Below are 72,089 nucleotides of genomic sequence, written 5' to 3' on the forward strand. Positions count from 1 at the left end.
TCTGCCTTATGATCACTACTGAACCACTGTTGCAACACCACATTAGCCCTTATCACATTGTATTGTGACTCTGCCTTGATTGCTATGCATGAACTCCTGGGAGACAGAAAATCTGTCTTGTCTCTCCTGGTGCTGGGTAAGGTGTCTAGAATTTAGTAGATACTTGATAAATGTTGAAGCCAACTGAAAAATTATTTCAGGCAATTCATACAGGTCCCAAAAGAAAGGCATGGATGGTTTCTTAGAACCTATTTGCAATTTTATTATTTTAGTAGGAAGTAAGTCCCTGAATGAACGGGACAAAAAGCAAATAAATTATGAGAGGGAAGGAGAAGTCAAAAAACATCCGGAGCATGGAATGCCTCCAAAAGGTCAAGGCCTTTGAAAACAAGAGAAAAGCATTCTGGATCAGATTCCAAAGACCAGCTTTCTAACTTTGATGTCCTACCTTGCTCCAGTCCTCTCATCCACAGCTCCCTTTCACCCACATCCATTCTCTCCCCATCTCAATGCTCCTTTTGGGATTATTGTCTTTCTCTTCTGCTTGCCCAAGTCCCAAAGGCCTCTCTTACCACACTACTATTCCTTCTTTCTCTTCCATCCTCCCTTTCTTATATTGCCTATGTCTAAATATTAGCCTAACGAGATATTCCTCATACAGGCTGGTTCTGTATTTATTTGTTTTTGTATTATCAATTTTACATGTTCTTAAATTTCTGCTATATTCTCTTTCATTGTTTAGGTAATTTTCCATGAATTACTGAGTGATTAGCATTAGCTGAATTTGGGTTTTCACTCCCAGGAAGGTAGTAAAATGAGTTCCTTTTCTTTCTTTTGTGTTTGCTTTTTTTTTACATGGCATGCAGTTCATTCCTTCGAACATCCCTTACCACTAGTTAAATGTGTTAGCCAGGGTTCTCTGGAGAAATAGAGCCAATAAGACACATTGAGCTATTCTCACTTTTATTTTTTGAAGCCTTTTGTTTCCCCAAAAGTGACTGTCATCTAACATCAGCAGTCAGGCAATGATGATCTACTTAATGTTTATCTCTTGAGCCTCTTGAGCCTGACTGCTTTGGACTCCTTTATACCTCTTTAGGGGCCACTGCACCTGCAGTTCACTCCCAGAAGAGTCTGCCAATTACGTGGTGTTCTGCTAACTAGGACTTGGGGCCTGAAACATTCGTCAATCTCTTAAGTGTTTCTTAAACAGGTGCATACCCTCCAGTCTCTGACTACAATTTCATCTTCATGGATGGCTAATTATATAATGTGGGAGTAAAAACACATACATTTAAAAACATATATTAAAAAAATACAGATATTGACTCACTCTTTAGCGGGAGGATCCTGCCAAAATGTACTAGAAAAACACCCTTTCTGCTCTTAGACAATCACCTTTGTAGGGATGTGTGCTTTTTGCCCTTCATGCATATTTTCCCATTTCTTCTGGAAAAATAAACATTTATTTGCTTTTAGAAACCACCATCTTCATCTCTGTGCTAAAGGAGAGGCTCGTGACTTTTATTCCCCGCTTACCCAATTTTTTTAAAAATGTTTTTCTCTTTTTAAATTATACTTTAATTTCCGGGATACACGTGCAGAATGTGCAGGTTTGTTACGCAGGTATACACATGCCATGGTGGTTTGCTGCACCTATCAACCCATTATCCACATTAGGTATTTCTCCTAATGCTATCCCTCTGCTAGCCCCCACACCCACTGACAGGCCCCAGGGTGTGATGTTCCCCTTCCTGTGTCCATGTGTTCTCGTTGTTCAACTCACACTTATGAGTGAGAACATGCGGTGTTTGGTTTTCTGTTCCTGTGATAGTTTGCTGAGAATGATGGTGTCCCGCTTCATCCATGTCCCTGCAAAGGACATGAACTCATCCTTTTTTATGGCTGCATGGTATTCCATGGTGTATATGTGCCACATTTTCTTTATCCAGTTTATCATTGATGGATATTTGGGTTGGTTCCAACTCTTTGATATTCTGAATAGTGCTGCAATAAACATACGTGTGCATTTGTCTTTATAGTGGAATGATTTATAATCCTTTGGGTATATACCCAGTAATGGGATGGTATTTCTAGTTCTAGATCCTTGAGGAATTGCCACACTGTCTTCCACAATGGTTGAACTAATTTACACTCCCACCAACAGTGTAAAAGCATTCCTGTTTCTCCACATCCTCTCCAGCATATGTTGTTTCCTGACTTTTTAATGATCACCATTCTAACTGACATGAGATGGTATGTCATTGTGGTTTTGATTTGGATTTCTCTAATGACCAGTGATGATGAGCTTTTTTGCATAGGTTTGTTGGCTGCATAAATGTCTTCTTTTGAGATGCATCTGTTCATATCCTTCACCCACTTTTTGATGGGGTTGTTTGTTTTTTTCTTGTAAAGTTTGTTTAAGTTCTTTGTAGATTCTGGATATTAGCCCTTTGTCAGATGGATAGACTGCAAAAATTTTCTCCCATTCTGTAGGTTGCCTGTTCACTCTGATGACAGTTTCTTTTGCTGTGCAGAAGCTCTTTAGTTTAATTATATCCCATTTGTCAATTTTGGCTTATATTGCCATTGCTTTTGGTGTTTTAGTCATGAAGTCTTTGCCCATACCTATGTCCTGAATCATATTGCCTAGGTTTTCTTCTGGTGATTTTATGGTTTTAGGTGTTATGTTTAATTATTTAATCCGTCTTGAGTTAAGTTTTGTATAAGGTGTAAGGAATAGGTCTAGTTTCAGTTTCCTACATATGGCTAGCCAGTTTTCCCAACACCATTTATTAAATAGGGAATCCTTTCCCCATAGCTTGTTTTTATCAGGTTTGTCAAAGATCAGATGGTTGTAGATGTGTAGCATTATTTCTGAGGCCTCTGTCTGTTCCTTTGGTCTATATATCTGTTTTGATACCAGTACCATGCTGTTTTGGTTACTGTAGCCTTGTAGTATAGTTTGAAGTCAGGTAGCATGATGCCTCCAGCTTTGTTCTTTTTGCTTAGGATTGTCTTGGCTATGCGGGCTCTTTTTTTGGTTCCATATGAAATTTAAAGTAGTTTTTTCTAATTTTGTGAAGCAAGTCAATGTAGCTTGATAGGGATAGCATTGAATCTATAAATTACTTTGGGCAGTATGGCCATTTTCACAATATTGATTCTTCCTATCCATGAGCATGGAATGTTTTTCCATGTTTGTGTCCTCTCTTATTTCCTTGAGGAGTGGTTTGTAGTTCTCCTTGAAGAGGTCCTTCACATACTTTGTAAGCTGTATTCCTAGGTATTTAATTCTTTTTGTAGCAATTGTGAATGAGAATTCACTCATGATTTGGCTCTCTGTTTGTCTATTATTGGTGTATAGGAATGCTTGTGATTTTTGTTCATTTATTTTGTGTCTTGAGACTTTGCTGAAGTTGCTTATCAGCTTAAGGAGATTTTGGGCTGATACAATGAGGTTTTCTAAATATACAATCATGTAATCTTCAAACAGAGACTATTTAACTTCCTCTCTTTCTATTTGAAAACCCTTCATTTCTTTCTCTTGCCTGATTGCCTTGGCCAGAACTTCAAATACTATGTTGAATAGGAGAGGTGAGAGAGGGCATCCTTGTCTTGTACCAGTTTTCAAAGGGAATGCTTTCAGCTTTTGCCCATTCAGTATGATATTGGCTGTGAGTTTGTCATAAATAGCTCTTATTATTTTGAGATATGTTCCATCAATACCTAGTTTATTGAGAGTTTTTAGCATGAAGGGGTGTTGAATTTTATCAAAGGCCTTTTCTGAGTCTATTGAGATAATCGTGTGGTTTTTGTCATTAGTTCTGTTTATGTAATGTGTTTATTGATTTGCGTATGTTGAACCAGCCTTGCATCCCAGGGATGAAGCTGACTTGATTGTGGTGGATAAGCTTTTTGATGTGCTGCTGATTCAGTTTGCCAGTATTTTATTGAGGATTTTCACATTGATGTTCATCAGGGATATTGGCCTAAAATTTTCTTTTTTTGTTGTGTCTTGGCCATGTTTTGTTATCAGGATGATGCTGGCCTCATAAAATGTTTTAGGGAGGAGTCCTTCTTTTTCTATTGTTTGGAATAGTTTCAGAAGAATGGTTCCAGCTCCTCTTTGTACCTCTAGTATAATTTGGCTGTGTATCAATCTGGTCTGAGCTTTTCTTGTTTGGTAGACTATTAATTACTGCCTTAATTTTAGAACTTGTTATTGGTCTATTCATGGATTCAACTTCTTTCTGGTTTAGTCTTGGGAGGGTGTATGTGTCCAGGAATTTATCCATTTCTTCTAGATTTTCTAGTTTATTTGCTTAGAGGTGTTTCTAGTATTCTCTGATGGTAGTTTGCATTTCTGTGGGATCAGTGGTGATACCCCCTTTATCATTTCTTATTGTATCTATTTGATTCTTCTCTCTTTTCTTCTTTATTAGTCCAGCTAGTGGTTTATCGATTTTGTTCATCTTTTCAAAAATCCAGCTCCTGGATTCATTGATTTTTTTGTAGGGCATTTCATGTCTCTATCTCCTTCAGTTCTGTGCTGATCTTAGTTATTTCTTGTCTTCTGAAAGCTTTTGAGTTTGTTTGCTCTTGCTTCTCTAGTTCTTTTAATTGTGATGCTAGGGCATCAATTTTAGATCTTTCCCACTTCCTCCTGTGGGCATTTAGTGCTATAAATTTCCCTCTAAACATGCTTTAGCTTTAGTCCAAGAGATTCTGGTATGTTGTGTCTTTGTTCTCACTGATTTCAAAGAACTTATTTATTTCTGCCTTAATTTTGTTATTTACCCAATAGTCATTCAGGGGCAAGTTGTTCAGTTTCCATGTAGTTGTGCAGTTTTGAGTGAGTTTCTTGATCCTGAGTTCTAATTTGATTGCACCGTGGTCTGAGAAACTGTTTGTTATGATTTCCATTTGTTTGCATTTGCATAGCAGTGTTTTACTTCCAATTATGTGGTCAATTTTAGAATAAGTGTGATGTGGTGCTGAGAAGAATGTATGTTCTGTTGATTTGGGGTGGAGAGTTCTCTAGATGTCTACTAGGTCTGCTGGGTCCAGAGCTGAATTCAAGTCCTGAATATCCTTGTTAATTTTCTCTCTTGTTGCTCTGTCTAATACTGACAGTGGGGTGTTAAAGTCTCTCACTATTATTATGCAGGAATCTAAGTTTCTTTATTGGTCTCTAAGAGCTTGCTTTATGAATCTGGGTGCTTCTGTATTGGGTGCATACATATTTAGGATAGTTAGCTCTTCTTGTTGCATTGATCCCTGTACCATTATGTAATGCCCTTCTTTGTCTTTTTTGATAATTGTTGCTTTAAAGTCTGTTTTATCAGAAGGTAGGATTGCATCCCCTCCTTTTTTTTTCTTTCCATTTGCTTGGTAAATATTCCTCTATCCTTTTATTTTGAGCCTGTATGTGTCTTTGCATGTGAGATGGGTCTCCTGAATACAGCACACAAATGGGTCTTGACTCTATCCGATTTGCCAGTCAAAATACATTTTGGTTGGGGCATTTAGCCTGTTTACATTTAGGGTGAATATTGTTATGTATGAATCTGATCCTGTCTTCATAATGCTAGCTGGTTATTTTGCCCGTTAGTTCATGCAGTTTCTTCATAGTGTTGATGATCTTCACAATATGGTATGTTTTTCCAGTGTCTGGTACTGGTTTTTCCTTTCCATATTTAGTGCTTCCTTCAGGAGCTCTTGTAAGGCAGGCCTGGTGGTGACAAAGTCTCTCAGCATTTGCTTGTCTGTAAAGGATCTTATTTCTCCTTCACTTATGAAGCTTAGTTTGGCTGGATATGAAATTCTGGGTTGAAAATTATTTTCTTTAAGAATGTTGAATCTTGGCCCCTACTCTCTTCTGGCTTGTATGGTTTCTGCAGAGAGATCCACTGTAGGTCTGATGAGCTTCCCTTTGTGGGTAACTCAACCTTTCTCTCTGGCTCCCCTTAACATCTTTTCCTTCATTTTAACCTTGGTGAATCTGAAGATTATGTGTCTTATGGTTGCTCTTCTCAAGGAGTATCTTTGTGGTGTTCTCTGTATTTCCTGAATTTGAATGTTGACTTGTATTGCTAGGTTGGGGAAGTTCTCTTGGATAATATCCTGAAGAGTGTTTTCCAGCTTGCTTCCATTCTCCCCATCACTTTCAGGTACACCAATTAAACATATGTTTGGTCTTTTCACATAGTCCCATATTTCTTGGAGGACTTGTTCATTCCTTTTCATTCTTTTTTCTCTAATCTTGTCTTCATGCTTTATTTCATTAAGCTGATCTTCAAACTCTGATATCCTTTCTTCCACTTGATCAGTTTGGCTATTGATACTTGTGTATGCTTCACGAAGTTCTCGTGCTGTGTTTTTCAGCTCCATCAGGTCATTTGTGTTCTTCTCTAAACTGGTTATTCTAGTTAGCAATTCATCTAACCTTTTTTCAAAGTTCTCAGCTTCTTTGCATTGGGTTAGAACATGCTCCTTGAGCTCACAGGAGTTTGTTATTACCCACCTTCTGAACCCTACTTCTGTCAACTCATCAAACTCATTCTCCATGCAGTTTTGTTTCCTTGCTGGTGATGAGTTGTAATCCTTTGGAGGAGAAGAGGCACTCTGGTTTTTGGAATTTTCAGCCTTTTTGTGCTGTTTTTTCCTCATCTTCATGGATTTATCTACCTTTGGTCCTTGATATTGGTGACCTTTGAATGTTTACCCCATCTTTTGTGGTATACTGAGAGTAGTTGACTCAGATATGTCCAATAAGAACACACAGATATTGGCATAGGACTTGGTGTCACCCTAACTGGCCAATTGGAGTCATTGCTTGCTGAAACTATTGCTAAAGAGGTTCTATTTCCTTTCTCACTGAGATAGTAAATAGCAAGCACCAAGTAAACTGAAAAGAACCAAGAGCTGTCTATTCTACCACCACCGAGAAAAGAAACTACTTAAGAATGAAGCTCGTACCAACAAAATTAGAGCAGAGAGAGGGAGAAGTTCTGATATCATACATACCTTTCTTTGGATGCAGGAGTGCCAGAGTTGGCAGCATTCCTAGAGTCCTCATTTGGGTGAAATGTAAATGGGCTATCTGTTACTTGCATTTTTAAAAATCTCAACTGATTTTCCTGTTAATCCTGGATGTCTTTTTAGGACCTTTGAAGTAAGACTCGGAATTGTTTGCATACAGTTTCTGTTAGCAAAGAATAAATTTGAGATAATAAAAGGAAATAGTCATTATATACTGAAACATCTAGTTAGTTGCTTGGCTACTTAGGAAAGTGGTACCCTTTTACTAATGGGAAACTATTGCAACACAATTTGTCTTGCCATATTGCAATTTGAAATACTTTCATGTAAACTTGTGCATAAAATTCTACCAAATGCTCTTTCTAAAATGTTATGGCTTATTCTAATATGACCACTAAAACTGATTATTGGATAAATACACATATGACATGCTTTGTTTTGATAACTGCTGTTGTTTTTTTATTATTTTGCTATATCCATATGTTCATGTACTTTTGATGCTTAAAAACAGAAATTTTAAAAGTATTAATGTAAGACTTTCCAGAAAGTAATTTTAATGTGTGGGTGTATGTATGTTTTGTTTAACTGAGACTGAAGTGTTTTTTTTTTTTTTTCTTCTACTGGTCTTTTTGTGGGTTGTGATTGTAAAAACTAACATGATAATTGTTGAGTAAAGATTTTCTAAATGATCTTTTTTATTTGATATGATGTGTCAATAACCTTATTCAGGACTCATCTATTTAGCAATTCAATCCCAAAAATTTCTTTTCAATAAGTAATCAAGGTATGCTGCTAAAAATATACATAAAAGTATTCTCATTGCAACATTTGTGAGAAAATTAGAAATAGCCTCTGTTAATAAAAAAGTGCTTTAATTTTAGTATCAACCATAATTACAAAATTTAATGTTTGCAATGATTTAAAAGTAAATTTTAAAGTAGTAAATTCCATGGAAAGAACTCCTGGTATACTGTTAACTTAAAAAAAAGTATGTAATATGTATGCATTATGATATTAATTTTATAGAACAAAATGTATAAAAAACAATTAGAAGAGAGTACACAGGGTAGTGAAATTATGGACAATTTTTATTTAGTTATTTATACTTGTCTATGCTCTTCGTATGATTGGCTATGAAGAGGTGTTATTTAATAATCAGAAAAAAATCTTAGAAATAACACCTAGAACAAAGGTATGCTGATATGAAAACAACTTACAATATTGGTGGTACAACAAATTAATTTATCATTTTAGAATAGATATCTCCTTCAAACAAGCTCATAATATTTTCATTAGTAAAATGAAGCAAATAATCCTGAAAATTGCTAAATATAGGCACCAAAGGTATATTCTTTACAATATTGTTACTATAAAAAAATTGAAAGTAACCAAAGGGCATAACATCTAGTATAGAGATAAAAAAAGTACAGATTACATATCTTTTGCAATTACATCTATGTAATTAATCTAAAGACGATGAGAAATCCAAAAGCCTATTTTGCTTTAACAACAACAACAACAAAATTTTGCTTTAACAACAACAAAAATAACTACCAAAAAAGAAAAAAATGAAGACCAAGCGAAATGTAAAGTTAATAAGCAAATCTCCTCTGATTTATTAGATAAGCATTTTTTAGATGTATCAAAAGATTTTCAATTTCCTAAATTTCTTTTAAGTAAGATTGTTTCTCAAAATGATTCATATGGGAGGGAGGGAGGGCAGAATGTTTGTACTTTAAAAAAATGTTTATACTTTAAACAGAAAGCATAAATTACATGGTGCACAAACATATAGAAATTTGAAAACTGAGCTCAAAAAGTTGATCATATGTTTAATATTATGTAGATATCTGTTATGAGTGAAATATTTGGGAAGTGATTCGAATTAGATGGGGTCATGAAGGTGAGGACCTCGTGATAGGATTAGTAGCTTTCTAAGAAGAAGAGAAAGAATGCATCTGAGGAAAGGTCATGTGCTCACATGTGCTCACACCTCCAGAATGCCACTCTCTGCAAGCCAGGACAAGAGTCCTCACCAGAAACCAAATGGGCCAGCACCTTGATCTTGGACCTCCCAGCCTCCAGAACTGTGAGAAATAAAATGTTGTCCAAGCCACCCAGTCTGTGGTATTCTGTCATGGCAGGCCAAACCCACTAATATAATATCTTAAACATCTCTTGCTGTATTATACAGGTAACAAGATAAGAAAGACTATTTTTTTATTAAACCTATATCTTGTCAGAGTTAATGAATGAATTTAAGCAAGGAGTGGTAAAGATGTAACTTTTTTAGAGACTAGATGGTAAAGAATCAGTCTCAACACTTATTTACAAATGATAAATCAACTTACTTAAGCCAAACAAGGTAACTTACTGGCTCATGTAAGTGAAAAGTACAAGTTGTAGCTACAGATACAGCTAGATCCAGGGGTTCAAGCAATCTGATACGGAATCAGACTTATTTTTTCTAACACTAGGCCCTCTTGTTTATTGACTTCATTTCAAGAGGCTCTTTCCTCCTGGTGACATGATGACTACCTGCTGCTTAGCAAGAATATCCTATTTTCCGAGGAACCCCAGAGGAAGGATAGCTTCTTTTTTGCAATATTTCCCCCAATGGGCCTATAATTGATATCCATTGGCCTAGGGAAATTTGAGAAGCAAAGAAACAAAACCAGTACAAGAAGTGCGAAATTAATGAGTAGATTACTATTAGGAGCAACTAGGGCTCAATCCCACTGGGGCCCTCTGACTCTGTAGGACTAGTGTTTATTTAATCTGTTGCCTGGAAAATATATACCTGTTGAATGAATAAATTAATGAGGCATTGAATAAATCAATGAATCAATGAGTCAATCAATCAATCATTGAACTCATCAAACCATGAATAAGTCAGTCAATGCGTGAGCCCCGACTAACTATAGGAATTTATGTATAACCATAATTTTCACATGGTTGATTTATTCAACATTGAATTGCCTGGTCGGGCGCAGTGGTGACTCACGCCTATAATCCCAGCACTTTGGGAGGCCGAGGCAGGTAGATCACCTGAAGTCAGGAGTTTAAGACTGGCCTGGCCAATATGGTAAAACCCCATCTCTACTAAAAATACACACACACACACAAAAATTAGCTGGGCATAGTGGCAGGCACCTGTAATCCCAGCTACTTGGGAGGCTGAGACAGGAGAATCATTTGAACCCAGGAGGCAGAGGTTGCAGTGAGCCGAGATCATGCCATTGCACTCTAGCCTGGGCAAGAGCAAGACTCCGTCTCAAAAAATAAAAATAAAAAATTAAAATAAAAAAAAAATACAGTTGCTGTTTAACAACCCTGAGTTCACAGAACAAACTGCAACGTCACTGTTACCCATGATAAACAGGGAAATGTCATTAATTGGTAAAATAGGCTACACTAAGGACACTGAGCTTATTATCAGGCACAGTAACTTCCCTGGTATTCCCGCAGGGGACAAAATTCTCTTTTACTCTCCACTGACTGAAATCATTTCTAAATAGATAATATCCTAATGACAAGAGACATCAAAGCATAGGAAAATGGAATATTCTACTCTTTTTGGCACTATACACTAGAGGTAATGGACATATGATGAAAATAAAACTAATTTAATTCCTTGGCTTAAATCAAAACGTAAGAGATCACCTATCACCGGGCACGGTGGCTCACGCCTGTAATCCCAGCACTTTGGGAGGCCGAGGCCAGAGGATCACGAGGTCAGGAGATCGAGACCATCCTGGCTAACATGGTGAAACCCCGTCTCTACTAAAAATACAAAAAAAATTAGCCGGGTGTGGTGGCATGCTCCTGTGGTCCCAGCTACTCCGGAGGCTGAGTCAGGAGAATGGTGTGAACCTGGGAGGCGGAGCTTGCAGTGAGCCGAGATCGCGCCACTGCACTCCAGCCTGGGTGACAAAGTGAGACTCCGTCTCAAAAAAAAAGAGATCACCTATCATTGGGTCCTGAAGAAATTAAGCCATTTGTTTGGGGTTCACCTGATAAAATAGTGGCCAAGATGGAATGACAGCCTTGGTTCTTTGGCTGTCAATCCAGAGTTGTAATTTAGATTGCTATTTAAAGTGCAATCCGTCAATGATTATATATTTCAGCGATTTTTCAACCCTCATTGTACATCAGAAGCAGGGGAAATGTCTTTTAAAAATTCCTATATCTACATGAAAACTTCAGATAATCATATTTACTTGGTCTGGGGTAAAGCATTGGTGTTTTTAAAAAGTGATTTTAATGTTTAGCCAGTGCTAATATTCACTAAGAAAGTTGGTGACAAAGATGAAAAAAACAGTCCTTTTCAAAGATTTACTCAAAAGAATCAAATAATCAATCACACTTTACTATGTCCTGCTTGTGTATTCACACAGGGAATACAATTTCTAAACTTCATGTATTTTCTAACAGAGATCCAGCAGAAGGAGGCATCTATAAAATGTCTGATGATTAAGAATAATGCAAACACTTTTCACAGAGGCCGATAACAAAATGACGGCAATTTCTAAATTCTCCTAGCCACACTTATTTCTTGCAGTTTGTTATGACACTGACATTTAGCCAGAATATTCCATCTAAACAGTGGAGCTGACTTTAATTGTTTTTGAGTTATCAAAGTTTGTTGATCCTATTATGATATTTATCTTTGCACTTCAGTTAAATGTACAACAACTGCATATTAATTCATATGGTATCTGACTACCTGTTGACAATATGGAAGGTTTAATTTAATGTTAGCTTGTTCAAGTGCCTGGAGATGCTCAGGTGAGAATGCATATGATTCTAAGCCACAGTTGAATTATTAGTATCTCGCATTAGTGTATTGTCTTTTCACAGTTTATCCTTTTTCAATCAGTTTGCCGTTTCACCTTGTTAGTTCTGACAGAGGCAAAGTAGAAATGCCGAAAGCTGTTGAATAAATGTAGCGTTGAGTCATATATATCTCAACTACAGACAACAAAATTCAATTCGTTTTCGTGGGTAATGTTGCTGTTCATTTTATAGGCCTTAATTAGAACCGATGTTGTTTTTTATCTGCAAAGTTTCAGGATAAAGTAAATGCTCATTTTTAAAAAGAGAAGGGGAAATGTTCTTGCATTTAATCACACTAAACAAGCTCTTTAGACAATTTGTTCAGAAATTTCCCTAATTAAAGCTTGCCCTCCAGGTAATGTGGTGATCAGATCAACCAGCGGATATAAATTAGGGACAGTATGCAATTAGCACTAAGACCACAAATGGGAGTAACAGCTGGGTGGCTATGAGAGAAGCAAACAAACAGCTCCTAGGTGGCTCCTTAATATTAAGGAGTAGGACTCCTGTTCGAATGTGCTGTGGTGACTGCTTCCTTAGCTCAATGAAAGAGGTATTTTTCTCTGAGTTTATGTCAGAAGATTAAACTTGAATATTTTTAAAAATTTGTTGCAGATAAGAACATTTAGCTTTAATTCAGAAATGGATCTTGGTTTCTATTCATTCAAAGCCTTCTGAAAGTTGTTGAAACTAACTTTACCCTGATACAAAAAAAGTCAAGAGATCAAGCAAAGGATATTTGGATATTAACATAACATTTCCTTGGGATAATTAAAAGGCTGAGAGACACATGGATGTTTTTAATTGAAGTCAAGAGCAATAAGGCTGTATGATCCGCTATCTGAATCCAAGTTTGAAAATTAGCTCATATAAAAACATATTCAGAATTTTTTTAAAGTGTCTCTTTTTTTGAGACAGAGTCTTGCTCTGTCATCCAAGCTGGGGTGCAGTGGTGTGATCTCGGCTCACTGCAACCTCCATCTCCTGGGTTTAAGTGATAATCCTGTCTCCCTAGTAGCTGGGATTACAGGTAACTGCTACCATACCTGGCTAATATTTTTGTGTGTGTATTTTTAGTAGAGATGGAGTTTCACCATGTTGGCCAGGTTGGTCTCGAACTCCTGACCTCAGGTGATCTGCCCGCCTAGGCCTCCCGAAGTGCTGGGATTACTGGAATTTTAGGGCACACTTGGCCCTAAAAGTGTCTATTTTATAGGATTTCCCAATATGCTCAGTTGTATCCATTCCTCCTCGCCCACAGCACACCAACCCCATCATTTTGTACCTTATTAACTTAGCTTTCTAAAAAAAAAAAAAAAAAAAAAAACCTGTCTGAGCTCGATAATGGTTGTGATTTCATTCCTCTCTTCTCACCTCTAACCTCACTGCCCTTATTCACTCTGTATCCTAAAGAGGCAAACCAAGTGGCCAGAGGTCTCTTTGAGGATACACAATTAGCAGGACGGGGTGTGAATGGTTTCCTAACAATATCTTGGTGTCTTGTTGAGGATGTCAGATTTGAGAAAGAAAATAGAAATGGGGCCAAAGTGTCATTCCTCATGTTGCCAAAGCGGAACGTTCTTTCCAGGAAATAAGATGTGAGCACCATATATAAGGAATCCGTTGAAACCTACTAGGCTTAAAGAAACTAAAGGGCCATTTGAAAAAATGAATGCTCAGTTTTAATCTTTCTGAAAAGCAGAAAGTAGCTAATTTGCTGCCATTTTTATTTATTAGATACTTCTTTTGAGTAACATTTCGACCTCAAATAGCATTTAAATCTCAACAGGGGACAGCCATCTAAGCCGTTTCTAATTTCATCTAATTTGACAAGCTTCATTTCAACATGAAGTTATCCTCTCTTGCCTGCGCTTATGGAACACCCATTTATATGAGCTGGAGCTCCAGCTAACTAGCCTAGGTGAGATCAGCTCTTAAGAGGAATTAAGATCTAACCACTTAAGCACAGTTAGCAAGTCAAAATATTCTTAAGAACCTCTGCCAGAGGAACTCACTCCAGATAGTAATACCCACTTTTGGGATTCCTGGTTCAGGCCCCCTTCTAGTGTCATTTGCCATTTGTATGAAGTCAGTAGGGCAACAATATTAGGCCAGTCTTTTCTCAACAGCCATACTATGACATTTTGGGTTAGGTGAACCTCTGTTGGGGTGACTGTCATGTGTATGATAGGATTTTAGCAGCATCCCTGGCCAGTAGCACCCACCAGTTTGACAACTGAAATATCTCCAGACGTAACTGGAGGTACTCTGGGAGGCAAAATTACTACCAGGTGAGAATCACTGCATTAGGCAAACTACGCATAACTCGCTGTGAACCGGAATGCTTAAAATCTTAAGTTGCCCTGAGCCAGAGCACTTGAGCTGCAAACCTCAGCAGCCCTGGACTTAGCTCATAGCAGGACTTAAATCCTTTAATCAAGGATATGTGCTCATCTGAAAGACCTGCTGGTCAGTCACAAATGTAGAAAGAATTTCATTTTCATTGAGACCCAAAGTCCTATCATAATGGTTTTATTTATTAAGTTGCAAGAGAGATTACTTAACCAGATTAAGCTTTGTTGTTTGCCAAAGCTAGTCTGCTTTCATCTAATTTATGAAACTCTTTTTCACAAATCCACCAAGAAGGGCTACATTGAACACTGAAGTGGACATGACTTTGAGAAAATTAGAAAATGAATCAAAATGTATTCAAAATTATTGCAAATCTTAAAATATTTATAGCATTCATTTTATTTACTTTTATTTAGTATTTTTGTGAATTTGGGAGACTTTGTGATTGACCCTAGAGCAGTCCTGAAGCACCAGCATGAAAGAAAATTCATGAGCCCTGCCCCTCCCCATATGCTCAGCATGACGGTGGGTCACTACAGCCCTCTGGGCCTCTGTTTCCTCACTTATCAATAAGGAGATTGGAGCAGAGAAAGAATTCCCAAACATTGCACCTGGATGGCATAGCCTACTGGGGAAGGCAGAGGCTCCATGCTTTGATTTAGCAATAGCAGCTTTCCTTTAATGGGATTCATCGATTGAGCTTCAGTTAATGATATTGTCACAGGTAGGCCCCTTTCAAGAGACACGGAGATGGAGATTGGGGCAAAAGGGTTTATCAGAATTCACCACCTGTGAAGAGAAGGTAATAGAAAGATTAAAGCGTGGGTGGTTTTATATTTGTTTTTGTTTGTATTCTTTACAGTTTTGCATGTGAAGAGGTCGTTTTCATTTTTTACTTGAATTTTGTTTTGTTTGCAATGAAGTCTTTCATATGCTTCAGCCAGTTGTTTCACTCAAATCAAGATTGAAAGGAGCCTGATGAAAGGAGTTATAAGGTTTAGGAAGACAAACTGATTAATACAATACTTTCTTGGCCCTCTCAAACAATCTTAAAACTCCAGATGTTTCTCTATTAGCTTTCTCCATATAAGCCCAAAGTTAGACCCCAGTATCTCCAATATTTCAGTATAGAGGATATAAAAGTATTCATACACAAGGCACTCATAATGACTAAAAACACAATTCAACCCTGAAACATGTGCAAGGGTGAAGATAGAAAAATTGTAAATCACAGTTTGGAGAGTGGTGGCCAATTCCTCATTCTCTAACACTGTCTACAAAACCAGTAGGATTAAAAGCTTGCAGTTCTTTTTTAGATAGCTTCTTGTCAGGCAATAGCACTCACAGAGTAGCTAGCCTTTAAAGGGATTTCCTGTCGCTTACTAATTTAACACCGGACACAAGATAGCTTAGAGGAGAAATAAAGAGGTCGTGACGAAGTTAGGAGGAAAAGGCTGTGTGTGTTGGGAATATGATATGCTAGTTACAGTGAAAATCCACTAAAATGAAAACATTCAGATTACTATACAGACCTCACATTAATAGGATTGAAATAGCAGTTTTAGCCTCTTCCCTAACTGAATCTACTTTAAACATTGCTGAAGGAAGTACGAAACAACACTAGGAAATATATTTAAATCCATGCATTGATCGACTCAAAGGTTAAATATGTTAAGCACTTAACCAAAAGTGCATATTGGACTCTGGTTAATTCAGGGATTCTATTAAATCATTTCAGTTTTTTCTTTGGCATTCAAATACGTTAACAATTGTGATTCTGTAAGAAAACTACTAGTGTCAAATTATGGGTTCCTGATGCTTACTTGAACATCATAAAGGCATCTCAAACTCAGCATGACTAAAGCGACCCATCATCCTCTCAACCTGGTCCACTTCCGTATTGGAGAATTTATGCCGTATTTACTTTACAGGTCACTGTCCCTCATGTGCTGGCCAATATTGGTCCCCTCATCATTCCTGAAGTTTACTGCAAAACATGTCATGTTTCACATAGAGCAGGCTCTGGAGTCAGACTCTACCTGTGTTTAAATCTCCCACTACCCTCAAGAGCTATGTGCTCTTAGCAAAGTGAGTTGACTTCTCGTTGCCTCAATTTCCCCATAGATAATAAAAGTACAGTGAGAGCTTCATATTTCATAGCAAGGATCCACCCCAAAGGAGATACATAAGTAAGAATCACTTTTTAAATTCTTTGAATCAACAACAAAATATTTGATGTTGTATATTTTCTGTGACATCAGTGTCGTCTCTCAAACAGATTCACAGCAGCCCTTTTGTCTTGAGTATTAGCATAGCCAACATTCTTCTATATTACAGAATATATTATATATAATTATCAATAAATATTACACATATTGTTACAGAATGTATTATACTCCAGTCCTTAAATGCACAAGTTGGTTTGGATTTAAAGAGCCAGCTCAATAAAACAGTAACCCTATGAACTATTAAATCAAGTCAAGAAGCAGGTACTTGCACTATGGAATTCGTGGGGCAACGAAAGGTATCACAAATGCATAAATACACAGAGTCCTAGTCACATCTGACCCCCTGTATTTTCTCCGTCTCAGTGCTCTCCCCAGCACTGTGTTAGCTGGCAAAGGTATTAGCCTGAGTAATGGAGCAAGGAACGCATTTTTGCAGTACTTACAATGGATGCTTTGCCTGTAGGTAACATGAGGAACCAGGCTGGTCAGGTGTTCAGCGGCAGGTTCAGTAGTCCCTGTGTGCAGTTCATAGGGCAAGGAAGAGTCTGTAGGTAGTGAACTTCCCTTGAACTGAGACCCAGTCCTGTTTTCATGTACAATACAGTAAAACAGTAGAACGGAGAATGTGGTGGGAAGGAATGCATATTTAAATATGCATATATTTAATTCATATGCATATTTGAATAAGTAAGAGTGAATACATTATTTCTAACTTACTCGAATTTTCAGAAGACTGAATGAGATAACATTAATACCTCTAAAAAAGGTAAACACTTAATAAACGTTAGCAATTTATTTTCTTTCTTATTTATTACCTATTAGTGGAAGTCCAAAATCTTTCACACAAGACCTTTCTCCTCCTTGATTTTTCATGAACCAGGATTAGTGGCAAGGGAGAGTCACTCAGTCAGGCCAGGTGAAGATAAAAAGAGCTTGATAGTCTAATTAGTTTGCTGTATCTTACTATTCTATCTCTGCCAAATGACAACTTTTCTGAATATGTGTACTACACAGTGAATATTGCTTTACTGGCATGGTAATAGGAGTCTTGTTTGCCCATATTCCTGTACAGTACTTAGTATTACCTGACACTTCATGCTCCAAGATTATAGAAATGTTAGTACACATTAAAGATGCTTATTTTATTTTCCTGTAGCTAGACACGTTGCTGAATCCAGAGGACCTTCAAACCTGACTCACATTCTATGGAAAAGTATCCCTGCTAAAAAAATAACTGTTTGGGTAGTGTAGCTTGATTACTGCTTTGGTCTTCTCTCCTATGAGGAATTCCTAAAGAGGAATTTTTCTCTCAGGTCCTTTACAGCCGATGGTCTTTGATCAGTACTATTGCAGTCCCCACAGGTACTGCTATCTATTGCAGATTGTCAAGATAAATGCAGTAGTTCCTTCAATTCCTGTGTATACGCCCTTTGTCACTCTTCTATCAAGAGGTGGAATCTACTTCTCCAACCTTAGAATTTGCAAGCCCTGTGGCTTGCTTTGGCCATCTAAATATTGTGGAAGCAATGCTTGGTGCCTTCTGAACAAGCCTCAGGAGGCCTTATATATTCTATTTTGAGACACTTGCTGTTTGTTTCTACTACATGAAGAAGCCTGAGCTTGCAACCTCGATGATGAAATAATATGTGGAGAGAAAGGCCCAGCTAACAGACAGCCCCAAACTCCAAAGACTTGTATAAGGCTATACGGACCACCCAGTCAAAGTCATGTCAACAGCTGACTACAGCCACATGAGTGATCCCAAGTGAAACCAGCAAGTAGAACCAACCAGCTGATCCCAGCTCAGATTTCTAAGATAATTAGGAGCAATTAAAATGGTGGTGGTTTTATGCTGCTAAGTTTTTGGGTGCCTTTGTTGCACAGTAATAGATGGCTTATAAATAAGCTTGGAATCCTGGGAAGAAAATGCTGAAATTTCTATTCCTTTCATTCAAGAAACCTGCCTGTGCTTCTTGTACAAATTAGTTTCCTCTCTTCAAGAGTTCTCCAGGAGGAATAGCATTCTTACGTCAAATCACACCTATTCTTTTACACTCTTCCTCATGGAAAGTATTATACTCTGGAGCCATCTATCCGTGTCTATTAATCTATTTATCAACTTTAAAAAGACTACACATGTGCCCATTCTTTCTTATGAGACTATCTCCAACTGTGAAGATACAAGTGATGAGCTTAATTATTAAATTATTTTTAAAGCTACTTTTTACTATCAACAGTACATCATATAGCTGCATCATAATTTATTACATTATTTTCCTACTATTGGATATTTATTACTACTAAAATTATATTAAGAGTATATTTTTATGTACATATTTGTTCACATTCCCAGCCTCTTCTTCAATACCGAGTCCTAGAAATGCCATTACTAAAGAGTATAAATCTCTTTTTAAGATTTTAGTGACAACTGAAGTTGCTTTCTAGATAGGCTTGTAGAATGCAGATCCCTTTCTAAGGTAGGTCAAAATAGCTATCTCATCATTTCCTTGCCATTATGGATTATTAACTTTGTAAAAAACTGTTGAATGTTTGATAATAAAAAAAATAGTATTTTGATTGCTACTACCACTTCTTTTTGTTTAGCAATGTTTTCATAATATTTTCTTTTTGGATAATTTTCTTCTACTCTTTTTTTTCCTCCTTTTTTGAGATGTGATCTTGCTCTGTTGCTCAGGCTGGAATGCAATTGTGCTGTGCAATCATAGCTCAATGCAGCCTCAAACTCTTAGGCTCAAGAGATCTTTCTGTGTCAAGCTCCTGAGTAGCTAGGACTACAGGTACAAGACACAACAGCTGGCTAATTTTTAAAAAATATTTTTGTAGAGATGAGGTCTCTTGATGTTGCCCTGTCTTGTCTTAATCTTTTGGATTCAAGCGATTCTCCTGCCTTGGCCTCTCAAAGTGCTGGGATTACATGTGTGAGCCATCACGCCCAACCAATCTTCTTCTACTCTTTATCTATTTGTGGATTAACTTGGAAAGTACTCATTTTCACACTACTTTGTTAGAATGTTTGATATTTTAATGATAGTTACATGAAATTTTTCTTCATATTTTTATATGTGAAAAATAACATTTAATATTCATAAGAAAAAATGTTGCAGAACAAATATTTATTCCATTGAAGAGCCCATATACTCCTCATTTTATCACACCTTCTCTCTTTCACCAAATAAGTATATAAAGGTGTTTTATAGGGTTGAATATAATTTAAATTTTCTTACAGAAATAAATCTTTACTTACCCAGTTGTAAGCTAGTTTGTACTAATAAAAGACTATGAGCCTGGATTTCCAAAAGAAAAAAGAAATACTTATGAGAAGCAAATTACAAAAGAGACATTAATCTCAAAGCTTATTAGGCAGTTAAATTTCTTCTAAGTGAAGTTGTTTCTAAGCCTTTAAAAAAATCTAAAGTAATATTTCACAAGCAACTGCTAATGGTATCTGTTGGTGTTAGTAGAATTGATAAAATTATGTTTGGGGGCATAACTTCATTGGACTCTTTGAAAAGAGATTTTAAGCAGCAAGGTCTCTATACCACCAACAAAAGTGGTAGGGGTGCTTGCTATATGAGTCATCTTACATACAAGCATTTTTATTCCCAAGCTTCCTTCTGGAATTCAGATCATAATTTCCACAAGAAAAAAGGAAATCTGGTGTTTCTGACCCACAAAATCCTTGGCTTCAGAAGTGTGGGGATGAGAGTGGATAGGAAGTGGTCCATTTGTGTCTGCAATTCTCTTTCCCTTTCCTAGAGCAAACTACCCACCCTCCAACGTTGCATCCCATCTATGCGGATGTCTAAATTGATATTAAATACTAATCTTCAGCTTAAAACTAACAACTATTTTTTCTGGAACCAGTCTTCTTTCTCTTTCTGTGGAAAAAAAAAAGTGACTTCAAGAGGGTGGAAGGTAGTATACAATTTTTGGTGAATGACCTTCTTGCTTCTTGGAATTTTCATTGCCATGGAAACTACAACCACAATCCTTTCAAAGAGTTCTGGCTTAAGCGCAGTCAAAATCAGACTGCTGCAAGGCCCTATGGAATAACCAGCACTTTTGCACCCTTTCTCTTAGCCTGGGTAAAGTTTGAATCCTGGAACTGGGCTTTGTGGAATAGCACAGTGGACATTTTCAGGACTGCTGTGTTGTCTCTTGTACTACAGAGAGGAGAGTTTTCATTGAATTTTTTGAGGTATGACTTTGTACCTGTACAAATGCCCCACATGTTAGTTACTCAATTTTAAATAGAAATTTTATCCTTTTAAGAAGATCTGTTTCTCCTGTATAAATTTGTCACTTGTATTGAAATCATAGATTCACAAGATTCATTAATTTTGAAATTGTTCTGCACGTGTATCCTGATTCCCATGGATGATTTTCATCCTCTGCATTTACTTCATCGAAAAACGAATAGCTTGGAAATTACACATGTGTTCCAAGAAAAGCCCTGATTTTGCTGCTTCATGACTAGGACCATTCAGGATATGAAATAGGAGGCATGAAAACAGCTAGAGTTTAAGATAAGTAAATGTAGAACTAACAACAATAAAAATGCAGCCACTATCCTCAAATAAGCATAGGCTGAGATGTATTCCAGAGAATACCTATAAAATAATTTTTTAAGTTAAATCCAAAGAAATTCACTTGCTGAATTGGAATGCTGAATTAAAGGGATCCTAAAAGAGAAAATTTAAGGTCCTAAGACTTTGCTTGCTCTTTTTATCAATACTGCTTAAAATGCTACAAGTCTCGTTTTCATTACATTAGATTTCCCAGCACTGAAAGGAAATAAGTTGCCTATTTAAAACCAAAAAATATATATAAATTGACTATTTCATACAGATAAGAGTTATTTAAGCCTAAGACCTAAGGTATGGTACTTGATTTATTTCAATTGTCTTCTTTCCTGGCTAACATTAGAAAATATTAATATTTTCTAATTGGTAATATTTGACTTTTTGGAATATATTCTGCAAAGCAATTGTAATTTCCCCACATATTTTTGTATACATCAACTAATGGACATGCCGATCCCTATATAAGATGAAAATAGCTCTGTAAGTATATAAGTAAATTAATAATGATCAAATTCACCCCTGTTTAATCATGCAATTATCAAGTCACTAAGAAAGGCTGAAGAGTTAAGTAAGATAATAAAGGTATCCCCACCCTCTTGGGAAGCTCCAGGAAAGCTATCATGTGCTAGCATGTTGGATTGAGCTGAGAAAGCAGCCTCAGAATAACACAGAATGAAAACCATCTCTTCTTACAGTTCACCAAGTCGAGGTGAAAATTAGGGTCACACATTTCTAATATTCCTATGATATGATTTTGAATTATCTACTGGCCCTTTTCACACATTGGATTCCACTTGCCTAATCTCTGTGATGCATACCAAAAACTCCAGAAGCTTAATCAGCCAAAAGGTCAGTCCTGGTTACTATAAATTCACAGGGAATCAATCAGAAAGCTTGTTCTGACTGCCTGAAGACCATCTGCTACTATGCTGGCTTCTGCTGGCTCAGCTTGCTGTTGAAATAGGAAGTTCCATTAACTCATGTAATAGTTGTTGAAGTGTTGCTCCGTCTACCTGGTGTGCATATGTGCATGTGCACGTGTGTGTATGTAAGTGTGCATGCATATGTCTGTGTATGTAGGAAACTGTAAAGAGTTTTAATTTGTGACTTGACAAGTATTAAAGAATGAGGGAGAGAAGGGGTCAGATTGTGGGTGGCCTTGTGGGCCAGGATTAGGAGCTTTGACTTTGTTACAGGCAACAGAGAGTTTCAAGTAGAGGGATGAAAATCAAATTGCACTTATGTAGCTTGCTTTGTTGCAATGTGAAAGAGGGATTAATAGGAGAAATGCTGAAAATACAGATATGAGTAGGAGACTTTTCAAATACAAGGGCCTGAACCAAGGCAACCATTAATATAATAGGAAAATGGGAATGTATATAGTTGTAAGTATTCTTGTATAATCTAAAATTTCATAAAGCATTTAAGATTTAATTTTAATTCATGCACATGAATATCCTCTTTCAAAAAACTGTATTGTTTTATACTTTATGAATTTGCCATTTAACTATTCATTTATCATCGGTTAGTTCATTATTCAAAACTTCATTTTCTGATGAAGATGATAAAAAAAATTTGTTGAGGTTAAAGAAGTTAAGCAACATGAATAAATTATCTTGGTTATTAGTTAAAGAGATTGCTATGCCAACATTTTAGGCTGACATCCATTCTGTTTTTGTTTCACTGTTACAAAACTGAGGGGACAAGTCCCGTCTATGGCCAAGTGCATTAACTGAAAGAGAGCAATCTTCACTAATAACCCAAGTTATTTGAAAGATTGAGGATAAACTTCCAAGGATTGTTAACCTAATGGCATGATCATTCTGCATGATTCTAAAGATCCGCTCTAAGTTCATCAAGTCATCATGTTTGAATATTCTAGTGGTCCCTGCATTACTAGGTGCGTGTGCCAAAGGTCTAAATTTTCTGAATTAAATGACTAAAATGATTAAATTAAAGCCCCCCTCAGTTCTGCCTTCTATGTATTTTTATGCCTAGCCTCTTAATCTGTTAATTCCTATGAACTGTAAGCAATCATTGTCCCTTCTTCAACAGTATTCCTCTTCTTCAACAAAAAAGAAAATTCATAAAATGAAATCTACATAACTGCATCTCCTAAGGATTATTGGAAGACTACAATAAAGCATTTTGTCAAATGAATGTGCTAAGGTAAAAGAAAATAAATAAACAAATAATTAAATGGATTTACATTGTCTGTAGGTTTTCCCCTCCCTTTTAAAAAAAAGCGACTATGACTTTAACTGATTTTTAATGCATCTTTGTCATTCTTAAAGAAAATATTTTTAGACCTAATATGTTTTTTAGCCATGTAGTATTGCAAGGGAAGATTATATTTAAATAGATTCAATTGGTTGTTGGGTGAAATGATTAGAAAGCCTTGGGAAATAAATTGTCAAATAGTAAGAACTTGTCCATTTCTCATGGAGCGTGGGCTTCACTTTCTGACTCTCTGAGAATCCTGCAATTACAGATAGTCATTTGATAAAAATGAGAATCAGTTTGCTTGCTCCTGTTTCTAAAAACGCAAATACAATGTACAGGAAAAGAATTTGCTTTTAGCATTTTAAATTAAATTTACCGTGAGGTTGTAATATGATTTCCCTCAAGTTCTTTTAAATTAATATTTAATATTCTGTACTTGGTGTAAAAATTTGGTTGTAATATGGGCTTATGAAAAGATAATAGGAAAAACAGATATAAAATGTTTGGCAGCTGTCTTTCCTCTTACCTTTTTCTCTGAGTGTGAGTTGTGCTGAGGCCACAAGCCTGCTAAGTCTGTTTTGTGTTTTGTAACATGATACTATACACTGGGTAATTTATAAAGAACAGTGGCTTATTTCTTACAGTTCTGATGGCTGAGACATACAAGATCAAGGGGTGGCATCTGGTGAGGGTCTTCTTGCTATGTCCTCCCATGGTGGACGGTGGAAGGACAAGAGAGCACAAGAGAAAGAGGAGGGATGAACTAGCTTTTATAACAATCCCATTTTCTCAATAAACTTACCTCTGTGATAATAACATTAATCTATTCTAATCACCTCTTAAAGATTCCACCTGTCAACACTGTCGTATTGGGGATTAAGTTTCCAACACATGAACTTTGGGGAACACATTCAAGCCATAGCACATGCTAATCAGGTGCTAAAGGGAGCTCTCTATTGCCTACATACCAATGTATGGATCACACATGGCTTGAAAGTATCAAGTCTTTCAGCACTTATCAACTTAACGATACATCAGTATAAAAAAACTTTCTAAAGGGATAAGTTACTTTAGTAGTCATCTGGAAAGCAATATAAACATAGTCAGTTTTCAGTTGGTCTAGAAATAAGAATGTTGATGGGCACATTTCTCCTATTCATATGTCCCATTTGTTGCTTGAATCAAGTTACAGACAACTTTTCAGCCTGTGAACATTTAACATAAAAGAATTTCATTAAAATGCAAAGTTATTTTTATTTTCATAGTGCTATGTTAACATTTTTATACTGAGAATAACAATAGTCCTACCCAATGTGTTTGGATACCTGCTAACATCTGTATCTATTTTATTGTATGTTTCAAGATAGGATGAGATAGGAGTTAGATCATTCCTGTACTAAAAGGAGACTGTTCATTAGGTAGCACATGTAAGAAACACCTGGCACAAAGAACTTTGCCATTCCATGTAGATTCTTCTCCATTTGCCCAGGAAGAGCCAGGATAGAATGAGGCACTCATTAGAAATGAATAGTCTCTTAATTCCTCTTTCTACCAGCGACCCTTTCAGTAGAATGAATATTTATTTAGATAAACAGCATGGTGGTCCATAGTCCAGTTGTAATCTTTCGTCAGATACTTGTCCCAGAAAGTCTTTTATTTCAAGGGTTTTTACTGTGTTGTTGTCATTTGGTTTGGGATTGTTTAGATTCATTATTTATCTTACATGCTAGATATGCCTTTTAGTCCATGGATGCCATTGAATTTATTTTTATTTTCCTAAAACTTGGCACAATTGCTATAACATAAGAAACACTCAATAAATATGTTTCCATGGTTTTATTTAGGAAGGAAAAGATGAATATTATGTTTATGTTTCTAATCATAAGCACAGATCTCTCTTGCTGTACATAAATATTAGCCCGCAATTTAAAAATCGAACTTTTTTTTCTTAGAATGAGTATGTAAAGAGAGACAGAGAGTAGGAGCAGAGGCACTAGTAAGAAATTGTGTGCTCTATATATGTGATAAATCTATCCTTAATAAACTAGTAAGTTCTTGTTGTTTTTCTTCTTCACTCTTTTCTCCTCTTCTGTTATCTTTATTACATGAATTAATTCCCCTGAAATAAGTCTATCAAAATGGAAATTTGAGCCAAAATATATGAGCACTATGAAAAATGTGTTCTATCTCTTTCACAAATACACACATACACATACACACGCTCTCTCTCTCTCACTCACAAAAACTTCACGCAATGTTAGAGGCGAATGAAAAGTTAGAGAACAGTTTCTGTGATTTACTCTTCACAGGGGATTATGGATAGAGGGCTCTGATTGGGGATTTGGATTATAGAGTCAAACACACCTGGATTTCAGTCTTGAGACATTTGTTACCTAAGTTTCAGTTTCTTCATCGATAAAATTGGCATAATAATACTAATTAATCAGGGTTGTTTAGTATGATAATAAAATGATGTGCTTAAGATATGTGTTGCTGTATATAGAAACATTTTAGCAATTATTTTTTCCTGAATCATATATGAAAATGAGGTGGTATTTTTGCTTATGGCTTTATCGTGAATGTGTTTTTATAGACATGCTCTAACCAACTTTAAATTTCACGGAGAATTATTGTCAAAGTCAATAAAATTGCAGCCTGTTGCATTTTGTCTTTTACAGGCATGTAGTGAATGAGAAGAAATAGTGTGACATTATGGAAGAAGCATTGCAATAGGAAAAACGTGAACCGAGTTTCAAAACTTTGGTCTGACACCCTTTTTGTATAAACTTGAACCTGTCCCCTGGTGGTTTTGGGCCTGATTTACTTCACCTTATGAAGAATTACATGATCTCACTCACAGGAAGGCAGAAATCTGGGCCAAACCCTTGGTTTTTCCAGTCATTTGCAGATCAGAACTCTATATTCCTATGAATGGCTTTTTCATACGTATTTATGTTACACTTTTTTAACATGAAGTTGTCATGGACTAAGTAGAAAGAAGCTAGACCAGCACAGTCCAATAGAACTTTCTGTAATGAAGAAAATGTTCTTATCAGAAATTAATATGGTAGCATTAGATGGTATGGTATCTTATGAATCAGTAATTAATATGGTAGCAATAGCCATGTGGCTGGCTATTTAGCACTTAAAATATTGATAATGTGACTCAGATACTGAATTTTTAATTGGATTTTAATTAATTTAAATTTAAATATAAAGAGCTACATGTGGCTGGTGGCTAGACCTTGGGACAGAACAGACAAGACTACAGGAAGTCCTCGGGTAACGTCCCCGATGGGTTCTTGGAAACTGCCACATTTTAAGTGAAATGACACATAACAAAACCATTTTTTTCGTCAACCTTATAAAAAAAATGATGTTGAAGAAAATGATGTTATTTGAGGACTTGCTGTATATCTTTCTTTTAAAGTCGCAATTTCTAAGATTCTATGGATGATGTTAATTGAGGACTTACTGTACAGAAAACGGTCAAGTCAGATGCACCCTGAAGGCCTAGTTATTGTGTTAAAATAAATTTGACAGATTATTAAAAGAGCTCATCTGTTTTTAGAAAAACAATATACATGAGCTCATGATAGCAAACATACTTCGAAAGGAATCCACTTACATGTGACAGAACCTTGACATGGGAAGTGGTAATATCCTGTACTTAATTTTTAATTGACAAATAAAACTTAAATATATTACCATGGACATTTTTTGAGATATGTATACATTATAAAATGGCTAAATCAAGGTAATTAACATATACATTATCTTACATTCTTACTATTTTTTTGTGGTGAGAACAATTAAAATCTACTCTTTTAGCAAATGTCAAGAATGTAGTATATTGTCATTAACTCATTAACTGTAGTCACCCTGTTATACAATAATTATTTTTATTTAGTTTCTTCTAAGTATTTCTCTATTGTATTAAAAACGAGTGTTGCTGATTAAAATCTCATGCTTAGAAGGCAGTGTGGGTTGGATTCCCACCCTGTCTCATCTTGAGTCCTTTCTGATTTTTGGATTATCAAACAGTGCTGAGTGAAGGAGAAGGATGGCAATTTTGTAGAACAGAATTTAGAAATTTGTATCATGTGCTGCCCTGGTTTTTGACACTGTGTAAAATTAAAAAAAAAAAAAACTATTTTGGGTTATAATAGGTCATTTATGGGAATACTGGAAAAGTAGATCCCTTTTTAGTAATTTGGGAAATCCTATAAAATGTCTCAATATTTTATTTAATATTTTTATCTATTTAAAATACCTAATATTTAGCAGTTTATTTAAGTGAAACCTGAATACCAAATGCAGGTTTTGTTTTTGTTCAAAAACTTTCATTCATTTATCCTGCAGTTGTTTTTAAAAACTACAAAGCAACCATTTTACAGTGTTTCACATTTCACCAAGCACTTTTATGAGCATATGTCATTTGGCTCTCAAAATAAAATAGTCCTACTGCTCAGGTGTCATAGTGGTCCTGGCTTTTTGTCTGTTTGTTTGTTTGTTTCTAAGATAATGAAAGTGAGCTTAAGCCAATTTAAGTGACTCCAGTGGGCTCATAATTGAGTGTTAGAATCAGAACTTCAAATCCTGTGTCTTTGCTACTAAACTCTCGCACTCTCTACCCTACTTATAGTGCTGATTAGGTGGCTTTTCTCTCATAGAATCAATATGCCACTGAAAGGGAGATTGCTTTCTTGTCTAATGCTTCTTTTGTTAGTTATACTTTGCCCTGGAGAAATTCTCCCTTTGGAATTTTGCAAGGCATAAAAGCAAGCCCTACATAATGTGATTAATGGTCCTGAAAACCATTTTCCTTTTAAACTGCTTTGTGAATCATATATGCTTTAGAATTATTTATTTTTATTTTTATTTGACTTGTTTAGCTTCCTCCTTCCTCCAACACAGATTACTTAGTGGGGGCCTACACGGTACAGATTTAATTTTAAAAGTATATTTAAAGATACAATTTAAATACAATTGCCAGCACGGGTCTGGCTGAGTTGTCCTTCTTTCAATGTAGAACCTCCAGGAATGTCCGTTGTGCATGACACGAGGGCAGTTTTATTGACAGTTTATGCGGGCAGAGGGAGGTAAGCTCATATAACTTTGTTCCTTACGGAGGTGTAGAAAATCTGTAGCATGATGTAATGGTAAGCACTTGATGTTTTCTTCAGATTTTTCCTCATAAAAGGAACAGTTCTTACTGGAAAACTGTTCCAAACAGATGTTCATAACTCTAGCGCTGGTATTGCTTACCCTTAGAGTATGGTAGGTCTTTGAACGTTCTTCACAGGGTGCTTTATTCAAGAGTCATGACTTTGTGTGCAACATTTATGTTCACATTACAATAAGACTATTTATGATACTATGAGTTTTGACGTTACTCACGGGGTCCTCAAGTCAGAGAGTGATTAATATTTCGAGCTGTCTTTGAGTTACACACTTTTTTCTTAATATTTTCTTCTTTTTAAATAGCATGCAAAGCAATTAAGATACCAAATAAAACCATAAAATGTGAAAAGGTTAAAAATGAGCAGACATAGTCACCATTTCCAGGTTATGATATACAAATATATCAACAAATGTCTATGTGTATGTTCGAATAAATATTTTAAAAGTCATGTGTAGATTTACTTAGCTTAAAAATGGAAACCAGGAATATGAAAAAGGAGAAGACATTTAAGAAGACAAATTATGACAAAACAGTATCCATTGATCCTCTGTGAAATGTTTGTTTGTTTGTTTGTTTGTTTTGAGATGGAGTCTCACTCTGTCGCCCAGGATGGAGTGCAGTGGCACAATCTTGGCTCACTGCAACCTCCATCTCCCGGGTTCAAGCAATTCTCCTGCCTCAGCCTCCCAAATAGCCGGGATTACAGGCTTGCACCACCACACCCAACTAATTTTTGTATTTTTAGTGGAGACGGGTTTCACTATGTTGGCCAGGCTGGTCTTGAACTCCTGACCTCAAATGATCTGCCTGTCTTGGCCTCCCAAAGTGCTGGGATTACAGGCATAAGCCACCGCACCTGGCCCAAAATATGTTTTTTATGCAATTGTATTATGCTCAGTGAGAAAAAGAATATTCTGACTTGAACATATGCAAAGTCAAAACTGTGGAAAGGAACTAACTACGGGCTATTGGTTGTATTTTTTTTTTGAAAATTACTTGAATAATTGTTGATTCCAGAGGCTTTAATAAAGATTATATTGAGACAGAAACATAGTTTAAATCAAGCAATCGATTATCTAAGGATGCGCCTACATAGTGAATGTATCAAACAGCAGCTTAAATTGCAAGACTGGAGTGAGTACATGCAACTGGAAGCAGGGATAAGGGCTACTTGATTTCTAGTATGGTTGTTTAGGCACTTCTGGATGACTAATAAGAATTTCTTTTTCCTTTTAACTTTTATTTTAACTTAAAGGGTACATGTCCAGGTTTGTTACATAGGTAAACTCGTGTCACAGGGGTTTGTTGTACAGATTGTTTCATCACCCAGGTATTAAGCCTACTACTTGTTAGTTATTTTTCCTGTTCTTCTCCCCAGTCCCACCCTCTACCTTCCAAAAGGCCCCAGTGTGTGTTGTTCCCCTCCACGTGTCCATGTGTTCTCATCATTTGGCTCCCACTTATAAGGGAGAACATGCCGTGTTTGGTTTTCTGTTCCTGCTGTAGTTTGCTAAGGATGACCTCTAGCTCCAACTAAGTCCCTGCAAAGGACATGATCTTGTTCTTTGTTTGTGGCATAGTGTTCCATGGTGTATATGAACCACATTTTCTTTATCTAGTCTATTATTGATGAGCATTTAGGTTGATTCCATGTCTTTGCTCTTGTGAATACTGCTGCAACAAACATATGCATGCATGTGTTTTTACAAGGCCTCTGTACTCACAATCAAATAAAACCTCTGACTCCTTGAGTCTCTGGGAACACACTCAAGACAGAGGAGAAGAGAGCAAAAAGAGAGAAAGGGTGGGAGGGGGATAAGGGTTGTAAAACTAACTGTTGGTTACTACGCTCGCCAGCCAGCAGAATGACAGGACGATTCATATCCAAACCTCAGCATCATATATATATATATCCATATAACAAACCTGTGCATGGACCCACTGAATCTAAAACAAAAGTTGAAATTACTTAAAAAAAAAAAAAGAGGGGAAGGGAGACGGAGGGAGGAAGGGAGGAAGAAATAATACAGTGTGCAGTATAGCATGAATCACGCTACAAAGCAGACAAATTTGTGTCACATAATGCTCATGATACCCATGGAAGCAGATAATGTTTTTGTTCCCAATTCACTGATGAAGTCAGTGAGGTTCTAACAGATTAAGAACCGTGTCCATGTTACACACATAAAATGCTGTACCAGCTGGTCTGCTGGAATCCAAAGTCCACGTGCTGAACTTCGCTGGCAGCCTTTGACTTAAAATTGGAGGAGCATAAGGAGAAGTTCTGAATATGAAGTGGGACTAAACGGATGGTGGACTGCAGGGTTGGACAAAGAGAACAGTTTGACATAGTATCTCCAAGGTCAGTGGGCAAGTGGGTGTTTACAAAAGTCTTCAAGGGAGGCAGCTGTGGCCAATAAAAAGGGAATTTCATAGAGAATCATGGGAACCTAGGGTGCTGTGAAAGATTAAAAGACAGAGGAGTCCCACAGAGAGAATTAATGAAAGACCACAAGCACAGTGGGAAGGCCAGGTAGCAAGGACCCTGCTCAGGGTTCAAGGTCAATAGAGTAATGATATGAGCAGCATCAGGGGGTCCTCACATGTGACAAACCCCAGTAAGAGAAATGGTGTTTATTTCATCACCTAGAAAAACCCTGTCCGAGGAACTTTAGTTATAAGGAAAATGTTCTGTATTTATGCTTCCTAATGCAGAAACCACTAGCCACATATGTACTCGAAGTGTGGCTAGTGCAACTGAGAACCTGACTTCTTAATTAAATTGAAATATAAATAGCCACATGGAGCTCATGGCTACCGTATTGGGCAGCAGAGACTAGAGCTGTAGGATTACAGGGAGAGGCAAAATATAGATTGACCTATAACTGACATCAGATAGTAAGACAGCATTGATATCAAAACAGAGACTGTTAGGCCTTTTAGCACCTTGTCAGGAACTCGGGTGAGAGTGTGATAGTGCTTTGCCTAAAAGCAGCCATTCCAGGCCTTTTTTCTGCTCTCACTGAAAGCAAAGAAAATTCTTCTTTCTTTCTTATCAGGAATGTGGCTTCATATTTTCTCTTTCATGCATGTTCAAGCTCATTTTCCTCTTCCCTTGCAAGCATAGTTATGTCTCTCGCACACTAAAAACAACAAAAATTACCAATAGTAATAATAATGGAAATACTTCCTCAGCCTTTCTTATCCCTCCAGACACACTTGTCCCTCCCTCCTCCCTCACATTGCCAAGCTTCCTGAAATGGATGTAGAAAGGATTTTCACATCTTTGTCCTTCATTCATTCTCAGCCTACTGGTCATGATCTTCTTGCTGAAAATAGGCTCACTTCACTGAAAATATTAACATTGACAAATCCAAAGACACTTCTAATTTTTAACCTTAATTGAATCATGTGTGTGCATTTGCCCATGTTAAACAGTCTCAGAAAATCTTTTCCTCATTGGCTTCAATAACATAATTCTCTCTAGGCCTTTTTGTCCATCTTCTTGGTCTCCATATTTCATCCTTTTTTCTTTGCCAATTGATTTATCTACTTTTAAATGATGAGGCTCCATAAGGCTCTTCTTAAAGCTTTTGTTTTCTTCTACCAAAAATATTTCCTGGTCCTTCTCATTCATTAGAAAAATCTCTCGGGAAGCCGACGCAGGCGAATCACAAGGTCAGGAGATCAAGACCATCCTGGCTAACACAGTGAAACCCCATCTCTACTAAAAATACAAAAAATTAGTCGGGTGTGGTGCCACACACCTGTAGTCTCAGCTACTCGAGAGGCTGAGGCAGGAGCATGGTGTGAACCCGGGAGGTGGAGCTTGCAGTGAGCCGAGATCACGCCACTGTACTCCAGCCTGGGCGACAGAGAGAGACACCATCTCAAAAAAAAAAAAAAAAAAAGAAAGAAAGAAAGAAAAAGATACTATTCCTTAAGTTTGTGTCACCCACTGGTCCAGGCATTTTATAGGCATCAATTTATTCACTGTTGATAACAGGGTTATACCAGATACTGCTATTGTCTTCATTTTAAAGATGACACTGAGACTCAGAGAAGCTAAACAATTTGCTCAAGGCTGAACAGTTGCTAAGTTATGAGGATGGAGATTGAATTTAAGCACTGTAGCTCTAGGGTCCATGTTCTCACCTTCTATATGGTGCTGGCTGTATGATGACTCCATTTGTTGCTCATTCCATTTTTCTACCGCTCTCATTGAAGTACATTGATTAGTCCATGCATGTCCATCCTGATAACCCAATATACAGCAAAAATACTTTTGATGAGCACATCTGCTGTCTGCCTTTGTCAATGTTCCAGTGCTTGCTCAAACTGAACAAGAACAAAATGGAGCTATTCTCTCCCAGCCCAACCCACCCTTCTGTATCAGGTTATAAGCATTACCAGCTACCTGAGAGGCTAGGTCTGGATCCAGGTGTTCATTCTGGACTTTCTTTTCACATTTCACACCATCTTATCTTTTGCATCCCCCGTTTCTTGGCATAGTTCAGGGCTGTATCATTTCTCAGTAGAATTACTCGCATGCATTACTATTTGGCCAACATGTCCTAAGTGCACCCAAGCCCCCCAAAACAATCACTCATATAAACAATCTGGCCTTAAAACTCTTGCTAGCTTCATGTTTCTAAAATGCAAAATAGAATTAACTTTTTTTCTTATTTAAAATTATTTAATAGCTTCCCATTGGACAATTTTAAAAACTCTCAAATGCTTTAGCATGGCAAGTGAACTTCACACATACCTTCCTTGCCTACGCATCCAACCTTGTCTCTCGACTCATACCTGGGTGTGGCTTCTTTAGCTTCCACTTTTAGCTCTCTAAAAACTATGCTGCTTCAGTCTCTTCCATCTTCATATTTGTTGTTCCTCTGCCTAGAAGCACCTTGCCTCTTTCACGCACACTTTGCCTCACTCAGGACCTACTAGGACTTTGTCTTCTGTGTTCCCCTCATGCCTTATATTTTAAAGACTTAACTATTATGTTTCAGTTATGCAGTTCCTCTTTTCCTCAGTACTTTAAGAAGTGGGACTGTGTAGCATTTTTTTTTCCTCTTGCCACCGCATTTTATTGCTTAGATCCTCAATGAATGTTTGAATGAATGAATGAATGGCTGAATGAATGTCATTTCCCCTTCTTCCGTGAGCACTTTGGCTACATATGAGAATGGAGAGGAGTCTCTTGGAAACTGACAACAACAAATTGGGAATATTTCCTCCATTCCACCCCTCCTATCAGCCCTGAAACTCTCCTCTCTAGGTATGGTTTTTCTCACATTTTGAGGAGGGAAATGCCACTCTGGAGATTCTTTCCCTTTGGTAAAATGCTGTTGGCAAGTCTCCTAGAGCAGCAGGGTTGGGCTGTGGGGAGAGGAGGGACCACACACAAGCAGCAACACTCAGAGATTTTCATTCCTGCTTTATCCTCCATTACTGCACCCACTTCAAGAATGTCCTTAAGTCTGGCAGTAGGTTTTGAGACGTGGAAGCCCCAGAAAATGTATAATTTTGCCTGAAAAATACAATCTCTTTGCATTTTCTAAAGTACAGTGAGAGTTTAGAAGCTATTTTCTGTTCTTGGGAAGAATGTGGTAGGGAAAAGGTGGGGGCTGTGTTGATCCCCCACAAGTAATGCAAAAAAAAATTTTTAAGGCACATTTTATTGCAAAAGTATTGTGTAGCTCCTATGAACAAGGAAAGTAAAGTGATGTAGTTATCTCATGGATTGATGCTCTTCCTAATTATTGAGTAGCAACTGTTGCCAAGGCATACCTCTCCTTGTGTGGGCCACATGCCCATGACACCAACTCAGTAATGCTACTACTAATGATAACTACAACAAGAGCTAATATTATGTGCTTACTATTTGCCAGTCATTGTTTAAAATGCTTCACATAACTAAATGCTTAACCCATAACTCAATAAATCAAATAATATATAAAGACCTTTCCAAGGAAATCATCTAATTTTGGCAGTTTTTAAGGTTTATTATTTTATGAATGGCAAAAGTAAGGCCCAGAGTGGTTGATTCCTCAAGTTTCTACAACTGGTGAGTGTAAAAGCCAAAAATCCTGACCTATGACCAGCATCTGGGGAGTCAAAAAAACTCCACGGCGTGAGGTTTTCAGTATTGAAAATGCTGTTCTACCTTTGAGGACTCTCCTCATAGAGACCGGATCCCAAATTCTGAAGCCTTATTATGACCACAATTCTTTTACTGATCCACTAATGTGTTAATTGCATAGGTGTGCATGACTACCATTCTATATATAATTATATATAATTTAATTCACAAGTATAGAATATCCCTTAAGCTGCCCCCAAAAAAGGCAATCTTGTCCTAATACAAAATCATCACATAAATAGCAAACATCTCACTGTGCCTGTGTTAGGCTCTGATTTTAAGAAAAGAAGGGGAATCCACACTGCCATCCATTAACCAGTTACAAAGCTCCCACTCTGTAGCTGGTACTGTGTTAGGGCTTAGACAGAGAGATGGCAATAGCACTGCAGCCCTGCCTTCAAGTGTGTTTGGTGTCGTGAAAGAATCCATTTGTGTTCCTAGACTGAGCTATATTTTCCATTGATTGTCATTTTTGTGTGCTTCTTAAATAGTAAGATTATTTTTCTTTGCCTTATCTTTGTAAGAAGCACAAGCCATAAATACTTATAAAAAATGGAAAAGAAAGTGATAAAGAGTTGAGCAGATATAGGCATAAGAAACTAATGGTGAAGGAAAGAAAGAACATCAACTGCAAATATAGGAAGTGTCTGGAGAAACCTAAACGCAATTGAAGAAGAAGAGAGTACATTGGGGTCACACATTGGCCAGCCAGGTTTCTTTGGAGGCAACTGTTTACAATGATGTGCAATTCCTACTTGGATGATCAAGCCAAAACTGGTAGGTATCATATCTCTGGAGAAATGTGAAAGGGTGATGTCTTTAGCACCTAAGCCAGGGAACACCTGGGATATTTAGTCGAGTAATTGGATGTAACTTACCTAGAAATAGCTTTCGGATTCTTTCTCAGAAGACCATTAAGAGAATCAGGCATTATACTTTGAGAAATGTGACCACGCATCAAATCTACAACCTGAAAGAAGTCAAAACATTTTGAGAAAGCAAAGATAATTGCAGGAAGGAGCACTGGAAATAAGATAAAACTAAATTTTAAAAAGTGTTTTCCCAAGTGGATTTGTTTGTTTGCCCGTTCTGAGTAATGAGCGTGCAAAAGATTAGACAAGTGTACTGTGGGCTTTGGTGAAGGCAAAGAAGGCTGAGGACTGCAGGAAAGCTGGGCACTCAGAGTAGAGGTAAGGGGAGAGGGAGGGAGATGCTTGTAAATGAAGGCAAAACCGCATATTATAGAGGCTCACAATCAATTAAATATTTGAGTTTTATATTCACATGAAAACAAACAAAATGTCAGAGGTCTGTTGCCTGATCAGCTTTGGAAGCTTCAAATTGAAAATGGGCAAGGATTTTATGCTCTGCATTCAATTACTGAGTAGAACTCACTTTGACCCTCAAAACAGACAGGATATTTCACTGAGATCCAGAGAGCAGAGAGGAAAGGCTCTTGAATTCCATCTGATATTACACTCAGTGTTCAGCTCTGTAATTCTCTCCACCAAACAAAAGAGCCAGCTGTGTCAGTGTCATCCAAAATCTGAAGTCCTTTCCAGCTAGAAGCCTAAGGGAAAAAAAAATTCTATACTAAAAAGTTAGTTTATTTTCTATGTTAATAGAATTCAGGTTAGAGGAAAAAGTCCCTTGTTTTTCATTTGTTTATAGACTCCTAATCAATTAAAATATGTATGAATCATTTTCTAGTGGAATTCATATGAGAAAGTAGAGCGAAGGGATGCATTTCAGATATGGAGATGAGAACAAAGGAAAGGGGGTCGAAGAGTAGAAAGGGAAGAAAAGAAAGAAAGAGAGGAGGGAAAAGAATAAAGAGGGAGGGAAAAGAAAGGAAAGAAATGAGAAAACTAGGAGGAAATTTCCTCTTTCTGCTGAGATATTTGGCATACATTATCAAATGTAGCCTCATAACTCTTCTGTGAGATAGGTTGTACAATTAGACCCAGATGAGAGAGAGGAAAGCAAAGCTTTGAGAAGTTTTATAAGCCCAATGTCTCATATTTAGCAAGAATTGGAGCCAGACATCCACCCAAGTCTATCTGCCACCAAATCCCATGCTTGCGAGGTCAGCCTAGGATGGAGAGGGGGTGATATTCAGATTAGCTTCGTCTATGACCCATCTACCTGAGATAGATGTGTGGTTACCAAACATTGAGCATACATCGTGCCCAAAGAAGTGACTTACTTAGTGGGGTAAAATTCAGAAAAACCCATTTTGGCCAAGTATTTTATACACTATATGTAAATAGAGTAAAACATGATTAAAAACAAAATATCCTCTTTTTACCAAATCCCACTCAAGTGTCTACTTAAAAATAATCCATTCATTGGAATTCTCATATAAAGAGATGAGAAATGTATAGGACATTGAGGAAGTAAGACAAAGAAGGAAGAAATTTTTAGGGGAAAGAATATCACCTTCTGACTAAAAATGGAAAACAGAAAAGACTGCATTTCCAGTGGCTTCCTAGACAGGAGTCTATGTTTCCCACTATTTGAGAATGATTAATGAATTGACCTCTTGTGTGCCACTTTGAAAACACACCAAATGTGCTTAGTTTGGCAGAGTAGTAGAGGAGGAACTATTCACACAGAACAAAAAAGGCTGCTGTTTGCCAGTAGCTATTAACTAGCGGCTATATCAATACTTGTGCAGTTAACAATAATCTTATCCAAGAGTCTATTCTTGTAGAACCTCGAGGGTTGAAGAAATATTTTATTGGCAGCATCCCTAATCTTATAAGTAGCAATATGTTTTGACAAAATGAAGCCACACAATTCTCACCTAGTCTTGGGTTTACTTTCTTATAAGAGCATCTGAGGCTGAAAATAAAAAGCATTCCCAAACCCCTGCCACCTTCCCCTGCCTTCTGCAAAAATAAATAAATAAATAAATAAATAAATAAATAAAAAATAAGCTTTACACTCAAACCTTGAGGTTCCCATTTCTTTTAAATTTTTTAGTACTCACAGTTCCTCTAAACTTGTACCTTCTAGGGTTTTGAATCTAACCATCCTACATGGATGCATTTTCTTAACCTATGTGCACAAGAACACTTCAAGATTTTGTGATCAACTACTGTTGAAATATCTCCTCTTGCTGTCATATGCTGGCTTTTAGTTTTGGGAGAAACTACAAACCTCTACTTAAATTGAGAGTTTTTAGGTATTGAAATAGTGCCCACAGCAGGAAAAGAAAAAAATTGGGTGTAGTGGCAAACTAAATTTATAACAGAAAGTGGAAAAAAATAGCCTAGAACACACATAGAAAAGTTCTACTGGGAATTAATCATTTCTATCTATTGGGTCCAGTATGGAGTATAAAGAAAGGAAGATAAGTGTTATGAACAGACAGCAGTGAGACCTCAGCAATAAGTCATTACATGAGCCTAGCAAATTGTTGACTCTATCTTGTGATCTATCTCCATAGCTCCATGTTCTACTTCTTGAGACTTTTGTTCCACGGATTTATTGAAAAAAAAAAAAATCCACTGAGTGTTTATAATTTGCTGAGAATTCTTCTAGATACTGGAGCCACAAAATAGATTGAAACAGGTTCCCTACCCTCAAGTTCCCTCCCCAGCTCATGTCCTCTGAGTGGAGATAAGGGAAGCATATGAATGAGTGATTTGAGAAGAGTGGGAAGATGGTACAAGTCCCCTGCACAAAAGAGATGCTGGCAATGGCAAGTTTGTACCTCATAAATTTTGGTCCCTCAACAATATGGTTGTTGCCACCATCTTCATCCTGACATGTGGTTTGGTGGCATAACATTGGCAGACAATTACCTTCTAGGAGAACTGCCTGCATGACCCCACTATTATTTTAATGTAGGGGCTTCTCATGAATACCTTTTTTTAAAAAAAAAAAAAAAAACAGAAGTGCAAGTTCAGGGTAATGGTGTTGGTGGCCTAGTCCTTGTTCTACTTCATTAATTATCCATAGTAAAATTACTTAATTTCCACATCTGTTTGGTTTTTTTTCACTTTTCCCGTAAGTGAATTGTATATGATTCTCTTTAAGATTCACTCAGCTTATAATTACATGATTCATCAAAGGCAAGCTCATAAATTCACTTTTCTTCAAGCAACACTTTTTCTGAACATTTACTATTTGTACTTCACTCATCTAGATATTCAGAACATAAAGTCACATGTAAGACCTGCTCCTTTCCCTGAAGTTGCTGAAAATCCAGTGGGAGATATGGCAAATCCATTAAAGAGGTATAACCAAATTAGGCTATGAGTACTTACATAAACAAAAGGAGTAATTAATTCTGATGGGCAAAATGGAAAACATTTCCCAAATGTAACACTTAAGTTGAATATTAAAGAGGTAGAAGTACACCAGGCAAAAAAACAAAACAAAAAAATATGCTCAACTGATGGAACTTCATGAGTAAAATATTTCGTGGGAAATTAACAATACCTAAAACTTACTGAGCATTTATTAAGTGCTAAAAGTTTCCTATGTATTAACTCTCTTAAATCATTATCATAACTGTAGAAGGTAGGAACCAACATCTGCAGTATAGAAATGAAATACCCAAGCCACAGAGAGGTCAGGTAGTTTATCCAAGATAACAGAGCTAACACAGATGGAAATTTGACGCCAAACAGTCTGAGTCCATCTGTACTTGAAACCCCCAGCTCATACATGTCTAGGAACAGGGGCGGTCTAATATGGCTAAAATATAAAGTGGGATATAGAGGAGGATAAAATAAGAAGAGGATAATGAAGCCAGCCTATAAGGGCCTTGAATGCTGTGCTAAGAAACATGGACATTATCATACAGTAGGAGGAAGTGGGTTGGAAATAAGAAAAACTACAGCGAAAAAAGATATGACAAGTGAAAGCAACAGAAGTTGTCATTGCTGAGGAGACATGGGGACAACAGGGAGTGATGGGGACTGTAGTGACATAGAGAAGGCTTACATTTGCAGGAGTATGTGGGGACAGCAAATCAGTTCAAAGGGAGAAATGTCAACCTACCATTCATTGCTGATTTCTCTTTCTCAAGAAAAGCAGTAAATATCATAAGTTGATTCTACAAATTATTAAATGTTGACCAATCAAAAAAAATTTTAGACCGTGGACTAAACAAAATACGCTTGCTGGCACCCAGATTGAAATGGAGAGACATCTGTGCTTTTAGAAATCATTTCTTCTATTTTTTTTTTTAACCTGGGAAGCAATGTAAGCTTGTTAGTATTGTAGGAAGATAAATCCAGTGGTATTATAGAAAGTTGAATTGAGAGGGAAGGGCCAGTGAGAGATTATTGCAGTAGGAAAAAGATGATAAAGGCTTGAACTAGTGGCAATGGGAAAAGCAAGGCAGGAAAGGGTTTTTGGAGGATAATTGATCTATTAAATGTGGCTGTGGATGAGAAAGAATGTATCAACAATAACCAGGACTGTCTAGCTCTGGTGATTAGAAGGAAGGTAATGTATTGATGGAGACACAAGACATAAAAGGAAGAGCACATATCTGGAGGAAAAGAGTAAGTTCAATTTGAAAAGTGTTGAAATAGGGTTTAGGAAGCATTCAAATAGTATCCAGCTCTTCTTGGCTTTTCTATTGAAAAGAATACTCAATCATCAGATTAAGTCAGATCTGATTCACTGATCACAACTGCTTCCTAGAAAACGCTAAGAATTTAAAGCGTTACTAAAAACTGTTTATTCTTGTGAGATTTAAGCACAAAATCAATTATCAACAAGAATTATTTACAATAGGATTGCAAACTGTATTCCTTTTAAAAAAACTTGCTCCTCCTTACTTTCCTTTGAGTTTTGATTATGTTCTTCTGCAGGTATTTGTCTCCATTAGCATGGGCAGCAAATCTATCAAGGGAAATGGTATTTGGTTTAGAATTTTTTTTTTCAAAAAATCATCTTTGAAACTTTGCTTGTAGTTTTGCATTAGTTTTCCTATATGTATACAATCAGGTTTCTAGTAGTTTCTATTATTAAATAATCATAATGTACATTTAGTCTTTATTAGTAACCATAAAGCTTTTGTTCCATTAATCCATTTTAAATGACTTTGTAATCAAATATTGTATAACCATAGATCTATGAATATTAATTAGAGACTGAATTAAATAATTTTTAGTTCCTTCTGATTTCTGTGGATTTTGATTTGATGATTTCTTTGGGGTAAGGAAAAATGGTATACATGCGTTATAAGAGGTTTAGGAGTCAGCTAAATGGAGGTGTCTAATCCCACAGATTGTATTACACATGCGTATGTCTTTGGTTTGCCAGCATGATGTATGATTTTTTAAAGGAGATACAACTTTTCTAATGGGAAACTTCACATGCAAAATACTTGGATTTCCAATTGCCTTGACTGATCAAGATTTCTGCCAAGGGCATGTTAAGGGTGTGTGTGTGTGTGTGTAAACCACCCCCTTCTTTTAAACAAGGCTCAACCTATTCTAAAAGAAATTAGAGTATTAGAGTCATATGAACGGAAACATATGTTGAGATCAGTGGAAAATAAGTAGGTAATGTCTTAGGATGAGTATATATGTATACCTATGAAGACACGTGTGTTTTAGTTCATTCAACAAACATTTATACTCATCCCGCTTGAAAGACATTGTGCTAGCTGGTGCAGAGAAACTCTAGGGAAAAGACAGTTTCTGACTATAAGCAACACACAATCTGAGGACACATAAATAAATAAGTTTAATATGAAGCAAAAACTGCCAAAAGAGAAGCAGAAGGTAAATGTTATTAGAGGACTCCAATAATTTTAAAGTTGATGAGCGACCAAAGAAAGTCTTGTTAACAAAGTGTAGTCTTCTATGATCTTTCTACCTTGTTGAGCTATTTCTCGTTGACCTAGCCAACATAAACACATAAGACTTTTCTGAATCCTTAAACTTTTACACTTTAGCGCAATTCCTTTTAAAGAAGCAGCTCCAGCCTCTGATCAATAAAACTAGAAGAAGCCATTCTAAAATTAATTCTTAAATAATATCAAGCACTATGCTATGGAACAGTATTTCTATTCTCAAAGTTAAGAGTGTTGGGGAAATATTCATTATTTTCGCAGATCTTGAATTCCAAGAACAGTTTGTGGTTCATAAAGTTTGTTCTTTAGGACTGCTATGTCACTCACCCTGACTGGTACATGGGAGTCCTAACACACTCATAGATATTAATAGGATACCTTTCCTTCCTACACTCTAAACTGCACTATATATGGCTGTAGTTAAATTAACATTCAGCCATGACTACTTCAGCCTCCTTTTATAACCACATCATTAATAGAACTCAGTGTGCATAAGGCTGCTCCAAAAGCTCATGTCCTTTGTGTGACTCTGTATTCTTTTACTGAGACCAGATAGACCCTTACTAGGAAGGCACTATTGGGAAGCTGGGTAGTGGCCGCGGTAGGGAGGGATCCTGTAAATTTGTCTTGACTCTTGGTTGCCTGCAGTATGCCTGACCTTTGGTTGCCTGCAGTATGCTCACCCTTTGACCATGTACAGCAAGATCTTCAGGAGTTGGCATTGTCCTATAAAATGGAAAGATGCGATGTTTTGCTTCTGTAAAGAATAGACATGAGGGATCCTCAAATACCTTGAGATAATAAGATAACACACATATTTTTCAAAACAAAATATATTTTTACAGATGAGGACACAAATGGCATTTAGGTGACTCCCTCAAGGTCACATAGTGAGTGGATTAAAAACTTCGATTCAAATTTCAGGGATCCTGAGTTAAAGCCTAGTGATCTTTTCTTATTCCTGTTCTTTCAGTGTTTTATTAAATACGCAAATGTTAACCTACTAAATCCTCATAAAAACCCAATGGTGAACTGACTGTTGGCCAGGCAGATGAGAAGTTTTACTCCCCCACTCTCCAGTGAAACTGGTGAAAATTATTTTTAAAGGCAACTATTTAAAAATCTCTGATGGAGACAATTTTATTTCTATTTTATATTAATAAGCAAAGAACTGAGGCATGGAATGGTTAAGTAAATTGCATAAGGTCATGTGGAAAAGCTGAGATTTGAATCTAGTTGGTTGGTTCTAGAGCACAACCTCAGGGTGAGAAGGGAGGTGTGATAGGCACCATATTCCTAATTATGTTATTCTAGAGGAAAAATGGTATCCATGGGATATAACAGGTTTAGGAGTCAGTTAAATGGAGGTATCTAATTCCACAGATTGTATTACACATACAGATGTCTTTGGTTTGCCAGCATGATGTATAATTTTTTTAAGGAGATACAACTTTTCTAATGGGAAACATCACACGCAAAATACTTGGATTTCTAATTGCCTTGACTGATTAAGAACTCTGGCAAATCCTGACCCCTCCTCACGAGCACGTGGCAGCTCTCAGCTGGAGAAGAAGGGCGGTGGCACCACTTGGATGAATGTGTTCATCAATGTGTGCTACCTGGCCTGTATCATAGTATCCAAATGATTTTTCTAGGGCTTTAATTTCATGTCTTGCCCCACACTAAAATGATGCCTAAATAAAGCTTATTCTGGGAGGAAGATTTATTCCTGGCGGGAGTGGGGGGTGGGATGGGGGGCAGACTTTGGAGTCAGACTAGCTGGTTGAATACTAGATCTTCCTCTTACTCCTTGTGTGACTCTCAGCAAACTAAACCCTAACTTGGATAGCTTCTGCAAAATTCAGTTTTGTCCCTTATAAAATGAAAGGCTAACAGTAGCTGAGTCAGAGAATTCTGTCAGGTAAAACACATAGCAGAGGGCCTGGTATATAGAAGGCTTTTCATAAATAATATTAAGCACTTCCTAAACATTATTAAGCACTGCTTAATATTAGCTGCTAAGCTGTTACTGTACCTTTTGTAATTTTTGTGATGAAAGGGAAGTGTTTAAGAAAATTCCTAAAAGCACATGATAATAAAATTGTACACAACGAAAATATTGAGTCCTAGAATAAATTGATATGGAAAATTATTCAAAGTAGCTTTAGGTAGAGATGAGGAGATGATTAAAAATTAGCAATTTAAGTCATAATGGTGAAAGAAGAATAAAAGACAAGTAAATGAAATATCTAGTGATGATCAAGATCTGTAGAAATAAAAAGAAGAAAAAGCAAAGTTTTTGCAGAAGGAAAGAGAATGTGTACATTGGAACAGAAATTGGGGGGGAAGTTTATAAAGGAAAAAGAAAATAAATACGGGAAAGGACAAAATTATCACTAAATAAATAAAAGGAAACTCCTCCAAAAGTCCAAAATAAATGAAACTCAAATTCAAAACAAAAAAGAGAAAAACAGGAAGAAATATTGTGTTTCCGTAAGTCTGTGGATTATGAGGAATCATGAAAAGGAAAAAAGAGGTTTGGCACAAAACCTTGAAGGATAAATATGAGCACATCACAATTGAAAAGAAGATAATGAAAACAGATAATTAAAATGCAGAAGCTAGAGTTACAGCCTTTGGAACTCAAACTAAATAAACTTGTTTTATTGTGAGTCTGGAAATTGGGAAATAGCTGTACTGAGAGTGAGTATATCTGCAACCATCACATTAGCTGACAGGGCATGTAAACATTTCAGAGGTAAGTGAACTAACTCTGAAATGGATGATTATGGATGTCAATTGTGGAAAAAGAGAGATTTGATTTTATAGCAAATGCTGCAGCACCCTCTTCCTCTCAGACAATGGCACTAAGAAATACAAATGGATAGGTTACTTAAGGGTATGTCTCCCTTCCTTAAAGAAGAAAAATGGCTGTATTTAAAGAGAATATAAGATTTACTTAGAAAAAAAAATCGAGAGGACTAAAAATAAATAAAACTATACAAAGGATGCAAATATATAGAATCAATCTAAAACAAATACAGAATTTAAAATGTTGACATGTATATACATGCAGAAAGGCTGAAAAATTACTTCTAAAAGATGAGTCATAGGACTGTGAGGGTTTATGTGTAAGAGAAAAAGAAAAGTTCAACTTTTCAAATCATTAATATCTTCCCTAAAAGCTGCATATATTGGAAAATATACTTGGAAGATAACCTTATTCCTACAGAACAGGAAGATGATTAAAATTCTAGAAGAAATATCCAAGGTGTGAAAAATTTTGTTCCTTTGTCAGGACATCGGAGTCCATCAACAAAGTTCTAGAGGAAGCACTCTGAGAAGAAAAAATGAAGCTCAAACAATTCATAGGCTGAAGATATTTTTACTTTCAGATACATTTAATGAGACCAGTAGGGGGAAAACAAGGATGAGAAATTACCACATAAATCAGAGAGCAAAATGAGGGCCATTTGTATTGATACAGTCAAACTGAAAGAAAGAAAAAAAGGAGGGTAAGGCAAAAATGAAGGCACATGCTACCAACATCTTGCTGTGTTCATGAAGAGACGAGAGGTTGATGGGTTCAGAGTGCAAATGGACGGCAAAAAAAAAAAAAAAAAAGATATGGAAAAAGAAATCGGATAACTTAACTGTTTCAATTTTAAGAAAAGGCCTTTAAAGAAAATTATATGGTTTCCCAACAGAAAAGAAGCCCAAGATGAAAAATCCAGTGATTCAATGTGAGACCTCACTCCACAACCTGGAGACAGGATAATCAGTGAGTTGAAAAAGAGAGGTGTCCTCAGTCCCAGTGGTCTGACCCTAAACTGTGTATCTTATTTTAGCTAAAAATTCATAAGTAAAAGTGAAATAACTAACACAATAAAAGAATCTTGTGATCGTATTTTTAAAGGATGTTTGAGAAGGTATGAAGAACTAGAAGTGACAAACATCACTGTCCTGATAAAATCGGTTTTCCAGGAAAAGATGCTAGTCTGACAAGAGGCAGGATGTGGCCCATGCAGTCCTGGGCCACTAAGCTATTTAGTGGATTGTATTCTGGTATCATGACAAAGAACATAGCTAAGGCTATTGTATGCCATTTAGGTCAAGAAAAACTTGCAAGGAGATGGTTTGTTAGATAAGTTGGGAACACATACAAATATGTTATATATCAGGTCTAGAGCCGTCACCATAGGAATACGAAAAATAAATTAAAATGATAAGGGACTGAGGTGAAGCTGTTTGTTATGTACTTGTATATGACACCTTCAGATTTTTTCCAAACGAAAAACATGTTCTATTTGAAAGAAAGTAAATGTAAACATGAAAAAACAAACAAACAAAAAAGAGTGAGAGAGAGAGACTAATAAGCCAGATGGTCCCAGACATATCTTATGCAGCTGAGATCAACCTGGAAATAATGAAAGCAAAAGAGATGAGATAATTTAAAATATGTGACAACTACACAATGAAATATGCAGAAAAGTACAATACAATAAAAGGAAAGGAAAGAGACTTATATTGAGACAGCATAAGGTGACAGATGATCTCTATGCCTCTTATTATTCAAATTTCACAACGGAATTATAAAATATGTCATCATCTCCATTTTACACATTAGAGAATTGAGAATTAGGCAAGTTAAGCAACTTGTCCAAGGTCACACAGTAAACAAATAGAGAGGTGAAATTCAATTTACTGTCTATCTTACTCGTAAGCTTTTATCTACACACCATTGCCTTTCAAAACAAAGACATAAAAGTGAGAAATAAAGGGAAATACAATTATATTGAAGCTATATAGTTGAAGGATGGGTGTATTGTCTGTAGAGCATAAGCCTGCAACGAATTTTTTAAAAAGAAGAAAGAAATGTTGGCAGGATTTCCACTCACTTGTCAGTTAAAAGAGAATTCTCTACAATATTATGCAAAGGTACATCTGACCACATGAATACTCAGGAGCTGGCCTCTGTGTTAAATATCCATGCTAAAAGCGTAAAGCTGTAATTTTGAGTGAGAGTTCCTGTTAAGAAGATATCCCTTTCTAAAATAATACATAATTAAAGCAGATTAAGTATTACTTGACTTCTCTTTTGCTGTTATTCAAATGTTATTGCATTTTTTGCTGCTATTCAAATGTTATTGCGTTGTGCATAATTAAACTAGCAGTTATCATTAGAGTGTTCCATTAGGAAGCTCTAGGTAGGACAGACCTGCTGTCTTCACTCAAATATCACTCTGGGGATTGTATACCTGGAAAATTTTCATTCCTTGAGGAATCCTGGAAGGGCACACTGATGGATTTATATTAGGGCACCATACTTCTCTTTTCTCCCCCTAATGAAATAGTGCCTATACTTTGTCTGTAAGGGCACACTGTCTTTTTAATTTCCAGGAGTCACATAATTGAACAATGAGATTAATAAAATGAAAATTAACATAGAATAAATTTTTAAGCATATTTTATTGAAAAAATTAAGAAATATGTAAAGTTTTGGCATTATTTTTATGAACATTTTTATGCGGCGGGGCATGGTGGCTCACGCCTATAATCCCAGCATATCGGGAGGCCAAGGTGGGTGGATCACCTTAGGTCAGGAGTTTGAGAGCAGCCTGACCAACATGGTGAAACCTTGTCTCTACTGAAAATACAAAAATTAGCTGGGCATTGTGGCGGGCACCTGTAATCCTATCTACTCGGGAGGCTGAGGCATGAGAACTGCTTGAACCCAGGAGGCAGGGGTTGCAGTGAGCAGAGATTGTGCCACTGCTCTCCAGAGTGGGCGACAGAGTGAGACTTTGTTTCAAAAAAAAGAAAAATTTATATACACCAAAAGATGACATTTTGCATGGAATATATTAATGGATTACAGGTAATATTATAGGTAATATTTTTCTGCATTTCCTGATTTTTTTACAGTAAAAATACATGACTTTTTAAAGTTTAATAGTGTGGATTCAAAAGAAATACCTATTTCAATTCACTCTTAGAGATTAAAATTGGGTTAATTATCACACTGACTGAGGTAAACTTTGTGATTTTTCTAATACAGAATATTTATGCACCTAACCAGAACACATGAAAATTTAGGTGTCAGTTTACACCCTAAGCAAAAACTGTTGTAAACCAATTAAGATTATAGTCAAATGAATGAAACTTTAAAAGTTTTGCAGATCATGATTTAAATTAGTAATAATAATAACAATTGCTATATTTACTGAGATTACTATAGGCCAGGCACTTTTCTAAGTGTTTCCATCACTTAACATGTTTGAATAATCATGTGATATAGATGCTGTAATCGTCCTAGTTTTCACCAACGGAGGGGCTGAGGCAATGCTAAAACTGTGTTAATGACATTCTTGAAAATTAATTATAAGTTTACAAAAATAATGCCTTGTGAATATGTTGAAATAAATCAGTCAAGGTTGATGTTTCCATAGATGATCTTAAAAATATTTTTATTATGCATCTACACGTACATTTATTGCAGTACTACTTAAAATAGCAAAGACTTGGAACCAACACAAATGCCCATCAATGAGAGACTCAATAAAGAAAATGTGGCACATATACACCATGGAATACTATGCAGCCATAAAATGAAAGAGTTCATGTCCTTTGCAGGGTCATGGATGAACCTGGAAGCCATCGTTCTCAGTAAACTAACACAGGAACAGAAAACCAGACACCGCATGTTCTCACTCATAAGTGGGAGTTAAACAATGAGAACACATGGACACAGGGAGGGGAACATCACACACTGAGGCCTGTCAGTAGGTGGAGGGGAAGGGGAGGGAGAACATTAGGACATCCATGCGGGGCTTAAAACCTAGATGACGGGTTGATGGATGCAGCAAACCACCATGGCACAAGTACGCCTATGTAACAAACCTGCACCTTCTGCACGTGTATCCCAGAACTTAAAGCAAAATAATAAATAAATAAATAAATAAATATGTGAAAAAATATATTTTTATTGTGCATCTAAAGGAAGCTAGAAAACATTTCTCCTTTCTTTATTGAAATAAAATAGTTTAGAGCACTCACTGCTCCCAGTCCCCATTCTTCAAAACATGTGCACGGACCACCTGCGTTGGAATCCTCTGGAGAACAGACCCAAATCCCAGAGGCTCAAAAGTCTGCATTGTTAAAATGCTTCCTAGCGATATTTACAACTGCTAAAATGTAATGACTTCTGAGTTTATGTGGGAAATCAGAAACTTTTTTTTCTAAATCATGAATTTCTGATTTTCACTTTCCAGTTTGACTCAATTGCTTTCTTATGTGTTATTGGAAGTGAGATGTTCACAGCAATTTTTTTTTGCCCCACATATTCTTAGTATTCATCCCAGAATGCCAACGCCTCAACACTTCTTTCTGTACTTCCCCATTTCTCCCCTCCTACATTCTTGCAATTGCTGAGGAAATCGTGACTGAGACAGGAAGTGCATCTGCTGACTTGGGCCTAGTATTTCACTGTCTGAGTTTACTTTATACCTTCCACATCCCATACCTAGTGGCCGTCTACACAATAGTGGAATCGAATATCCCCATGTGGGAAGATTTATTTGTTTCTTCAAAGGATACAGGAATCAAAAGGGATCCAGTGGGGAAGAAAAGAGACTAGCTGCTATCCTTCATGGAGCTAACATTCTACTGGGAGAGGAAAGAAAAAATCCATAAATGAATACAAAAATAAATAAGTATAATAAAAGTTCAGAGAGTGATAAGACCTATGTAGAAAAAATGTTATAAGGGCACAATTACTGAGTGACAGATGGAGTAGAAGATGCTAGATTAGAAAGGAAAGGCATTCCGAAGGAATTGACATTTGAGCTGAAATATGAATGAAGTAAGAAAGTGAGCCATCCAAAAACCTGGGGAAGAGTGTTCCAGACAGAGAGAAGAGAAAGTACAAAGGCCTGAGGCAGGAGTGGGCATGGCGTTCACAGAAAGCATGAAGGTCAGTGAACATGGCTAGAGCAATATGCGTGAGGAGGAGAGTGGGGTGAGATGAGCAATAAGGTAAGGATTGCCTCACGTGTGCCATTGTAGCCCATGGTGCTTGGATTTCATTCTGAGTGTGATAGAGACCATTGGCCAGTCTTGAGCAAGGGTGAGAAATTATCTAATTCACATTTTAAAATATCGCTATAGCCAGTGTTTAGAGTATTATCAGAGCCACAGAAACCTGTCAGTAGTATGTTACAGTCCAGGTGAGAGAAGACTGTGGTAGTTGGGAGTATTCACAGAATAGATGTTAAGACGTGGTCAGATTCTGTGTGTACACGTTTGTATTATGCAGTTGGAGAGCATTGGAGTTGCTAATAGCTGAGGAATGTGGGAGATAAAGAGGAGTCACAGATTTCTACAAGGTTTTGGGCCCAAGTATGAAATGTTGACGTTAGGGACTGAGATGGGGAAAGCAGATTGCAGGGAGACTTACGAGTTCTGCTTTTGATACGTTGAATTTGAGCATCAGTTAGCCGGTCAGTGAAGAGCCAGTAGGCGGTGCAAGTCTGAACTCAGGGGAAGATGGGAGTAGAGATCCAAACAACAGAGGCATGGGCATGTAGATGGAATGCAAGTTCATGACTCTGGATGAGATCACCCAGGGAGGAGTGTACACACAAATAGAGAAGAGAAAGATACATGGATTCATGTGGCTCAGTGCCCGGTAGAAAACTTGCTCAAGCCTGTTGTTCTATGACAAAAGGTGTGGTTTTTTAACTGCCTGCAAGTCACAAACAGCATTGATCTGACAATAGGACCATGATATGTAGAATATAATATGTATGTTATTGTAAATAAATTGGAATATAAATGTAACCTGTTAATGTTATACAACCTCCTTGAAAAGGCAATTATTTTTCTTTTTGTTGTAATAAAAATTTGTGTGAATATATTAACACCCCACAGTACAGGATTCATTTTTAGCAGTGAGTTTCAGTTTATCCTGAGAGGCAGGCAGATTCACTTATAAAAACTGGTGGTACAACTGGGAAGAAAAACTACCCTTTTGAGTAAGTGCTTTATAAAGGCAATTAAAGCAGGAAGATGTGTTTATGGGCTTTCACCCTTCAAAATGGCTATAGATCAAATTTATTAAAAATGTAATTTGAAAGAGAAGCTGGCAATACAGTAATAAAAATGAAACTAATTTATCTTCAAAGTGTGTGGCGCTTTTAGCCCTAAGCAGCCTAAAGACGTTGTTACCCCACTATAAGTAGGAATTGAAAACTGCTTTTCAATTCCAAAGCATTTTGAACTAGAATGTGGTTGCTGTTTATATGGTCACATGAGAGGTTATTCTAATAGTTCAGGACAGAAAATATAGATATAATTTGTATATTTCTGAAACTTAGTAGGAATAATATTTAGGGTCTACTTTTGAAAAACCAATATAGCAAAGATAGAAAGAATTTGATGATGTAAACAAATCTACTATTAAAACACATGTATCCAAGTGGTTAAAAAAGGCAGTAATTTTTTGTATGTTTAAGTCAATACTTTTTCCTGTTTTGCAAAGACACTTTCTCTTTTTAATTTTTTTTTTAAAGAAAATAAAAGAATATGTTTTAGATTTAGCAGGACACTGGAAATATGAGATGCTTTGAAAATTCAAATGATAGTGTTTCTTAATATTTCTCCTACAAAATTACTTTTTAGAGGAATTCATCTTATTTTAAGAGGAAATGTGTAAACTTCTTTTCATTCAAGAATAACGTTCCAATGGATTGTTTTGTATAACAGAACGTATCATTTCCAACAGCATTCAAACTATTTCAAAATCCTATGTGGAAATACAGGATTTTCAACAAATTGAAAGGACCTAAAATTGGATAAAGTTGTTTACCAGTAAGGAAGGGGCAGCTTACAGAGTCAGTTTCACTGTATTGAAATAAAGAAAGTCCTGTAGCGTTTGTGGGTAGAGAGGAAGAGTCTAGTGTGTAGAGCGAAAGGGTGATGAAATAAGGACAATGTGTGGTCATCCCAGTAAAATTAGTTGAACTAACTGTGTAGACAGGAAGGACAATTCTTACTTCACGTGGAGGCTCTGCTCATGGTGTCTTCTGAGTATGTTTTCTCAGGATCAGCACTGTTGAGAAATGTAAATCGCCATGTTTCCTTTCTTGCCTCTTGCCCACATTCCTAAAAGATTACACTTAACTGTCAGAGCTAAAGAGTAGATCTTCATCTTCAATTCATTCAACATGAAAAGATTATTATTAATAGCACACTGAGCAAATAATGATTTCAAAGAGTCCATGTTATTATATAAGCCTGCCTACAAGGTGATTTCAGAATAAGAAATGCGAAGTGTTTATTTTAGCAGAAATTTAATGTGCACTTGCCTTTCAAACTCTGTAACATCGTTGTAGTTAAAATAATTGAATATGGTTAAATGTCTACACTGATTGGATTATCTTGACATTAGCCTGAATTAGCTAGTAAAACAATTATTTTTAAAATCTAAGTAGGTTTTATTATTAATTGTAATTGGAAAGCACCATCCACTTAAAGTATTAATAATCACAGTTCTTCAGTGACATTAATTTAGAAAAAATAACAAAAATTTTTGCCTCTTCACAATTTATAGCCCAAACTACATGTAAATTAAATGCTGTATTTTTATTTTGTACAGACCCACTCACCCACCCACCCATACACACACACACACACACACACACACAGACTCACACACACACACACATTCTCTGTGGTTTTCCTAGTTCAGGAAAGTGATTATGATCAAGCAACAAACAATAGTGGTTCTCCATTTGCTATGCTGACATTAAAATTAGAGAGAGGACATTTTAAAATCAACAATTACCACCCAAGTCACTATTCGGCTTCATATTTTTAGCTATAAAAATATAAAATAAAATAAGAAAGTTTTATGAGATCGAATGATTTTCCATCTCTGGGCAAAGGAGAGGAATAACTGATTTGCTTTGTGAATATATTTCACCAGTGTCTATATAGAATGTGACAGTTACCAACTGCACAAACTGTATCCTTTTAGAAATGTAGTAAATTTAAAGCTTTTTATGAGTCTGTGTGAGCCAAAGACATGATAGCTGGAAAAATCACATGTTGAAAAGAAGTTTATTTTTGCTTCAGTGTCTGCCTAATAGTGCAAACCTCATCTTTGCCTGGAGGTGGTATAGCTATGTAAATGAAGATGGGTTAACAATGTGAACATGAAATGGGATGGATCTTCTGTTTTAATTTGTGTGCTATTTTCACATGAAGAATAAATGAGAACAAGATATTGATTACTATAAATTTTGTTCATTTTAGTATAAATATGTCCAAACACATTTGAGATTAAATGGCAGTTATATTTCTTAATTGAATGTCATTTTCTCCTTCTCTTTGATAGATATTATATAAATAGATGTAGATAGGTTGTAGATATAGAGATGTAGATATAGCTAGATCATAGGTAGATAATATACATATATAGATGAATAGATCATAAATCTACCTACCTATCTATAGCTATATATAAAAAGGAAAGAGAGAAAAAGAGAGACCAAGGTCAGCAAATATCTCTGTAAAGGGTCAGATAATTAATATTTAAAGCTTTACTGGCCATATGGTCTCCGTCATAACTACTCAAGTATTTTTGTGTTGTAGCACAAAAGTCTTAAACAATATGTAAATGAATCAGTGCAGCTGTATTCACATAAAATGTTATTTATGGACACTGAAAATTCATTTCATATAATTTTTGTGTATCATAAAATATTATTTTTCTAAATAATTTCAAAATATAAAAACTATTCTTAGCTTGAGTTCCATACAGAAAGAGGCCACAGGCCAGATTCGGCATGGGCCATAATTTGCAACCCATAATATATATAATATTCAATTGTTATTTTTAATCTCAAAGAATCCCACGGCTCTTTGTAAAGCTGTCAACTCATTACGATTTGCAAACCTCTCCAGAGTAAATATGAACTCTATACAAGAAAGTGAAAGTTGGTTTTGAAGCAGAGGACTTTTTAAAAGAAAATGCAATCTTATTGCACAAAATGGAACACAGCCAAAACAGGAAAACTCACACCTCTACTTAAAAGAAAGTGCAAAGCAAGACTACATCTCAGCTAAATGTTTCATTATAGGATAAGTTAAGATGTATAATTAGTCAAAATAAGATCCCAGTATTTTCACAGTATTGCAAACACAGTACAATATTAATTTTCACATTATATTTCATATGCAAACAAATTGGGTTTGTCAAAAAAGGTGTTGCTTTCCTCACAAAAGCTGTCTTTGATAATAAATAAGAATTCTACTGAAAAACTGAAGCTTTCCATATGTGACAAATTTTGGAAATAAGAATAAAAGAGAAATGCAGCATTCTCTCTTAAATACGTAATTTTACAGATGAAACTTCTTAAACTAATGCTGAAAAATTTGAATGCCCAACTCTATCAACTTATGCAAAAGAATGAATGGATACATAAGCAAGTGGTTTTTTTTTTGTTTATTTTGTTTTTTAAGATTTCATTTAGCATCCAGGTCACTGATAGGGTGTAGACAATGGAAATAGTTCCCTCTTCCATTCAATTACAATTCCTGATCAGTTGGATTTGTCATGTGGTTCTTTCAAGAGTGTGCTATAAATGTTGCTTCCTATCCAATCTCGATATTCAAAATATTACTAATCTTTGTTTGTTTTTGATGAAGGCGTTCAGGCATTTCTGCTAAAGACTTAGACTTGAGAACTGAGCACTAGAACCTACATTCAAAGTGTTTCTCTCATTTCGTTCTTTGCCACTAGGAATTAAGAATGGGTCAACGAAATATACAGCCCCTTTCTGGAATGTACTTGTTCTGCTACAACCATGGATATGCTGACCTTTCTGTGCCTTTCAGGGACAAGGGTAATAGAGGAATCTCAGACTCCCTCCAAAACAAAACAACAACTGAACAATAAACAACAGAAAAATAACACAAAAAAGGACGGTGGTACTCTTTCCCCTTTCCTTGCTTTCTCCTACTACCAAAACAAACAACAAAAACTACATTGTCTCATTGGATGACGAAGCTAACATTTTGTAGCAAATCTATAAAAGAAAAGAAGTGGAAATCTACTCAAGAGCTACTGTAAAACACTGTATACAAAACAACCACTTTGGTTCACATTAAAAAGTGTTATCTGTTTCTTTGAATTCATAAGCTAGATATTAATCCATCTTTAAAAGAGAAGAAAGCAAAGATCATAGACAACAAGTCTTGCTTTCTTGTGTCTTTGAATCTGTATGTTTGCCATCACAAGTTCTCAGATCAATTAACTATTGTTTACTTCCAAAAAAAATCTGGTGTGGCTTATGAAGATGTATATATATAACAACATAAATATGAATGAGATAAGACAACAAGACCAAGAGAAACTAAACTTGTGTAATTATTGAAGGTAGTAAGCATCTAACAGACATTTTGTCTGTTATAGGTTAGACTTAAATTTGCCACTGAAATCAGCCTCTTATTGGGGATTTCCTGCTTGTACTGATGAGCCAATACCCCTCCCTTTATACTCATTTTCACAGAAATTCTTTGCTAATGCATTGCCTAGCTCGCTCTGTAACATTCATAACCATCTTCAACACCACCTCCAGACTGACTGCAGTTTGACATAAAAAATGGCCTTAGAAAAGGCTCCGGCTGGGAAATTTCATTCCAGCATGGCAGAAATGTAAAGAGTCTGTTGTGATATAAGTACTATTTATCAGGCTCCTATAAATCTCCTTAGCACAGTCAGCAGAGTCCAAGATACAAACTTCCTAGCAAGTCTGCAGGTAAATTCAGATAAAGCAATCACAACTTGGCCTGGGGAGTGGATTCATGCTCTCTAGAATAAGAGTCGCATGGTGTGATTCTGCAAAAGAGTCAAAATACTAGTAATAATGATAATGATAATAATTCATTCCACAAATATGCACAAAACACTTATTAGATATTCGTCAACATGAATCACAAGACCTTGCAATAATTATATTGCCACTGATGATTTTTTTTTTTAATTGAGACGGAGTTTCACTCTTGTTGCCCAGGTTGGAGCCCAGTGGAGTGACCTTGGCTCACTGAAACCTTTGACTCACTGCAACTTCTGCGTCCCAGATTCAAGGGATTCTTCCTCCTCAGCCTCTCTAGTAGCTGGGGTTACAGGCACTCATCAACATGCCCAGCTAGTTTTCTGTACTTTTAGTAGAAATGGGGTTTCACCACGTTGACCAGGCTGGTCTCAAACTCCTGACCTCAGGTGATCCGCCTGCCTTGGCCTCCCAAAGTACAGGGATTACAGGTGTGAGCCACTGACCTGGCAGATGAATTTTTAAGACTGTTGTATGAATGCCTGTGGGGTATTGCCCAAGAATAAGGTGCTTTCCAGAGTCTTTGTCTAAGGGTTTGTGATTAACACTCTTGAAATATCTGTGAATGGCTCAAGAGGCCATGATGATGGCATTGCTATTGATGTTGCGGGAAGTCCTACAGGCAGGTTTCTTCTCCACAGAGGATATTTCACCATTATCACAGTAGAAGTTAGTATCTAAGGAACTCAAGCCATTCCTGACTGAGTGAATGGTAGCAGCAGATGAAGCTGAGGCTGCAAGGGCCAGATGCCCTTGGGCCTTACCATGTCAGTGCCTGCAGGGCTAATTTTCAACTTGCGAGTCTGTTTCACTTTGCCTGAGGCCCTTCTCTAGTCATAAGATCTCACTCTGCCTGTTGTAGTACTGGGGCAAAAAAGGCCCCAAGGAGCAGCCCTCCGCCAGTGACTGACTGGGAGTTGGTGCAAAATGCACCAGTTGCCTCACCCTTGAGGTGGGGTGTTGCAGATCCACTTATGATGCTTTGGCTCCCAGAGAACCCATCTGGATGGAATTGCAATCTCTCAATGGAAACTTGCTTGGAAAGAAAGTTTTCTTAACTTTATGAGGCCTTCCCCTCCTCCCCATTCTACTTCTTCATTATCAGCATTTCCAGGAACCACATACCAAATAAATAACTTGCACTTGAATCCTTGTCTCTGGGTCTGCCATACTCCAAAATGAACCCACTAAGCAGATTTCTTAAAATATCTTCTGAGAGTAAGAGTGGGTGGCATTCTTCTTTTACATATTATTGGTATGTAAGAAAAAAAAAGCTTTTAAAAAAGAGCTTGAAATTAATTTTTTTCTCTAAGAAAATAAAATAAGTGCTTGCATATCTAACCAGTTTCCTTAAATCAGACATGCACACATCCGGGATAATGATAAATATTGAGAAATTGGGAAAGCTGGAGTGAGTTCTGATAAAGCATTTATGAAGTGCCCTAATCCAGTCAGCCATCTTGATGTTAGCCAACACTTTATTATTCTTTATAGAAAAAGGGTCTTCATCGATATTTATGTGGCCTAAACGTTCCACCAGATAGTTATGAAGTCTATTTGATGAAGTAAAGTAGCATGGTATCAGGACCATGGTTTGAATTAAACTCTGAACCCTTCTTCATCTTAATGCTACATTTTGAAATTATTTCCTATACCTCAAATGAGAATTTGACTACCTACCACCCCTCAAAATGGCTCATGTTAAAAGAAATGCTAGTTATAAAAATATACGGCACTCACTAAATGCCTAAATCATTCTGATGCATGGATCATCAAATAATTATCATTGCTCCAGCAGCATTGAGATTTCTATTACCCCTCTAATTTTTCAGAATGGTAGAAAGCCATTGGCTTCTGCAATTTCACGTGTGATACTTGTCATTGATGTGCTGATTCTGGTACTAACATAAGATGAGCTGAGAAAATCGGAACGTTTTAAACATTTTGATAAACTGTTTGAATCAATAATAAATATGTGAAATTTTAAAAAATAGATGGATGATAACTGTATATTATCCATACTCCTGGCATTCACCTCATCCCTGGTTCAACACTGTAACACACCTGCCCAAGTGGGAGGCCACAGCCCTGTGCCTCAATCAGTTTCAACCACCCTCTGCTTCAGACTCCAGCATTTCTAACTCAGCCACTCCAGCAATTACTGGAAAGACAAAACAAAATAAAATAAAAACAAACACACAAAAAGAAAGACACACGTCATAAGGGCCTTTCTAGATTATCAAGAAGATAATAACTTCCAATTCTGGAATGATGCATTTGCATGTATTAAAGACATTTGAATTGCCACTTTTGCTTTGCCTGGAAGTATTTCATCTGTGCTTACAAACAGAATCAGAATGGTAGGGTAGAGAGTTTGGAGGGACCAGTTGCTTATACCTCATGAACGATAATGTTCATGAACAATGAACTGTGAAAGAAATGATAATGTATGGGCAAGAAAATGTATTGCTCTTACATAAGGCATGCCATTCCACAACACCTTTCTGTCTGGTTTGTTTTTATTTTAAATATCGTATGAATTTGTATTAACTCATAGTCTCTTTAGGGTTTTATTTTCTAAGGAAACGGGTGCATCCTTAACTTAGAAAGCAGATATGCAGTCCTGAAATCCTTTAACCTGAATTCAAATACCAGGATGTATATATCCATTTATTCACCAAACGTTTATAAAGTGAGCACTAGCTTTTAGCTGGGCAGGTTTATAGATGCTGGGTATACCCAATCACCTAGATCATGACACATAAATTTTGAAAAATTCAATAAAGATACTAAACTCAAAGTAGAAGTAGAAAGTAAGGTGTGGCCAGAAGAAAAGAGTGATCAATTCTTTCTGAGTACATGGAAAATTTCACAGAGGAGGTCATACTTGTACTCAAGACTAGAAGGAAATGGAGATAGATGTTTGTTAGATGGTGAAGAGCCAACAGGGCATCTCCGTCAGAGGAAAGAGTGTGCTCAGAGGAATGAAACAGCCAAGTGCATTCAAGAACCAGGCATTTCATTAGGACTCAAGTAAATGCGTAATGAAAATGGCCGGAAGCAAGAGTGGAGAAATTGGCAGGAACCAGAAGGTGGAGACCTGAATAGCTGAGATTTTATTCTGGAGGCAATGGCAGCCCAGGAAGATACTGGGGAGGGGTGAACAGAGGAATAACAGCATAGCATATGTTATTTATAAGGGTTTCCTCAAGGCCAATGGGAAACTAAAAGTAAAATTCATGCAATATATTTCAGGCCTCAGGGCTGGGAGTGACAAGCACATCTTCCACGTACACACCCTCCTCTCAGACACGCAGGATGCAATCATAAATATTTCTGTTATTACATACAAGTGATGGCAGGAGGTGAGTGATGGTGATGAGAAGGAGAAGATGAGAAGGAATGGCTGGTGTTCTTGTCAGATATGCCGCAGCCTGGCAAACATTTGTCTCTCGGCCCCTCCTCTATTTTATTATCCACTACTTACTTCTCTGAAACATCCTACTTCCAACGTTAACCCAGAAGCATATTTTTAAAAAAATCCTTTCATCTGCAGAAATATCCATCCATAGGAAAGATAATGGCTTTTTTAATTCTATTTTCTTTTTTTGAGACAGTCTCCCTCTGTTGCCCAGGCTGGAGTGCAGTGGCACGATCTTGGCTCACTGCAACCTCTGCCTCCCGGGTTCAAGCGATTCTCCTGCCTCAGCCTCCCAAGTGGCTAGGGTAACAAGCATACGCTAACATGCCCAGCTAATTTTTGTATTTTTTGTAGATGCTGGGTTTTGCCATGTTGGCCAGGCTGGTCTGGAGCTCCTGGCCTCAAGTGTTCTGCCCACCTGGACCTCCGGAAGTGCTGGGATTATGGGCTTCAGCCACCATGCCCAGCAAGACAAGGGCTTTTTAACATCCATTTAGATGTATACACATGACAAAGTTATTTACATAAGATACTGTATGGTGAAAATACAGCTTTAGGGGAGTGTGTGTGTGTGTGTGTGTGTGTGTGTGTATGTGTGTGTGTGTGTGTTTAAGTTCTAGATGTCAAACACTTCAGTAAATTGGCCTATGCAAACCACGTATATGTCCACTGCCTCCGGTATGATTAAACCTGGGGGATAAAACATTCTGAGATTCCCAGGCTCTGCATCTGTCACTAATAATTGTAAATAATATACATGATGCTAGAATGTGCATTACGCTTTCAATCTGGTTTTACATCTGAAATGTTTCTTATATAAACTGCCACATCGTCCAATGATCAGCAATTATAGTAAATCAAATTCAGTACCAAATTCTTTTACCTTTCCTAATGGCAGAAGGAAATGTCTTCCTCACCCTGAACATCAAAAACATCCACGATGACCTGCCTGTAATAATGTCATCAAAAGTGCACGGATCACACCAGAAAACACATGAAATGAATTTTCATCTATGGCATTGCTTCCAGATAAAACTGTCATGAAAAAAAATAGTTTTTCAGTGGCTGTAAAAGAGAATATGGAAAAGATATTTACCCTGCATCTATTTCTTCTTATCCTTCATCATCTCTCTGACTGCCTGTTTAATTGTCAACCTGTCTCTTGAGTTTCATACCCTTCCCAAATGTGTTTTCCCCCTCTGCCTTATCTCTTCAAAGCCATCAGTCACACAGCAGATTTGTAATGAACTTGCTCTCTGCCAAGGCAAAAAAAAAAAGGTGACATCATTTTCAAAAAGGGGGAGATCAGCACTTTAATCTCAGTGAGACAGAAAATAGAACAAAGGAAATGCCTGGCAGGAGTAAAAGGGGGAAAAGTTGGGGATGGAGAGCAGGCTTTCTTTGCTTCTCCATGCTTTGTACACTGAGCTTTAGAAATTTGGAAACCATTTGTTTTCCATTCTCATTGTGTCCTGCTGGCCATTTATGGTCTTGTCCAGAATAATTACTAGAAAAGGAGCATGGCATTCTCTCTCTCTCTGCTTTTGTGAGTTTGGTGGGATGGGCTGAGGGTAGAATCCTTAAATGCTTATTACAGAGTTTTGACATGGAGGCAGCATTTCAAAATTTTCTTGTGAAGTAGCTAACTCATGCATCTGGTCGGACAGGTGTATTCTAGCTGTGTACAAATTAAAGCTGAAATAAGAATGCAGAGTTATGATGGTGGAAAAAAGAAGGAGCAAGCATATTGCTTTAAAGAGCTGAAGATCCCATCAGACTAAATTATAGACATATGTATCAAAGGTAATGTGGAAATCAGCTCTGAAGGCTCAGAGGCTAAGGCATTAAAACAGCTGTTTACAATAACTTGGGATATATAATCAGAATGATTTTATAAAAAACATAATTCTCCAAATTAATCAAGCTGAAGAGAAATGTGGGTTCTCTCCATTTACCTGGGGGCCATGTGCTGGAGATTATCAAATATGTACCATTTGTAAGAGAAATGTGATGAATCACCCTAGATAAAATGAGAGCAAAAGCTTTATTTCTAAAATGAAGCTGGTGTAGCATTAGAAATGTGTGTTGGGCATGAACCTCCCAGGTCACAGGCTCAGATGTGCCAAGAATGTAGCTTTATTTTTCTGTTACTTGATTTCTGTCCTGGAATAGTCACTGTTTCTCTTATCAAAAATCCGAAACTGAAGTCAGTTCTGGGGAAACTCATTCAGCTCCAGATTTTACTCTTGCTCCTATTTCCCTGTATTGATTCAAATTCCATGAATTTTTTACAGTGTCCAAGTCCTGGCCCAGTCCCACCTGTATAATCCTTCATCTACTAGGGTATGTACTACCCTGTCGGGTTTCCTGTCTTAGCACCTCTCATCTCGCCCCAGCCAAGCATCCAATTTCCTATGGTATCACTGGTTGACATTTCAGAGGTAACCCTGAGTCACTGGCATCACTATCATGAAGTATTATTAGCTCTTATGGCCATTTCTCAGCCACTTTCACATCCCTCAGCATGGTGGAAACCACAAGAAACTTCTGGATGCTCTTCTCGTCCACTTTCTGGTTCCAAGTCTGGTGAATGGAAACTCGAAGACCATTAGAGGACTATTCAGTCTGCCTAGATTGAACAGACCACATTTTCTACTTGTGGCTGCCACATCACTCAGGCAGGACAGGAGATGAAGGCAGTGGAGTCTTAACAGGCTTTTGCTTCCCACTTTCCATCCAGGCAAGTAATGCACTGACCCATAGATGATTGGTTAGCTCTAGGTCCCAACCATCAATCTGGGATGCGGTCCAGAGAGGGAAGATGCAGCAGAGCTTGCAGCCCTTTCTCAGATATCCCCATAACCATTTCACTCAACTGCTTTCCTTGATGACGCCCCTCTTTTCTCCCAACCCAGATGCATAGTGTCTCTTCTGTAATTGGGAAAACAGAGGGAGAAAGTTTACCTCCGGTCTGTTACTTAAAACTTGTGTCATCAAGCCCATGGTTTTTAATATTCAAAACTTCAGACTTTCAAACAAAAATTAAATTTTTCTTCCATAAAAATTGTCTCTATAGTATTTTGAGATTATATTTTAAAAGTTTTAAAAACTGAGTTTTTATCTTTTATTTCTTTTGATATTTCTGATATACATATATATATATACTCAAAACAGTAGCAGATAATTTCAGGAAGTATTATATACTAAAGTTCCAAAATACTATTTTTTCCATCTATAATTCTTTACCTACCAAAAAATAATATGGATATGTATATATGTGAGTCTTGCCTTTTTATCTTGCCCTCCTCTAAGAAAGAGGAAATTGGATACTTGACTTTAATCTATTTCTCTAGAATAGTAAATTCTATATAGGGCAAAGTAGAGTATATATCCAAAGTAGAATATAGTCATCCCTCAGTATCGATTGAAGACTGGTTCCAGGACCCCCTACAGATAGTAAAATCTACAGATGCTCAAGTCACTGACATAAGGTGGCATAATATTTGCATATAACCTAAGCACATCCTCCCATATACTTTAAATCATCTCTCAATTACTTGTAATACATAATAAATGTAAATGCTATATAAATAGTTGTTATACTCTATTGTACAAGGAATTATAACAAGAAAACAGGTCTGTACATGTTTAGTACAGACACAATTTTTAAGAAATATTTTCTATCTGCAGTTGGTTATGTCCACGGATGAAGAACCCATGAATACAGAAAGCCAACTATACTCTATACTGAGGTCCTCAAGACTCAGTAGGTAAATCCACACAAGGGAGTCAAAATATGTAATCAAGAGATTTAATTCATTGGCTCAACAGTATCCTATGGACCGGTGCCATTCTAGGAAGGGTTTTGTCCAAACAGAGTCCAGTTGAAGCCCTAAGAACCTCTTAGGGATTGGTACTAAGAGAATCCAAAGTTATACTGTAGTTAATGGCAGGCACTTGAGTTAAAAGACCATGTGAAATTCGACCAAATGGACACAAGATGAGTCCATAGAACACATAAACACAGCTGGAGTTGAGGAGAGGAAGTAGGAAGAGTGACGTGGATCAAGAGAAAGCAAAGGATAAGAGCTGTGGAAATCATGGCAGAAAAATAGAGGTGAGAGACTGAATTACTGGCTCCTTAATTGCAATTGCATTTGCTCTCTGGGTCCCCATTCTTTTCTTCTTTTTCTCCATAGATTCTACTAGTAACCAACATACGATATATTATGACATATTATATCATGTATTTTACGTGTTTGTTTATTTACTATTTCCATACATGCACACACACACACACACACAAACACATGCAAAGATTATAGAATCCACAGAGAAGGAATTTTTTAGTTTGTTTTGTTCACTGGTGTTTCCCTTGCTCCTTAAAGAGGTGACAGAAATTTCAATAAATGCTTGTTGAAGGAAAAAAGAAAGAGAAAAGAAAGGAAGAAAAGAATGAGGTGGAAGGGAAGAAAGAGAGCAAGAGAATGAATGAAAAATTGCTTGATTGTTAATTCCCCAGACTCAAGAGTACTACTGTCTGTACTTCCTGCTTGTGGATTCTATGATGTTCCCCATTTTCTTTTCACTTGCTTCCTTATCTTGACTTGAATTAGTTTAAATGTGTTTCTCTTTTGTAGAGTGAAACAAACCCTCACAACAATAGGTGTAGTGAGCAATCCTAGTCGGTTTGCAGACCCTTTTCTTTATTTCAGGCAGAATAGCAAACATTACCATCCTTAAATTATCTTTAAACCTCATTATTAAAGCTGACCATGTGGTAGTCATAAGCTTGTTGGAAGAGCATGACCAAGAGTGCTGATTCACAAGGGAAGATGTTTTTAAAAATAATAATAATAAAAAGAATGAAAAAATACATACATTATATCCACAGGGATCACAGGGATGTTGCTCATAGCTGCCTGCAAAGTAGTATATTCAGCTTCTAGATAGAGTTATATAGAATGAGGTTGAATAAGGAAAGAAGTGCCTCCCACTCATAGAGTTAGAAAATATATAGCCTTTGCAAAAAGTACAAAGGAGGATTCATAGACTCCGGAGTAGTTTGGTGTTCCCACAAGTACCGTGTGTCTCATATAGGAACTTGAGAAGATGGAAGACTCAGTTCATGGCAAGCCATAAAAACAGAAGACTAAGTGAATTCATCTTGTAATTTGTTTTATCTCAAGATTTATAGAAGCAGTTCTACCTAATGCACAAATCTTTTTTAGTTTTGTTCTCTTTCCTTTTTTCCCTTCTCAGTTTTAAACTTTCTATGATAGGTGGTCTTGGAAAGTGCTGAATTAAGACTTGGCAAAGTAAAGTCCTATGTATTTGGCTGGTCCTTCAGTTCTAAGAGTCTCACAAGCTAGCATCTCACATATGTGTGAGAGACTAAAGATCAAAGTAGTAGTAACACATGCTCACAGATACACTCACAAATGAGAGACTTACATACACAGAGATACAAACATGCATACACACTACTACCCTTTTGTACTTTAATGTGATTTAGTTTGGGAAAGCACTGCTTCTGTACCTAAACAAATTCTTCTTTGTAGCAAAATGCTTATGTATTCGAGCAGGACACAAAACCAAATAAATCCAAGGTGGGATTTATTTTGTAATAAAGGGCAGGGATTATCTATTGAGTTTCAATAACATTTGATAACAGGTTTGACATCAAAATATGTTAGTGGACGTTTAGTCTGTTTTCACACTGCTGATAAAAACGTACCCAAGACTGGGCAATTTACAAAAGAAAGAGGTTTATTGGACTTATAGTTCCACATGGCTAGGGAGATCTCATAGTCACGGCAGAAGGTGAGGAGGAGCAAGTCACATCTTAGGTGGATGGCAGCAGGCAAAGAGAGAGCTTGTTCAGAGAAGCTCCCGTTTTCAAAACCATCAGATCTCATGAGACCCATTCACTTATGAGGACAACCCGGGAAAGACCCACCCCCATGATTCAATCATCTTCCCCTGAGTCCCTCCCACAACATGTGGGAATTATGGGAGCTACAAGATGAGATTTGGATGAGGACACAGAGCCAAACCATACCAGTGAAAAATAATATTTTCACAGAGCTTTCCAGTTTACTCTGTGGTTTTAAAACTATTATTCATTCACTCCATATTTGTTTATTATGTATTTTTTTTTTTATTTTTTTGAGACAGAGTCTCACTCTGTTGGCCAGGCTGGAGTGCAGTGGCTCCATCTCAGCTCACTGCAACCTCTGCCTCCTGGGTTCAAGCAATTCTCATGCCTCAGCCTCCCGAATAGCTGGGATTACAAGCATGCACCAATATGCCCAACAGATTTTTGCGTTTTTAGTAGAGGCAGGGTTTTGCCATGTTGGCCAGGCTGATCTTGAACTCCTGGCCTCAAGTAATCTGCCTGCTTTGGCCTTCAAAGTGCTGGGATTACAGACGTGAGCCACCGTGCCCAGCCCATAACTATTTATTGTGCACCTATTATGTTCCAGGCACTGTTCTAGGCTGTTGGAATAGAGTGCAGGCAAAAATTTCTGTCCTCGTGGAGACTATATTCTAGAGGATTGTGTCATTTAAAACCCATAATAATTCTGTTATATACTTTCTTTTGGGGGAAATGTGACTGTATTAGCCTGTTTTCCCACTGTTATAAAGAAATATTCGAGACTGGGTAATTTATAAAGAAAAGAGGTTTAATTGACTCACAGTTCTGCATGGCTGGGGAGGCCTCAGGAAACATAATCATGACAGAAGGCAAAGGAGAAATATATACCTTCTTCACAAGGCTGCAGGAGAGAGGACAGGGGACACTGCCATTTATAAAACCATCAAATGTCATGAGAATTCACTAGCTGTCACAAGAACACCATGGAGATCCAATCACCTCCCACCAGGTCCCTCCCTCAACACCTGAGGATTACAATTCATATCGAAGTTCAAGATGAGATTTGGGTGGTGACACAGAGTTAAACCATATTAATGACTTAAACTCAACTTTCTACTTGAACATGCTGCTTCTTTTAGAAATATCTAACCAACACAAAAAGAATAAGGCAATGAACCTCAGTGAATTCTCTATACTAGGAAACATGCAAGTGCACTAATAAGTTTAGTAAATTGATAAATGGTTTTGGAAGCTATACCATGAATTTGACTGGTAAACTCAAACATTTTAAGAAGGTACTCAGGATGGAGCCAAGTAACAGTAATTCTTTATAGTATCTATAGAAAGCATAGAATGTGGCTTTGCATATACTGCCAAGTAATTGTAATTAATTTTGTTTGGCTCTGCTCTAAATTAAAACTGAGATATATCACATAAGAAGACATTTCTGTTTCCCATTACAATTATAACTCAGTTAGTGCCCACTTGAGCGCACACGTTTTCTTAACTGAAGTGATTAATATTATAGCTTTCATTTCCTTTAATAAACCTTGATGCTTTCCACTAAATTTACTTTTAAACATTTTTCAAATATTATCAGATTCAATTCACATCTCAACAGATCAAGTGAAGTGGAAAGATCCAGCCAATCCCTAAGTTATTTTTACCCATGACACAGGAAAAGTCAATATCTATCTTATAGTTGGCTCATCTTGAGAGATTCATTTGTAGTTTTCTGAATACTTCTGTAAGTAAGTTATTCAAGCATGACTATATATATACAGATATATATAGACATATATACACACCCATATATGTACTATATAGATATATGTATGTGTATATATGTGTGTATATATATACATAGATGTATATGTGTGCATATATATTAATATATACACACAGTTATATATATGTATATACATATACACATATATATATCTGCATATCATACTTTGATGTGATTTAGTTTTGGAAAGCACTGCTTCTGTATCTATACAATTTCTTCAATTTCTTTGAATGCACACACACGTGTGTGTGTGTATAAATATGTGTGCGTATATATATCTGTATGGTATATATATGTGGATATATATATATGGAGAGAGAGAGAGAGTCAATGCAGTAGGTATGGTAGTCTTAAATTTGTATAGTATTAGACTTTATTTGAACTTCAGGAGAAGAGCAGCCAGTTTGATTGTGTTGAGATCAGTCATTCGCAACATGGTTAACTTCTGGCTCTGCTTCTCCTCTCTAATGTTTTCCAACATTTGCTATGCTTTTATTGTAATGCTGAAATCATTACTTTGGTTACAGTTGCCAGATTAGTATTAAGTTTTTTAGTTTTTAACAATGCAAGAACTTATAAATGGAATGTGTTTAAAAAGAAAAAAGTAATGGTGACTATAGATTAAATGTGGGTGGGGGCAGAGGACTGGAGGAGAAAAATAAGCTTTAAAAAATGTGCAAATAAAAGTTAAAAACAGGAAGGCCCCCAAGTCACTAACAATCCACATGTTCATTTAAAGTTACATGATAAAGGTTAAGTCAAATATTTTGTAGGAAAAAAATCCTTCATTTTATTTTTCTTGACATTTTAAGTTAAAGAGCATAAACCTTCCTCCAATCCAAGAATATTCTTAGGCACTGTAACCTGAGAGAATTTTCTTTCAAATCACAGGGTTCTAAGTGATAGATAATATGTAATCTTAAGACATACGTATACACACACACACACACACACACACACGTATATCAATATAGATCTTAAGAAGAGAATGTGTGCAACCACAATTATTAGAAAGATAGATCTAACTTTTAAATACTCTAATATGCTATAATCTTAAATCCACCTTTTGAGGTTAGTTTACACATAATAAAAGGCTTTCAAATCACAAGGTCTGGAGATCAAGATCAAAACCATCCTAGCTAACACGGTGAAACCCCATCTCTACCAAAAATACAAAAAGTTAGCTGGGTGTGGTGGCACGCACCTTTAATCCCAGCTACTCAGGAGGCTAAGGCAGGAGAATTGCCTGAACCAGGGAGGTGGAGGTTGCAGTGAGCTGAGATCATGCCATTACACTCCAGCCTGGGAGACAGAGCAAGACTCCTTCTCAAAAAAAAAAAAAAAAAAGGCTTTCCTAGGCATGCAATATTTGCTATCAGGGCATGATGCCCTGAGCAGAAAGTGGGATCACCTATTAGTCTGGGTCCTGTCAGGGGAAAAAAGTCTACTAGTTATTTTAATGGAAAAAGTTGTTATAAAGCATGGGCAAACAAGTATTACAGAAGTGAAAGACAAAAGAGTGACACTGTGGATTCACATAGGTAATTACTGGAGGGAGCAACTATCTCCCTTAGGGTTCAGGAACTAATGGGATGAGGATGGTATTATTAAAATTTAGAAGTTTAGAGAAGAGTCTTGCAGAGCCTGGACCTAAAATTCTGGTGAAGGGGTCCCAGCTAGTTGGTACTAATACATCAAGAGTTCAAAAAAGGGACCCCCATGGAGTTAGGTCCTAGATTAGCTGGCTTTAATAAAGTTGAGGAGGCTTTAAGAGGCTATTTCTAGCATATGGATAAACTATAAATTGGGACCAATTGCAGCTTTTGGAATCTACTTTTGACGTAAGTGAGAAGAGCTATTTCAAGGATGACCCCAATAAGGACAGCCGATAAGAGCAGAGAACACTCCCTGTTACTGGGGAAGGTGCCCTCTACTTGAAGAGCCGTGAGAGTCTCCTGAAGAAGGTCCGTACCTCCTCCTGCCTTCCAATCTCCTTTTAAGTCTGACTATTGTCAGAGCCTAACAGAAGATGGCTGGCAAAGAAGTGTGGTTTTCTCCAGAATACAAAGCAAAACATAGTAGGGAGGGTTTAAAGCTGAGAAAGGCAATAGCTTAATAACTGGTGCAAAAGGAAAACAACCTGTATTAATTTGCCTGTCACTTACCATTACTGTTTGCAAAGCTATACTTGTAGTTCCACAACAGAGTAAACAATACTGGTAATTGCTAGCATTTAATAGCATTTACTACATGCTAGGTTTTTACTATACATATTTACTATATGCTGGGTGCTACATATGTGTTATCTTATTTAATTGTCGAAACATATTTAGTGAGATGGAAGCCATCGTGAACCATGAATAGAGTTATCCAAACTGAATATAATCATGAATTTTAAGATAGAAGTTTCTCTAAGCCATTCTTTGGTCTAGTCCTTTGTCTACAAGAACATCTTTTTTTTTTTTTGAGACGGAGTCTGTCTCCATCGCCCAGGCTGGAGTGCAGTGACGCAATCTCGGCTCACTGCAACCTCTGCCTTCCAGGCTCAAGTGATTCTCTTGCCTCTGCCTCCCAAGTAGCTGGGATTATAGGCACGTGCCACCATGCCCAGCTAATTTTTGTATTTTTAGTAGAAACGGGGTTTCACCATGTTGGTCAGGCTGGTCTTGAACTCCTGACCTCATGATCTGCCCAATTCGGCCTCCCAAAGTGTTGGGATTACAGGCATGAGCCCCCATGCCTGGCCAAGTACATCATTTTAAAATCACACTATCTTACTTAATAGTTCTCTAAATCACCTGTAACAAGCAGAAAAATTAGAGGAGGTTTTCCTTGATAGGGACTCTGTGCCTCAGCTTATATGAACATCATATCCTTTTTTCTTAGCCACATTTTAAGAAAAGGTGGCAATATTAAAGAGGGAATAGGAGCATGCTAGAAATATGAATTGGTTGACTTTAGAAGCACTTTGATTAAAATATTTTTAATTCAAACTGTAATGATACAGTTAATAAATCTTCTCAGCTGAAAATGAGAAAAAGAAAAATAATTCAACTCCTAGAGAGGTCATTAAGAGTCAGAGCAGCCAGGTGAGATTAGAAAGGCAAAATGAGAAAATAAACTAGTAGTTAGCAAGGTAATAATAATAGAAAACAATTGAATGTTTATAACAATTATATAATCATATATATAAAAGAGCTATAACTATTGTTTGTTGTTTCACCTCTGTGCCAAGCATTTTGTTTGATAAATGCACAGACCTTTACAAACATATACAATTCTCCTCAATGACATTACAAGGTAGGCATTAGGCTCATAGTTTTGAACGTAGGGAAACCAAGACTTAGCCAGAAAAATGGTGGAATAGAATTTAAACTCAGATTTATATGATTCTAAAGATTTCACTTGTTCTGCTTCCCACATGACCAGATGTTAATGGGTGATAATGCCCAGTGACAAGGAGAAGGACTACTTCAATTTCTCCACTTAATTCCTTTTCCCTTTAACCCAAGCTTGCACATGTGCCCATGATAGCATATAGCAAAGAGACTGAAGCAAAACCTCAGCTATTCTACGCAATGTTCCTTCCTATTTTCACCACGTCTCTTATCTCAATCACAATTAAGGTGGCTTTTGTCTTCTTTCAAGGATAAGAAACTTCAGGTCTTCAAGATCTGGCAACACTACATGAAAACAGACAACCAGCACTCAGGGAAATGATCTATTTGGTGTGCAAGTAATATAAAATGCTTATAATTTCATTGCAATTGACAGTATGGAGTAGAGATTGTCACCCTGCTTATGTTCAAATCCTGGTTCTTCTACTTACTAGTTTAATGGTATTACACCAGTTATTTCACTACACCAAGCTACAGGTTATTCGTATATAAAGAGAGGGATTATAAGCATCCTATCTAACAAGGGCATGAGGCTCTACTAGGGAAAGACATGAAAAACACTTTGAATAGCGCATGGAAAATAGTAAATGCCACAAATGTCACCTCTCATTAGTGGCAACAGGACATGAACAGACACTTCTCAAGAGAAGACATACATGCAGCCAAGAAACATGTGAAAAAAGGATCAACATCACCGATCATTACAGAGTGATGATACACACTGTCACATCTTATTTTGCCCTATAACAACTCTTTATGAAACAGACCTAATATTTATGAATCCTTGAAATCAGGTGCCCACAAAGGTGTTCCTGATATGGAAAATGCAATCAAATTTTGTCTTGCACACTTTTCTCATACTGGGATGTTAGAAACCTGAGCCATTTATATCATATGCTGATCTCCAAGGCACAGTCTGAATTACATTTTCTCATGGAAAGTATCTTCAGTCCATGACCCGTCCACCATCGTCCACCATCGTCCACCATCATCCACCGTCGTCCTCTATCGTCCACCATCGTCCCTGTACAAATCTGTTTTGAAAGTAACTGTACTTCAGAAAACCAAACACCGTGTGTTGTCACTCATAGATGGGAGTCGAACAATGAGAACACATGGACACAGGGCGAGGAACATCACACACCAGGGCCTGTTGGGGGGTGGGGGACTGGGGGAGGGATAGCATTAGGAGCAATACCTAATGTAAATGACGAGTTGACCGGTGCAGCAAACCAACATGGCACATGTATACCTATGTAACAAACCTGCACGTTGTGCACATGTACCCCAGAACTTAAAGTATAATTTAAAAAATGAAAAAGAATGAGAGTACCTGTAATTGACATTGTGTTATAAAATGAATAATTTTATAATGAGAGTTTCCTAGCATTTCTGGTAGTGAACCACATTGTGTAAATTCAAAACAGCCTCTTCACACATGACTCTTACAAACTCAAATATGTTCAGTATAGACTTTTTTTAAGGCTTTTTTTCTCTTCAACTTTTAAGTTCAAGGGTACATGTGCAGGATGTGGTTTGTTGCATAAGTAAGTGTATGCCATGGTGGCTTGCTACACAGAGCATCCCGTTACCTAGGTATTTAGCCCAACATCCATTAGCTATTCTTCCTAATGCTCTCCCTCCCTCCAACACCTCCGACCCCAGTGTGTGATGTTCCCCTCCCTGTGTCCATGTGTTCTCATCATTCAGCTCCCACTTAAAAGTGAGAACATGCGGTGTTTGGTTTTCTGTTCCTGCATTGATTTGCTGAGGATAATGGCTTCCAACTCTACTGATGTTCTGGCAAAGGACATGATCTCATTCCTTTTTATAACTGCATAGTATTCCATGTTGTATATGGACCACATTTTCTTTGTCCAGTCTATCATTGACGGGCACTTAAGTTGATTCCATGTCTTTGCTATTGTGAATAGTGCTGCAATGAATATATAAGTGCATGTATCTTTATAATAGAATGATTTATATTCTTTTGGGTATATATCCAGTAATGGGATTGCTGGGTCAAATGATATTTCTGCCTTTAGGTATTTGAGAAATCACCCACTGTCTCCTACAATGATTGAACCAATCTATACTCCTACCAACAATGTAAAAGTTTTCTTTTTTCTCCACAACCTCATCAGTATCTGTTGTTTTTTAACTTTTTAATAATAGCTATTCTGGCTGGCATGATATGGCATTTCATTGTGGTTTTGATTTGCATTTCTATAATGGTCAGTGATGTTGAGCTTTTTTTCATATGTT

The 72,089-nt window shown here is 36.9% G+C and overlaps 1 long non-coding RNA gene across 1 annotated transcript; it reads left to right on the forward strand.

The window, feature by feature from the left end:
* The first annotated feature begins 28,405 nt into the window (after window positions 1-28,405).
* LOC129013301 (uncharacterized) lies at window positions 28,406-54,636 on the forward strand. Its single transcript, XR_008493824.2, has 2 exons — window positions 28,406-28,449; window positions 54,246-54,636. It is a non-coding gene; the product is annotated as an uncharacterized LOC129013301 (long non-coding RNA).
* The last annotated feature ends 17,453 nt before the right edge of the window (window positions 54,637-72,089 follow it).

This window comes from Pongo pygmaeus, chromosome 15, assembly GCF_028885625.2.
Source record: "Pongo pygmaeus isolate AG05252 chromosome 15, NHGRI_mPonPyg2-v2.0_pri, whole genome shotgun sequence".
Classification (NCBI taxonomy): Eukaryota; Metazoa; Chordata; class Mammalia; order Primates; family Hominidae; genus Pongo; species Pongo pygmaeus.